Source organism: Natrix helvetica (genome assembly GCF_964273705.1).
Source record: "Natrix helvetica genome assembly, chromosome: 12".
In the NCBI taxonomy this organism is placed as follows: Eukaryota; Metazoa; Chordata; class Lepidosauria; order Squamata; family Natricidae; genus Natrix; species Natrix helvetica.
In genome coordinates, this window is record NC_138556.1 from 15,374,282 (window position 1) to 15,446,019 (window position 71,738).

A 71,738-nucleotide genomic window follows, 5' to 3' on the forward strand; every position below is an offset into this window, starting at 1 on the left:
CACCCTCAGACCAAATTTGGACCTCTTCCCGCCTGTTTCCAAAGAGGCATCCAGCTGACAGGCAGCAGGATGGAGGGAGGGAGTCTTTAGATTGCGTACATAATTTATTTTCCAAATCCTGTTGGCTTGAGAAGAATAAAAAACCAGCTCACGTCAAGCCTATGAAAAGTCCCTGAGAAGCTCTCGATCATCCTGTTCTGAAGGAACTCGGGGGCGGCAAATAACACACCACACACACACACACACACACACACGCACACGAATTGTTTGTGAGGGATTCTTTTGGTCCATAGTTACAGCTGCAACGCCGACACCTACGGAAGAGCGTGTAGGTGTGAGAATATATGCGCTGTGTGGAAGGACAAAAATCAAACAAAGGTTTCCTGAAGTTCCCCGAAGGAGCAGAAGTCCACACCACGTGTCCTCCTTCCTCCTTTTGTTCTCAGACGGGCTCCTAAGAACGTTTAAGCTGGGGAACTATTTTGTTAGTGGCATTCTGTAGTCAGGCTGAAGTAATCCTATGCTTGTGATACCTGGTGGACATATTGATTGTGCAAGAGATTGAATTTGTCTTCTCCCACTTCTTGTGGAAGTCTTGGGTACCGTTTTCATCTTACAACTTGTTACATACTGACAGCCAGTATGGTAGGTTCCACCAAGGTCCTCCGATCCGGCGGGAAAATACTCAATGGTGGTTGTCTAAGACATTTGACAGCACCCTATAAAAGGGAATGCTGTCAAACAGCTGGATTGTACTTAGTTGTTACTAATAAAGAGCTGTTGTTACTGTTAGCCTGAGTCTGCCTCTTCCAACACAACTCACCTGGAAAGGTAACCTTGGACTACTACCATTAGCACAAAGGGCAATTGTGTTAGCCGCAGGAGTGTCCACAGGAAGGGGGTCAGAAGAGTCAATTTGGTGAGCACAACTTTGCAACCGAAGCTCTTAAGGTGAATTGTGAGGAACAAAAACGTAGGCGGGGCTTTGATCACATCATTGTTGCTGCCATCTTGAATTTTTTGATTAGTTAGTAGCACCCTGTTGTACGCAGACGTTTGTGGATATTGATTTAAAGAATATAGAATAACAGAGTTGGAAAGAACCTTAGAGGTTTGCTCATCCAACTCCCTGATTGAACAGGAGACCCTCTTCAATCGGGACAAATGGTTGTCCAGTCTCTTCTGAACCTCCAGTAATGGAGAACCCACAACTTCTGAAGGCAAGCCATTCTACTAATTAATTGTTCTCACTGTCAGGAAATTTCGCCTTCATTCTGGGTTGTTGTCTCTCTTTGTTAAGTTTCCACCCATTACTTCTTGTCCTGCCCTCAGGTGCTTTGGAGAAGAAGTCAACTGTGACAGTCCCTCAAATATTGGATCATCCTTGTATCATTCCTGGTCCTTCTATTTTTAGTTCTTCTCTTTTGCAAGGGGTCAAATGTATTTTCTAACCCTCCTTTATGACGTCAAGGCTGACCCCATGGACAAGGACTCCTGAATGGGACCTGGGCCCTTTCCTACTTTCCCATGTGCTAGATCTGCCTTCCCAAGATGTCTTCTAGATAGAATGGACGTCTACTCTCATAATTTCTTTGGTGGCTGATCAAAGATTATGGGAGTGCCCTTTTGGCACTAGTGATTTATAGTATCTTCATCCTAACCCTCATGGGTACCAAAATTACCATCATGGTGATGTGGACAGACTTTGTATTCCTTTGATGATGTCTGGTTGATTAAGTATGAAAATACTTAATTGGTTGGTTGGTTAAGTATGAAAATACTTAAAGTCACTAGGGAGAATCTGAGATCACGATATCTGAAGGCTGCTGGATCTGGGCAAACTATGTGAGATTGCCCTGTGATTTTTCAAGAGCTGGAAAGTGTGTTTGGTTGTGGTTCCTTGGAGAGATATTTTGGAATGTGTTCATTCTCGCTGCGATTCAAGGCTGTTGCTTCCCATCATGTGAAAACGAAATGTTTCTATTCTGCCAGCAATTAATCCATGTGTGACTATCAACAAGCAGATTGTTATGTTCGGTGGATTTTTAATTTTTTTTATTTTATTAAAATGCTATTCGGGGCAAAAGCAACATGTCATCTGAAAATATGATGTTGACTCATTGCAACCAAAAAAAAAAAAAAAGGAATGAATATGGAATCTTCATTGAAGAGATGGTTTTTTTTTTTTTTGTCTGCTCTTAATCCAAACAATATCATTCCATTTCCCCACACACTCGTGCCTGCAATATCTAGAACATTTTCTCAGAGACTCTGCCAGGGTAGCTGGCATCTTTTCAGATTTCCGGGCTATAAGGAAAGGCTCATAATTTATACGGCAGGGAGCAAAGATCATTGATTCCCTGCCAAGAGTAAAACAATTCTACCCCTACCTCAGCCTTTCCTGTCCAAACTAGATCCGGAGAAGGACTATGCAGATTTTGAACTAGCAGATCTCATTCCTTATATTCTCTTACTAGAGTCACCTAAAATTGATCGTGTCCATTTCGCAGGGGTGGGCTTCAAAAATTTCAGCAACGGGTTCTCTGATTGGTTGCTGGTTGGGCGTGGCCATGCTGGGTGTGGCCTAGTCAGCCTCCTGCACCATGGGGGGCAGGGATTTTCTGCCTTCCCCAGGCTCTGGACGCTTTCCTCAAGCCTCTGGGTGTGGTGGGCGGGGCCAGCCATGCTGGGTGTGGCCTAGTCAGCCTCCTGCACCATGGGGGCAGGGATTTTCTGCCTTCCCCAGGCTCTGGACGCTTTCCTCAAGCCTCTGGGTGTGGTGGGCGTGGCCAGCCAGGGGTGGGATTTGGAGGTTAGCTACGGGTTCTCCCAAACCCAGGTAGATCCATAGCAGCCTACCCTTTGTTCATTTGTGGTGGCCATGGGATGGGCTGAACCTCCATCAGCTACCGAATGGTGATGGACACGGAGGAGGGCAAACTATAACGCTACTGTTCAGGATGGAATCAAGTTGACATGGTTGCAAAGGAATGAAATCAGTTTAAAAATATGTGATTTTAAAAAGGTGGTCCCAGGTCTTCAAGTAATATATAATAATTGAGATACTGCAACTACAGAGTGATCAACAATCCCCTTTCATGCTGCACCAGTTACCATGTTCAAGGACAACAGATTAATGCTTATATCATGCAGACCAGGACGCTTGAAAGAGAGGTTGATTGGCCCTTGTTTCTGAAAATTTACAATTTCACTTTTGAATGTCCAAGTGTTGGGACTAAGAAGAACCTCTTACTAACCTATTATAAATCACTCCAGAATCTATTTTCTGATTAATCCCATTTGGCTGCATCCAGATATTTTCTTGTGCAACTCTCACTAGCTCCAGCCGCACTGTCTGAGATTGATGAGAGATGCATGGCCACAACAAGACAGCTTAATCTAAATCACCATAAGTAGGGATCAAGAGAAGAACTGATTGACTGCTGAAAGAAATCCAAGTTCATGATGGTGCTTGTCCTTGGTTTGGTAGGACTCATCTACCACTTGCCACCTCTAGCCTTGCTTCTAATAAGCTTTGAATGAGCTCTTCTCACAAGGTAGTCCCAAAGGTGCTTTTTCAAGAGGCAACTGGACTTTCTAGTTTTTCTTTGAAGATGTTTCATTTCTCATCCAAGAAGCTTCTCAGTTGAAGAAGCTTCTTGGATGACAAGCAAAACATCTTCAAAGAAAAACCAGAAAGTCCAGTTGCCTTTTGAAAAAGCACCTTTGGGACAACCATGACCTGAATCTCCATAGACATTTCTCACAAGGTCAGTCCTAGAGGAGATCAACCCTGACTGCTCTTTAGAAGGCCAGATCCTGAAGAGGAAACTCAAAGATACTTTGGCCACCTAATGAGAAGGAAGGACTCACTGGAGAAGAGCCTCATGCTGGGAACGATGGAGGGCAAAAGGGGACGACAGAGAAGGAGGTGGCTGGATGCAGTCATTGAAGCAGTCGGCGTGAGCTTCAATGGACTCCAGAGGATGGTAGAGGACAGGAAGGCCTGGAGGAACGTTGTCCATGGGGTCGTGATGGGTCAGATATGACTTCGCAACTAATAACAACAACAACTTATCCTGTGTTTGATAAGAGCCAAGGTGGCGCAGTGGTTAGAGTGCAGTACTTCAGGCTACTTCAGCTGACTGCTAGCTGCAGTTCAGTAGTTCAAATCTCACTGGCTCAAGGTTGACTCAGTCTTCCATCCTTCTGAGGTGGGTAAAATGAGGACCCAGATTGTTGGGGGCAAGAGGCTGACTCTGCAAACCGCTTAGAGAGGGCTGTAAAAGCACCGTGAAGCGGTGTATAAGTCTAAGTGCTTTTGCTATTGCTAAGACCAACTTTCCATATCTGAAGGATCTCCATCCGCCCATCTAAGACAGTGAACTGGTTCAAACGTGACTGAAGAATCTGCCATACTTTTAGTTCTTCTTTTAACCATCAAGCTTGCAGGAGCTTTGAACAATTTCACTCGAGCTAACGCAAGTGTTGCCCACGTGGCTTTTCATCGGTTTCCCCTTCAAACTAACTCAGCAATGCTTAAATTCTTACGTGTCTTCCAGCTCTCTGAGTTGCAGAGCCGTCCCACAGGATGACCTGGGCTTTTCATGAACAGCTGGCCGTTGGATGGCCGGTTTGTTGCCTGTCCAGCTTTAAAAAAAACCAGAACCGGCCAACTCCCTGGCCATGTGAATTGACCCAGAGTTGGCAAATAAATAGGAAATGAGGCACTTCTATTGAGTGCAGGGAGAACAATTTCCCGCACGGGATCCCATTCAGAGAAGGAAATTGCACTGTTCTCAGCTTCTACAGGAAAAAGTATTTATACTTTCTCCTTACTTGAAGATTGACACCTCGGGCTTAAAAGTCCATGTGGTTCCCACCAAAATTGGCCTGTTGGTTTTATGGGAACTGCACTGAGGAGCACAGAAGCACATAAATCAGGATGGGCAACCACACCTCCTTTATGAGGTGTAGACTTCGACTCCCAGAATTCTGGAGCCAGCGTGAAGTTCACAGATCATAAAGGGGCCATAGTTGCCCATCTCTGACATAAGGCATTCAAAGACGATGCAATGGAAGGCCTTGATGGTCAAGATCATTGGGTCTTGGTTTTGCTCTTGGTCTTGATTCTCCTGTTCTCATCTCCTTCTTCCTTCCCTCTCCGTCTTCCCCCCCTTCTCCTCCTTCCTCACCCCCTTCTTTGTCTGAGTGGGGTAGGGTTTCCTGCCTAAGGAGGGGTTGGACTAGAAGACCTCCAAGGTCCCTTCCAACTCTGTTATTCTAATTCCTCCCCTCTCCTTCTTCCTCCCCTCTCTTCTCCTTCCTCTCCTCTCCTTTTTTCTCCCTCCCTCTCTTCTTTCCTCTCCTTCTTCCTCCCCTTGCCTCTCTCTTCTCTCCTCTCTTCTGCTCTCTTCTGTTTTCCTCTCTCCTCTCCTTCTTCCTTTCCTTCTTCCTCCCCTCCCCTCCCCTCTCCTTTCCTCTCCTCTCCTTCCTCCCCTCCCCTCTCCCTCCTCTTCTCTCCCTTCTCTCTCCTCTCCTCTCCTTCTTCCTCCCCTCCCCTCTCCTTTCCTCTCCTTCTTCCTCCCCTCTCCCCTCTCCTCTTCCTCCTCTCCCCTCTTCTGTTCTCCTCTTCTCTCCTTCTTCCTCCCATCCCCTCTCCTTTCCTTTCCTCTCCTTCTTCCTCCTCTCCTCTCTTCTCTTCTATGGAAGAAGGCAATGTCAAGCTACTTCCCTTCAGCTACCCAGAGAACTAATGGGACCTCTGTGTCCGTCATGTCACCAGGAGTTCAGCTTATTCCAAGCGAGTCTGCACCTACCTTCCCGCTCAAGCCAACATTTCATAGCGTTAATAAGATCATTCTGTCAGTGATGAATTTAATCATTTTCTCCTTTGGCGGCTTTAAACATTGCAATGAGTCTTTTGAGGTCCGCGAGGGAGGGATTCAAGATCCTCAAGGACTTGCTCCAATGCGGGACACCCTCTATTAGAGCCTGGTGCAAATCCAGTCCCAAACCCCAACTCTGGCCAAGGCAGTTTCTACATGCGATACCACAGACTCCCCCCTCCCCCCCCCCCGCAGCTGCCTCAGCTTGGGTTTCTTAAGGCGGTCTGCGCAATCCGATCATGCAGACAACACATGCACGATGGCCGAGGCAGACTGGTGCCAAACTGGTGCTGCGTGCATTTTCCTTCCTGCCGGATTTCTTTTGCAAGAGTGACACCGGGGATCCAATTTCTTATGCTGCAGCTTCTTGGCTTTCTTTCTTTCTTTTCTTCATTCCCTTGATTGAAATAAAATAAAATAAAAATGCAGCCATTTTTGCCCAGAGTTCTGTCTTGGCCTGAATTGCCCCTCACATTGGACAGAGAGGATGGAGGGATAGGAGAAGCGGCTGTGCAGAATAGAAGGGTTAGCCAAGTAAATAGATCAGACGAGCGTGTCCAAATATCACAAGGCCTGCACAGGAGATTATGAGCTTATGCTGTAAATCAAGGGCTACCTGTAGTGACTCTACACCCCTTTCTCTCTCTTTCTCTCTTTTCCTTTCTTTCCTTCTTTCTTTTTCTCTCTCTCTCTTTTCTTTTCTTTCTCTTTTCTCTTTCTCTTTTCTCTTTCTCTTTTCTCTTTCTTTCTTTCTCTTTCTTTCTTTCTTTCTTTCTTTCTTTCTCTCTTTATCCCTTTTTCTTTCTCTCTTCTTTCTCTTTCTTTTCCTTTACTTACTTTCTTTTCTCTTTTTCTTTCTTTTTCCTCTTTCTTTCTTTTCTTTCTTTCTTTCTTTCTCTTTCTCTTATTCTTTCTCTCTTGCTCTTTCTTTTTCTCTTTCTCTTTTCTCTCTCTTTTCTCTTTCTTTATTTCTTTTTTGTTATTTCTTTCTTTTCCCCTTTTTCTTTCTCTTCTCTTTATTTTTCTCTTTCTCTTTCTTTCTTTTTCTTTCCTTTCTTTCTCTTTTCTCTTTTTTTCTTTCTTTCTTGTTTCTTTCTTTTTTTCTCTTTCTCTTGCTCTTTCTCTCTTCTCTTTCTTTTTCTCTTTCTCTTTCTTTCTCTTTCTCTTTCTTTCTTTTCTCTCTCTCTCTCTCTCTCTCTCCCTCCCTCTCTCTCTCTCTCTCTCTCTCTCTCTCTCTCTCTCAAATATATATGACTCCCCCATCTCACAAAAGTGACTCTCGCCACTTCTTTCATCGTTTCCCTCCTCCCAAAAAGGCTCTATGAAACACCGTCCATGTCTGTAGGTTATTTGCCCCAGAAGTCCACTCCGGCTTTTGACTGTCCCTTCTAAGTGATATGTAACCCAATCACGAGTCTTGAGTTGCTGCAATGAAAACTTGGCCTCTATTTTTAAAACTTGGATGTCCGAGCAGCATATCCTGCAAATCATATGATCCTTTTTAACATGCAGGCATTTGGGGCAGAGCATAACACGATTTGCTTTCCAAAAACCATCTGCATTTTGAGCAGGGATTTCAAAAGTTCATATTTTGCCTTCCAGTGGGGGGAGGGGGGAGGGGGGGCGGAAAGGAAATATTGGTGCGCATCCTGCTTTAACCCAGAGTTGGCATTCCAAAATGGGAATGATCTAAGAGAGATTGGTAGGGTAGAAGAAGAACCAGGTATAATTCAACTTAAATTTTCTGCATGTTAATTTGGTTCAATTCGAGTAACACATGAGGGCTGGACTAGAAGACTTCCAAGGTCCCTTCCAGCTCTATCCTACCCTATCCTATATCCTATCCTATCCTATCCTATCCTATTCTATTCTATTCTATTCTATTCTATTCTATCTTATTTTCTATTCTATTTTCTATCATATCCTATCCTATTCTCTATTCTATTATCATCTATTGGGGGGACAACAAGATGTTCCAAGCAAAGAGACTCTTTGTATCTCATAATTCATCATCACTGAGAACTGGAGAGGACAGCTCTCTCTCTCTCTCTCGGATAGGATAATTTGTCTGTGAGGTAAAACTTGGAAGTACTTCATTTCTCTTTTCTTCTTTTCTTTCTATTCTATCCTATCCTATCCTATCCTATCCTATCGTATCTTATTTTCTATTCTATTCTATTCTATCCTATCTTATTTTCTATTCTATTTTCTATCATATCCTATCCTATTCTCTATTCTCTATTCTATCCTATCCTATCCTACCCTACCCTACCCTATCCTATCCCATCCCATCCTATCCTATTTTCTATCCTATCCTATCCTATCCTATTCTCTATTCTATCCTATCCTACCCTATTCTCTATTCTATTCTATTCATAGTTCCTGACGAGCAAGAACTGTGAAGAATTGTAGCTCAGCAACACCTGAAGGTCTACACCATCAGATATTGATATTGCACTGATTGTATGATCCTGAAGCTGGCTAGACGACACCTTCATTTGCCACTTCCTGTATCTCGCTTCAGGGTATCTAAGGCTGCTTGGATTTGGTCCTCAGCTGCATTTTGAGGGCTGTTTCTTGGCTTTTCCTTCTCATAAGCTATTTCACAAAATAAAAGGAGGCAGGAGGGCTCTCCGCATTTCCATAATCTTTGCGTTGGAGAAAGCCGCTCTTGGTTGCTTTTTTCTCTCTCTGAAGCTTTATTGTTATTGGAATGGTTTGGCATCAGAGACACCGAGCTCGGTGGCTTATTATTTTTAATGATGAATTGTGGAGGCCAAATGGAAAGTGTCCAGGACTTGTTGGAGGGGACAACAAGATGTTCCAAGCAAAGAGACTCTTTGGATCTCATAATTCATCATCACTGAGAACTGGAGAGGACAGCTCTCTCTCTCTCTCTCTCTTGGATAGGATAATTTGTCTGTGAGGTAAAACTTGGAAGTACTTCATTTCTCTTTTCTTCTTTTCTTTTCGTTCTTTTCGCCAGATGTCAAGGTGACACCGGACTCAATTCAGGCTAGTGGCATGTTCCGTTTGTGAGATGGGAGGAAAAACTATTTCAGGCAGCTGGCTGCCCCAGACATCAGCGCAGTTCTGCTAAGGGTGATAAGTTGATCAAGCTGCCTTGTCTACTTAATCTCTCTCTAGCTCACCTGCCTCACAACAGCGAAATAAAGCTGGAGAGGTATGTTGATAAAAAGAATTGCGGAGATCCGAAACGATGCCCCTTATACTGGCTTGAAGTATTCTTGTTCCTCTGTTTTCAGTGGCCCAAATGCCAACAATCAGGAGGTACCTTCTTAAACTGTGGAAGATGACGTAGAGATGTTATTGGTTTGCTTCGCCTCAGTCTGGTAGGCAGGTGGCAATTTGGAAGGCCTCAAACACGCTTCTCCTGCGTTCACGGCTCCTCCCTTTCCAGAGAAAGAAGCAAATGGGAAAAATAATCAAGAAAACGTATAGGGGAGATCGGAGATTTTCCACACAGGGTTTCCACACACCAGTAATGGTATCCTCTTTTCTTCACTACCGGTTCAGTAGCGGGAGCATGTGTGCCACTCAACTTTGGGTACTTAGCCTGAGGTTGTGTCTTGGTGATTGTTTTAAGAGCGCTGGTTGTGCACACCAAATCTTGTGATATGCACTTTGGGAAAACAGCACGCACGTCTGGGCATGTGCAGAAGGTCCGTGATGACGTCTGGGTGGATGGGCGGAGCCTCATGCCACTACCACTACCGGTTTGCCTGAATTTTCGCTGTAAATAGTCTGCAAATGTTTACAGATTTTATTCACTTACATGAATAAATAGTGCCGTGGTGGTGCAGTGGTGAGAATGTTGTACTGCAGGCTCCTTCTGCTGACTGCCGGCCGCCTGCAGTTTGGCAGTTTGAGTCTCCCCAGGCTTAAGGTTGACTCAGCCTTCCATCCTTCCGAGCTGGGTAAAACAAGGAGCCAAATTGTTGAGGGCAACAAGCTGACTCTGTAAATCACTTACATTGGGCTGTGCAGCACTGTATAAAAGTGCAAACGCTATTGCTCTATGTCACCCATCTGACTATGAAGTGTTTCTGAGTGGCTTTGGGGGTTTTAGAGAGAAGAGAATCTTTCATTCTCAACCTGTATGGAGGGAATGTTCAATGCCAGAGCTCCCCAACCTTGGCAACTTAAAAACATGTGGACTTCGACGCCCAGAATTCCTTGGCCAACCACTTAAGTCCACATGTTTTAAACCTTGCCCATGTTGCGGGCCCCAGTTCAAAGCTACCTAGATTCTCACCATAGTAGCTGGCTTGGGAAATTCTATTTCAGCACAGTGTTTCCTTTTGCAATAATGAGTATTTCTCATATCTTTGGTCTTGTTTAACTGACCCTTCCAAGAAGGAGGAAGAGGAGGAAGAGAAGAAGAAGAAGAAGAAGAAGAAGAAGAAGAAGAAGAAGAAGAAGAAGAGGAGGAGGAGGAGGAGGAGGAGGAGGAGGAGGAGGAGGAGGAGGAGGAGGAGGAGGAGGAGGAGGAAGAGGAAGAAGAAGAAGAAGAAGAAGAAGAAGAAGAAGAAGAAGAAGAAGAAGAAGAAGAAGAAGAAGAAGAAGAAATAAGAGATAATAAGAAATAATGAAGGAGCTCCAATTATATCTCACTCAAAGATGCTTAAGTAACATTGTTTTCCGAGCAAAATATGAAGAAGCTGAATCAGTTGCGAACAGAAGGCTGGGAGCACTATTTATTTATGAAGCCCAGCTGGATAAAATCAGGCTATCTTAAAAACCACCCAACATGGGCAAGTTTGCTTTCTCAGTGGACATGACACTCATCTTTCTCTGCTTTTCTTCACCATCATTTATGTCCCTGGCTCAAGGCTGATTTTTCCGTTCCTTGCCATGGATGAGAACCAAGACCTGTGCCTGAAATTCGCAGAGATCTTTCCGAATGTACTTGTAATATTTACTCAGTACAGTACAGGCCCTGGATCGGATCTTGGGGTGCCTGGACAGTTGCTAAGGGCCTTAGGAATCCATGTAGACCAGGGGTGTCCAAACTTGGGAACTTTAAGACTTGTGGACTTCAACTCCCAGAATTGCTGGCTGGGGAATTCTGGGAGTTGAAGTCCACAAGTCTTAAAGTTCCCAAGTTTGGACACCCCTGATGTAGACTATACCATTGAGGCATATCTTGGGTCTCCCTTGAGGAAGAAACCTATTCAGGCTGTTCTGACCGAGGCTGCCCAAGAGCCTGAAGCAAACTCCTGGTCCCGACAAAAACCCCTTTTATTAACTTACTGTGAATTCTGCTCATTCACATCCAGCAAAGTCTTTCAAGGGAGGATTTACAGTCACAGACCTTATCTGGCTTGGAGAGCTGCCAGGCCCATATCTGCAAAACCTGGCAAGGAGTCTCGGAGAGTCCCGAACCAATTAAGCGAAATAATTGTCTCCTGCAAACTCCACTCCCCTTTTGCTCCTCTTTTATTTCCTCTGGGAGGGGCCCTTCATCGTCCACCTGTGGCCTTACTGTATGGACTTCAGTTTCCACAATTCTTGGAGTTAGAGTTCACATATCTTTAAGTTGCCAAGATTGAGAACCCGCCCCTACAATGTACAACCAACTGCACAGAGAGACAGGGAAGGACCTGCTCTTATTTTATCACCTAATAAAATTGGGTATTTTTTTTAAAAAGTGACCCGGGCAAACTTCAGTGTGCAATAAATTGTTGCTGACTGTTGATCTGGTCTGCTTAGCACAGAAGCTTCACTCCAGTTGCTCTTTCTTTCTTAGCACACATTGTTTTTTTTTTTCTGTTCATTTTATTGCATACAGCCCTGAGACGGTCAACCTGCCTGCCTGCCTGCCTTCACCATTTCTTCTTCCTCTCTATTTCTCATCTCTCCCTTCCCTATTTATTCTCCTTCCCTTCCTCCCTTCCTCCCTCTATTTCTTCTCCCTCCCTATTTCTCCTTCCTCTCTTCCCTATTTCTTCTCCCTCCCTATTTCTCCTTCCTCTCTTCCCCCTTCCTTCCCTATTTCATCTCCCTCCCTCCCTATTTCTCCTTCCTTCCTTCCCTATTTCTTCTCCCTCCCTATATCTCATTCCTCCCTTCCTTATTTCTTCTCCCTCATTTCTCCTTCCTCCCCTCCTTCTTTCCTTTCCTATTTCTTCTCCCTCTCTATTTCTCCTTCCTCCCTTCCCTTTTTCCTTCCCTAGTTATTCTCCCTCCCTCCCTCTTTCCCCTTCCTCCCTTCCTTATTTCTTCTCCCACCCTATTTCTCCTTCCTTCCCTCTTTCTTCTCCCTCCCTATTTCTCCTTCTTCCCTCCCCTCTTCCCTTCCCTCTTTCTTCTCCCTCCCTCCCTATTTCTCTTTCCTCCCTCCTTTCTTTCCTTCCCTCTTTCTTCTCCTACCCTATTTCTCCTTCCTTCCCTCTTTCTTCTCCCTCCCTATTTCTCCTTCCTCCCTTCCCTCTTCCCTTCCCTCTTTCTTCCCCCTCCCTCCCTCCCTATTTCTCTTTCCTCCCTCCTTTCTTTCCTTCCTTCCTTCTTTCCCACCCACTGTTGGTGCCCTCTTATTCATTGCTAATGACATCAGAAGCTGGAGACTCTTTTGAAAGCTGTGATTCCACCACCTCCGTTTCTCCTGCCTTCCAGGATTGGATGGTCTCAGGCTAAATAAGTGGGCGGTTTCTAGGGGAGGCAGGCATAGGCACAGACGGATGGCCCACCTCTCCTCATTTAAATATTACCATGAATTGTGCTGATATAGGACCGGGCACCTATTTCGCCCCTTGAACTTTCCTGTCTCCCTCTCTCTCTCTCTGGATGGGTTATTTTTGATCAGCCGGCTGACCTTTTCCTATGCTCTGTGGGGGAAATTGGTCTTAAAAGTTTCAACCTGGCTCCTTTATATTCAAACTCTAAAGACACAACCATGGGATCCCAGCCAGTCCCAGACATTTACAAGAGGGGTAAGTAAATCTCCTTGGCTTTCTGTCCCGTTTGAACCCCAAGTGGACTAAAGGAAAGGCAATGGGCTGGAGTTATAGTTGTGCATTGCTAGAGAGAAAAAATATATACGCTTGCGTCATCGGTAGCAGATGCTGAATCTCCAGGTATCATCATGAAATGCTATTTAAAAAGAGCCAAAGGGGGAAGGGAAGCTTATGATCAGGAAGTCTCACGTTCATTTTCTATCCAGGAGCTGACTGGGGTTGGATCCCTCCAAGGGCTGATTCTTCCAGAGTCTTGTGGTCCTTTATCCTCAAAATAGACTTGAAAGGGACAATCCTAAATTATGTCAATCTTCTTCCCAGTTAAACACCCGGGTAACCCATTTGCTTTCAAAGCCACTGTTTAAAAATAGAGAGATGGGGGGGGGGACGACAAAACCCCATCTTAGGCTATGCCAACCATTCGTTGTTGGCAGATGAAAAGAAAGTTGTCTTCCCTGCCATTATTAATGGGGAAGGCAAAAGGAAGCTTGTTTGCCTCCAGACATGATGTGAAGGCTTTTGTTTGCCAGATACAATGAGAAAAAGGACTCTGGTTAGAATCTGAGAGCCTGTTTGTTCCAGTGTCACACAGATGCCTTGTGATGATAGATAACTTTGAAGGCAATGTTACGGATGACAGAATGATGAGAGGACGGTGCCTTGAAAAGCTTCCAGAGACAAAATTGTGGAGTAAAATGGCTGGTCTTTTTATATGCAAGCTCTCCTCCTCCTCCTCCTCCTCCTCCTCCTCCTCCTCCTCCTCCTCCTCCTCCTCCTCCTCCTCCTCCTCCTCCTCCTCCTCCTCCTTCTGTTAAGTGGTATTTAGTCTTGCCTTCTGTGAAAGCAGAAAATGGCCTTTTGCTAAAAATGGACTTGGTAATACCCCTTGGACTTTATAGAGATGTAATGTCCTCTGGATAGCTTTCCCTGTGCATTCAAGAGTGATTGGGTTAAGTATGCTTTACTGGTTTGTGCTGCAGCTGGCTTGGTTAGCGCAGGCTAAGTTGTAAAACATGGTTTATATAAGCCACAAGGTCTGGAGTTATGTCACCTGTTAAGCCAATGCTTAGCGCAGAGCAATGTCGGAAGTTTTTAGCAAAGTTGTTGTTGTTTCTTCTTCTTCTTCTTCTTCTTCTTCTTCTTCTTCTTCTTCTTCTTCTTCTTCTTCCTCCTCCTCCTCCTCCTCCTCCTCCTCCTCCTCCTCCTCCTCTTCCCCTTCCCCTTCTTCCTCCTCCTCCTTTGTCCTTCCTCCTCCTCCTCTTTCTTCCCCTTCTTCTCCTCCTCCTCCTCCTAATCATCATCATCATCATCATCATCATCATCATCATCATCATCATCATCATCATTGTTCTCTTGATTTGGGGGGAGTAGTGGCAGTGCCTCAATGCCTTTCTTCAATTTGGCATTACTCCCAAGCTTGCATAAACCACATTTTATTCCTACAAAGGCTATGTTGTCCTCATCTGCCCCACTCCCCCCCAAAATGAGAAACTGAAACTTCTCTTATAAGTGATGCGCTCCACTCAATTGAACAGGCACCACCTCAAGAAGAGAACAGAAGCACTTCCTGAGAACATTATGATACCTGATTGCTACACTGCACCAGTTAATTCAACTTCAATGGTGTCCCTCTTGTTTGTCTTCTATTGGTGGCCCTTTGCAGGTATTCTGCTCTTCCACAGGGAAATTTATTCCTAGCACAGTAGAACATGGGCCCCAATGACTTCTCTTCTTCAACCATAGCCAGCTTGGTGCTTCAGAAAACATGAAGGCGATCAGCCTAACCAGCAGTGTGTGCAGCAGTTGCCAAAAAAGCCAACCCAGTTCTAGGCTGCATAAACACAGGGATAGAATTAAGATCACGTGAAGGGTTAATACCACTTTATAAGGCCTTGGTAAGGCCACACTTGGAATACGGCATTCAGTTTTGGTCGCCACGATGTAAAAAAGATGTTGAGACTCTAGCAAGAGTGCATAGAAGAGCAACAAAGATGATTAGGGGACTGGAGACTAAAACATATGAAGAATGGTTGCAGGAACTGGGTATGTCTAGTTTAATGAAAAGAAGGACCAGGGGAGACAAGATAGCAGTCTTCCAATATCTCAGGGGCTGCCATAAAGAAGAGGGAGCCAAGCTATTGTCCAAAGCACCTGAGGGTAGGACAAGGAGCAATGGATGGAAATTAATCAAGGAGAGAAGCAACTTAGAACCAAGGAGACATTTCCTGAGAGTTAGAACAATTAATCAGTGGAACAACTTGCCTCCAGAAGTTGTGAATGCCCCAACACTGGAAGCTTTTAAGAAGATGTTGGATATCCATTTGTCTGAAGTGGTGAAAGGTTTCCTGCTTAAGCAGGGGGTTGGACTAGAAGACCTCCAAGGTCCCTTCCAAGTCTGTTATTCTATTCCTATTTCTTGATCTTACCACCTCCAATAAGGAATAGCTGAATATTGTCCAAATCCCAGGAGATTCTGTTTAATTATATTAAACAATAGCCACTAAATGTCACCATCTCAAATTTGTTTACTGGACCTTAAAAAAAATACCCTAAGCAAGGGCCCCAACTTGAATGCTTATATTGGACAACCATTATGAGACTAAAAGTCACTGTAAAGGTAAAGGTTCCCCTTGCACATACAGTGTGTGCTAGTCATTCCCGACTCTAAGGGGCGGTGCTCATCTCCGTTTCAAAGCCAAAGAGCCAGCGCTGTCCGAAGACGTCTCTGTGGTCATGTGGCCTGCATAACTAAATGCTGAAGGGGCAGGGAACGCTGTTACCTTCCCACCAAAGGTGGTCCCTATTTTTCTACTTGCATTTTTTACGTGCTTTTGAACTGCTAGGTTGGCAGAAGCTGGGACAAGTAACGGGAGCTCACTCCATTACGCGGCGCTAGGGATTCGAACCGCCAAACTGCCAACCTTTCTGATCGAGAAGCTCAGCCTCTTAGTCACTGAGCCACTCTAAGCTCGGAGAAAGAATAATGTGCTGAATGGGATGTTGGCATCTTATGACTTTTCTCATTGGGTTGAGAGATGCAGAACACCAAGCCTCAAATTATTTTAATTCTCTCGGTCTCCCCTCTGCATTTCCTGAAAGCGTGCAGGGAAAAGTTTGCAGGAATTCTCCGTCCCTCGTTTGCAATGCTCATATCTGAAGCCCAAATCAAATTATCTTTTACAACAGGAATGAGGGGTTTGGGGATGAGAAGAACAGTCTGTACTTTCCCTGCGTGCGGAAAATTAATACGTGGAGCGATACAGACAGACGCAGGGAAGTAATGTCAACGAACAAAGGTTATCAAAATGATCCATTGCGATAAAATCATAAAACTCATAAAGATGTAAACAAAAGCATTTGTTGGGGAGGGGAGAATATCCTGTTGGCTATCTGGTACACTATGATCGCCATCACACAGATGAAGCCTGTGGTGCAACTATTAGAAATTATGTATTTCTGATAAGCTGTAGTGAGGACTTTGCTCAGTGCAAAAATAAATGCAGTATCAGGATTTACCTGAGGGATTCAGGTCAATAGCCAAACTTTGCCTTGGTGAAAAAAGTAAGGTTCTACCTTTAGGCAAGAAAAGCGAAATGCACAGGTGCAGTATATGTGGTAGTAGTAACTGTGAAAGGGATCTTGGAGTCCTAGTGGACAACCATTTAAATAGGAGCCAGCCGTGTGCAGCAGCTGCCCAAAAAGCCAACACAGTTCTAGGCTGCATAAACAGAGGGATAGAATCAAGATCAGGTGAACTGTTAATACCACTTTATAAGGCCTTGGTAAGACCACGCTTGAGATACGGCATCCAGTTTTGGTCGCCACGATGTAGAAAAGATGTGGAGACTCTAGAAAGAGTTCAGAGAAGAGCAACAAAGATGATTTGGGGACTGGAGGCTAAAACATATGAAGAACGGTTGCAGGAACTGGGCATGTCTAGTTTAATGAAAAGAAGGACCAGGGGAGACATGATAGCAGTCTTCCAATATCTCAGGGGTTGCCACAAAGAAGAGGGTGTCAAGCTATTCTCCAAAGCACCTGAGGGCAGGACAAGAAGCAATGAGTGGAAACTAATCAAGGAGAGAAGCAACTTAGAACTAGAACAACTTCTGGAGACAAGTCGTTCCACTGATTAATTATTCTAACCATTAGAAAATTTCTCCTTAGTTCTAGGCTGATTTTCTCCTTGATTGGCTCCCATCCATTGCTTCTTGTCTTGCCTTCGGGTGCTTTGGAGAATAGCTTGACATCCCCTCTTCTTTGTGTCAGCCCCTCAATTTTCGAAGACTGCTATCCTATCACCCCTAGTCCTTCTTTTCATGAAACTAAACATACCCAATTCCTGCAACCCTTACTCTATAAATATAACTCTTTCAGAAAGTTTAACTTCTGGGGATTGCAGGGACCAAATTCATACAGGTTTTTTTGTCATCCATACAGAAGTGGTTTTTCTGTAGCCTTCATCCAGGATGACAGCAAAACTGATGGATCGTTTCTGTTTCAAAGAGCTCAACGTGTCTCAAATGCCATAGCACAAGCTGATCTTAGAGCTGGCACTAATTTAACTCAAAAACAAACCACTTTGGACAACTGATCTCCACTGTCTGGGGCAGAATGGTTGGTTTTGCACAGTCCTAACAATTTGACTTGAGTTTCCTGGTTTCACTTAAAGCCAATCAGGTGTGTGTGTGTGTGTGTGTGTGTGTGTGTGTGTGTAGAGCACAGCTCCACCGCGTAAATTTCCTTCAGGGCTTACTGCAGGCTGGTTTATGGGTATCGTTAACTTGTGTAAGAAATGCTTAAAAGTGTAATTGATGCCTGGTAACTAAATCCATTGGTGCCTTTTCTTTCTGCTTTAAAAAGCCTCTACATTTTCAAGCATGAACTGAATGGAATGGAATGGAATGGAACGGAAAAGAATAGAATAACAAGAGTTGGAACGGACCTTGGAGGTCTTCTAATTCAACCCCCTGCTTAGGCAGAAAAGCCCGTATCACTTCAGACAAATGGTTGTCCAATTTTGTCTTTAAAACTTTGAGTGTTGGAGCATTCACAATTTCTGGAGGCAAGTTGTTCCACTGATTAATTGTTCTCACGAAAGTTCTCCTTAGTTCTAAGTTGCTTCTCTCCTTGATTAGTTTCCACCCATTGCTTCTTGTTCTACCCTCAGGTGCTTTGCAGAATAGTTTGACTCCCTCTTCTTTGTGGCAACCCCCGAGATATTAGAAGACTCCTATCATGTCTCCCCTAGTCCTTCTTTTCATCAAACTAGACATCCCCAGTTCCTGCAACCGTTCTTCATATGTTTTAGCCTCCAGTCCCCTAATCCTCTTTGTTGCTCTTCTCTGCACTCTTTCTAGAGTCTCCACAACTTTTTTACATTGTGGCGACCAAAACTGGATGCAATATTCCAGGTGTGGCCTTACCAAGGCCTTATAAACTGGGTAGGAACAAAGGTGATTATCTAATAAAGCAGATACATCTGTCTCCGTAAATGGAATGCTTGCGTTGCAGATAGCAAGGGCATTTTATACCGATCTTTCCTTGAGGCTCTGAAATCCAGTTTCTGGAGGATTTCGAAATGGGCCTTTGGCCTGAAAACTACAGCAATTCCCTTCTCAAGGCAGAACTTCATGACAATGAATTTTTATCTGGGTGGTTCAATCCAGCGGTAATTAAATTGCAGTTAAACGCGACATCTTTTACCTAGAAGGAAGTAGTACGGTATGTTTCTTTCCCAATAATGTGAGGCAGATATTGCTGCCATAAAACTCCAGGTAAGGGGGCCTGGATTTCGTTGCAGTTAAACATCATTAGTACGAGACATAACAACTCTCCCTCTCCCCCTTCCTCTGTTTTAATATCAAGCTCAGGTGGGCCGTCATAAATAAATTCCTGAGCACCATTGCAAACAGCCGGAATGCTGAAAGTGGAATACTTTGGGATAAGGAAGAACCAGCTGTTTGCCTGTGAATGTTGAATCCACCTTGGAGCAAAGGTGTGGTAGGGATGAGAGGTCTGAGGCAAGGAAATTATTTTCACAGCTTTGAGCTTTCTTGTACCTGGTAAGGTAGGTGACTCAGCTGAGCTTTCACAGGTTGTCTGGAGCCTCAAATAAGAGAGACTGTAGCCATCCAGGTAGTCCTTGATTTATAACCATAATTAGGTAAAGGTAAGGTATAGGTTCCCCTCGGACTTATATGCTAGTCGTTCCCAACTCTAGGGGGCGGTACTCATCTCCGTTTCAAAGCCGAAGAGCCAGCGCTGTCCGAAGACGTCTCCGTGGTCATGTGGCTGGCATGACTAAACGCCGAAGGTGCATGGAACGCTGTTACCTTCCCACCAAAGGTGGTTCCTATTTTTCTACTTGCATTTTTTACGTGCTTTCGAACTGCTAGGTTGGCAGAAGCTGGGACAAGTCATGGGAGCTCACTCCGTTACGCGGCGCTAGGGATTCGAACCGCCGAACTGCCGACCTTTCTGATCGACAAGCTCAGCGTCTTAGCCACTGAGCCACCGCGTCCCTTAACCATAATTAGGGCTAGGATTGACGTTGCTAAGCAAGCAGTACAGTGACTCATGCTTGATTTTATGCGGCTTTTTTTGGTCACGGTTGTTAAGTGGAATCCCTAGAGTTGTTAAGCGAACCGGGCTTTCCCCCCATTGACTTTTGCTTGTTGGAAACCAGCTCGGCAGGTTGCAAACGGCAGGAAATTAAACAGCGTTTGGGAGACAGTTTGCTTATTATATTGCGGCTGTTGCCAAAACTTCCCATCCTTATTGCAAATGTTCAGAAGAGAAAAAAAAATGTAACATGTTTCCTCCCCTGGAAAGGGCTTTATATGTTGTTACCAATAATATGATCATAATTCTCTGGTCAGCTCTGGATTCTCTTCATTGTGACCTTGGGTTTCAATCCATTTTTTGCATGGGAAAAAAAAATGACACCGCGGCTCATATGGTTGAATCTACTATAAATCTCTAGGCAACCTGTTTTGCTAGTTGGCTGACGTGGTTGCACCATGAGAAGGAAAAATTGCTGAAGATTAATAAGATCATCCGGAATATGTTTACTCTGAAGTAATTGGCACCCAAGTCGAAGGAAACCTGCTTCATAAAAACCAAATGTGTGGATTGCATCTTGAGAAGAGAATGAAGTAACAACCTGGTAGATCTTGAGGGGACTAGGGGAGACATGATAGCAGTGTTCCAATATTTCAGGGGTTGCCACAAAGAAGAGGGAGTCGAGCTATTCTCCAAGGCACCTGAGGGTAGAACAAGAAGCAATGGGTGGAAACTAATCAAGGAGAGAAGCAACTTAGAACTGAGGAGGAATTTCCTGACAGTTAAAACAATTAATCAGTGGAACAACTTGCCTCCAGAAGTTGTGAATGCCCCAACACTGGAAGTCTTTAAGAAGATGTTGGATAGCCATCTGTCTGAAACGGTATAGGGTTTCCTGCCTAAGCAGCGGGTTGGACTAGAAGACCTCCAAGGTCCCTTCCAACTCTACTATTGTATTGTATTGTATCTTCTTTCACTACTACATGCAAAATGTACAAGAAGAAATGTGCCCACAATCGATGCTACCTCCTATATCAGGAGTCATCAGCCTTTCGGACTTTAGGGGCCACTAAATTCATAATTTTAAATCCCGCGGACCACTAATATGATCTGCCTAATGACTGGGTGGGTGTGGAGAGGTGGTCATGTGACTGGATGGGTGTGGCCAACTTGATGTCGCTCATGTCGAGGGGCGCCTCGCCAGCCTCTACTCGCCCTTCCCCTCCCAGCCACTCCTCGCCTGCCCGCCCGGGCTCTTTAGGGCCCCAACAGGAAGCAGTTGTTGGAGCTAAGCAACCACCAGGAGAAAGAGTGGGCAAAACAGCTCAGTTCAAATTGGATTTGGCTGAGAAGGAGGCTCAGCAGAAGCACCTCACTGAGGACTAGGAGCATAGGCTTTCCAAGCAGAGGGAAGACCTGTGGGAGTGCAAGGCCAGGTACCGGCACCTGTAGGCTCAGTGGGCTGAGATGGTCAGCCAGTTCCAGGTCATGATGGAGTCCCACTGGAACGAGGCCCTCCGATTCTTCGCCACCAGCGGCGCTTCCCTCCAGCCTTCACCCAAAGCCCCACACCAGGAGGCCGAAGCAGACCCCAAGTCAGAATTTCTGCCCCCCTCTGACCTGCACAAAAAGACCCCGAAGGGGGAGACTCTCTGCAGCAACACAAGCATTCATTGCACGTATCTGTCCCAGGGGCCACAGTTTGAAGACCCCTGATTTAGTGCCATATAAAAAATGCAAATAATTTTTTCTGAGGACCACCAAAACTTTCCCACAGACAACCAGTAGTCCATGGACCACCAGTCGGTGACCGCTGTCCTATATCACTTATCTCTTCTTTTGGACACACACACATACACACACAAACATTGTCTAATTGTCCTTGGCAACTTATCCAAATAAGCGAGCCCCCTCCATCCAGAAAAACCTACTAAACAATTTTATTGTGGCCCCTGTTGTTTGAAGGGGGAGGAAAGATTGGATCGTGTTTTTCTTTACTTGTGAAGAAGTTCAACAATGTGGGAGACCTGGAACACAATCGCAGATTCCTGCCAGAAATGTTTCCATCATAAACTTCAGGGAACTTCAGATGCAAGGATCCCTAGTTTTTCTAATCTGAATGACCTCGGAGTCTTGCAAAGACAGTTTCTCAGACAGTGATGGAACATACAATAGTATCAACCCTGCACGTAATTGAAAATCTCCAAGCAAGCAATCTTATTTATGTTATTTTATTTAGTTAGTTAGTTTGTCAAACATGTACAAGATAACGGATATAAGTATAAGCACAGTCAATGGGTACGAATGAGTGGAGACAGTAGGACAGGGACGGTAGGTACGCTGGTGCGCTTATGCACGCCCCCTTTACGGACCTCCACAACAGTGGAAGGATATATCCATGGAGGTGGTTCTCCATCTCTGGAGGTTTTTAAGAGGAAGTTTCACAGCAACCTCTGGAAGGTAGTGTCAGGTTCCGGTACGCCGCGAGGAAAAAACACCAAACAAAAACCACAGTCCTTGGTTGTAACGGTTTATCTTTGTCGCGAAAGCTCTGGCACGAACTGACAAAACACCAAGCAAAATCAGCGCTAACTGCCCAGTGCTCCCCGCCACCATTTAAACTTCTCCCCAGCCCTGCCAGCCCATGCGCGCACTCCACCCCCCTCATGAAGATGACATCATCCAGCCTCACCCCGCTTCTCACCTGTTCCAGCCAGCCGCCTCACAGCTGTGTATGCAGCGGTGACAATCGGGCCGGTCTGGTCTCGCCGATCCGGCCGGTGTCGGATCTGCAGGTAGCTTGCTTAATTTTCCTGTACATTGGCGAAGGATTGAACTGACAGCTGATCCTTCCAAATGGGAAGGATCTGGGATTCTACAGATGTTTTCTTCACTCAGGTCCCTTCTTTTCAGAGAGAAAAAGCAGTTCACATTGGATAAAGCCACATGACAAAGTCTTGTAGAAGAAGACCTTGCAATGTTTACTTTGGTAATGATGGAGCAGTGATGCAAAATACCATCGGTCCAGATGTGTATAGCAAATGACACTTCCTAGGAGTTGGGGAGAAGCTGTTTGCTTCTTGTACTACCTTTCATTCTACTTAGGGCTGGGCAAAAGGTAGACCTCAGGTTCTTCTCTGCAGAAAGTGGCCTACAGAGGAAGTGTTGACAGGCTGGGAGAACCAGGAGGTGAACAAGGTTAATGGAGCATTAGTCCGTCAACAGAAGTTTCTACCCTGGGAGAGAGAGACGGAAAACATGAGTCACCTGGGGAAAAAAACTTGAATAAAAGCTACAGGCTATACAAGAAAAGCCAGTCACTAAACTCATTGGCTTCCATTCTAAGCATCCCTCAAATCAATGGAATAACCACAAAAAAATATCACAAAATCTGCTTTGGGACCAACACATTGTTTGCAACTGTTAGATGGGTAGATTTCAACTCCCAGGATTCCCCATACCAATTCTGGGAGTTGGGGTCCACACGTTTAAGGTTGCTGAATTGAAAACCGCTGCCCTAAAATTTATCGCTGTTTATTTAGTGTGACCTTAGTGTGTTGTATAATGCCTTAGATCAGTGGGTCTCAACCTTCCTAATGCCGTGACCCTTTAATACAGTTCCTCATGTTGTGGTGACCCACAACCATAAAATTATTTTATGTTTTCCGTATTTTTTCAAAAAGATGTGTTTTCTGAAGGGGTCCCGACCCACCGGTTGAGAAACACTGCCTTAGATTATCATATCTTATCATAAACCATGTTTTATAACAATGTAATTTGTGGACACGGCCAACCGTGATTTAATTAAACAATCAAGGTGTGAAAACTGCAGTTTAAGACCAGCTGCGTATGCAACCTCTGAAATTCATCAGGGATTCTCTTCTGTATTCTGTGGTCTAAAGTTTAGCCAGCAGGACAGAGTAAGATGACTTTCTTCGTGATTGGTTAAAATTGTGACCTCCTGCTTTGGAACATCTGTCTGGTCCCTTCCCTGATGCGGTTCTAAAAATATCAAGCGAGATCATTTTGCGCCAATTTAATTTGGTCATGCCAGCTATTGGATTGTTTCATTTCTGTTCCTTGACTCGAGGCTTTGATTTTAATGAATTGGAACTGTCATTGGTTGTACGCTGTTCTTGATTTGATGTTTCTCAAAAGCGTTATGACCGTCCTTGATTAGGTAACAAATGTTTTAGCACAATAATAACAACAACAAGGTTTGTTATTCGTAGGAATAGGCTCAGCCCCTAACTTTGTGCCCTGTCTTCCTATCAGTCCACCTTCATAAAAATCTGATTAACAGAAAGAATTCCAGATGATTAAGTGTTACTTTCATGCAGCCGGTTTGCCAAATGGCCAGATCTTAAGGTCATCCAAACTCACTCCATTTGAATCTTCTAGGGCCCAAATTATACCTTAAAAAACATCTGGAATGCTGACCCCTGGCTTAACCCAATGCTGTGTTCACTGCTTGCACTTAGCCATAATGTGCTTATGTTTCTTGATCGGTTTCGTGCTATCAAGTCATTGTCAGCTCTTAACGATCAAATAGTTACATTTTCTCCACAATTGTCCTTCAGTTCTTCCATCAATATAAGTCACTGCTCTGGCAACTGAGTCCATACAACATTGCTAATGGTCATCTCCTTTTCTTTCCTTCCAACTTTCCCAGCATTAGAGCCTTATCTAGAAAACTAGGGTTTTCCATGATATGTAGGAAAATATGATATGATAGGTAGGAAAATGCATTCATGCATTGAGTAAGAACTGTGAATTGATTTCTTTGAAGATCCATTCGTTTGTTTCTTTGGCTGTTCATGTATTGTCAAGAGTCTTCTCCAACTCTAAACGTTCAAAGCCATCCGTGCTCTTCCTATCTTGCTTCTTCAAAATCCAACTTTCACTCCCATACAGTATCACAGCTACCATATCATGGCTTGCCAAATGTCTATGGAGATTCTCAGTCATCCAGGTCATGGTGGTCCCAAACGTGCTTTTTCAAAAGGCAGCTGGACTTTTTTTGTGTTTTTGTCCTTGAAGATGTTTTGCTTCTCATCCAAGAGGCTTCTTCAGAATTGAACAGAATGCAAAAAAGCTTCTTGGATGAGAAGCACAACGTCTTCAAGGAAAGTCCAGTTGCCTTTTGAAAAAGGAACTTTTGGGACATGGCTTGCCGAATTCTGATCTCTGTACTAAAGACACATCATGGCCCCTGAATATCTTTTCCAAGATCTTCATGGCTGTTATCAGGTGCTGGTCTGTGGAATATTTCTTGACTGCTTCTTCCTGTACTGTTGATGGCTGGTGTTAAAAGGCCGAAGATACCCACTGTCGGTTTTAAGGTGGGTTGTTCTATCTGTTATCATTGTTTTAGCCTTCTTTTAATTTAATGAACAGGGGCGCAGTGGCTCCCTGGCTAAGACGCTGACCTTCTCAATCAGAAAAGTCGGCAGTTTGGTGGTTCGAATCCCTAGCGCCGCATAATGGAGCGAGCTCCCGTTACTTGTCCCAGCTTCTGCCAACTTGGCAGTACGAAAACGCATAGAAATGCAAGTAGAAAAATAGGGACAACCTTTGGTGGGGAGGTAACAGCGTTCCATGCGCCTTCGGCATTTGGTCATGTCGTCCACAGGACCACGGAGATGTCTTCGGGCAAAATATAAATTACCTTTATATTTAATATTGTGGTTATATTTAGGTTTGGCTGAATAGGTGACACAGGGTTGGTTTGGTTGCATAATATGACCCCACATTGTTCGGTTATGAAGTTTACCCTTGTTTGGGAGTAAACGATGGTTAGAAAAGATAAAAACTCATAAATGCCCTGTTTTGGCACCTAGTACCAGCAAGATCATCACCCCAGGGTAATAGGGAGCTGTTTTTCTTTCTTATCTGGCAACTGTCCTGTTTCAACCTGGAGTTTTTCCAGCTCAGTCAAAATAGTTCATGTTTAACAAAACAGTTAAACCTTGGACTTGCACGCAAAGCATGCCCTGTCCTTCCAAGTGACTGTTTCCCTCCTCCGTAAGTGACGCAGCCCTACCATGGAATCACACAGAAAGCTGAATTAAAACAGTGTAAAAGATTGCATTGCGCCCATTTTATATCTGGCGTTCCATCCAACAGCTCTGAAGAGGTGCCATTTGGGGAAAAAAACAGGGGGAGAGAGAAAAGCAGGATAAAGGAGAGAAATAAAACAAGAGGAGGATACCCGCAGTTCTTTCAGACGTGAGGGGTTTGTTTAAAAGATTTGTTTAGATTGCAGCCCTATTTGCGCTAACACCAATAAGCCTGGCTAAGTGCAGCCGGTTTTTGAGTCACCCGGCAACAGCAGGTAGGATTATGAATGGCAAAGGTGCGGTGGAGATGAGAGCTGCACCCCGCAATCCTAAACTTGTTTACGCAGAAACAAATGCCACCCTGGCAGCCAGGTGCACTGATTTGGTGCACCACCCAAGGAATTGTAGTTACCATCCATTCAAGCAGTCTAATAAATTAGGAAACTTAACCGAACGGTGAGAAGTAAGGTTTTCCACCATTTGTTCCACCTTTCTCCAAGTTGGATGGATGGATGGATGGATGGATGGATAGATAGATAGATTGAGCAACAGATATCATAGAAAGACAGATATATCAAGATATACAAATACAAGATATACATATACATAAATACATAGCCCTATCGGCTGAGGGAAATATTAGAAATGTATTACACACACACACACACACACACACACACACACACACTGTACAAGGTACTTTTTTGAACTATCTTTTTCAAGTGTAAGCACATTGACACATACCATATTCATTCTGCACTCAGAGCTTTTTGCGCAAGGATAGAAAAAGTTGCTGGTACTAGGTGCCAAAACCGGGCATTTATGAGTTTTTATGTATTTATGTATATGTGTGTCCACACATATACGTATGTGCACATTTGTGTGTGTTATGGGCTATTTTATCTTATGGAATTATATACATTATATGTACATGCATGTGCTTGTGTACATGTGTCTGTCACAGGGTATTTGATATACACACACACCATAGATACATATATATTATAGACCCAATGTATACATCCACAGCTACACGTTCTACCTATCTATCTATCCATCCATCCATCCCTCTATTTATCTATCTATAATTATCTATCTATCCATTCTTCCCTCGCTCCCTCCATCTATCTCTCATCTATATCCATCCCAGTATGCCTCTATCTATCCATCTATCTATCATCTCTATCCATCCCATTATCCCTCCATCCCTCTATCAATTTATCTCTCATCTATCTATATCCATCTCTCTATCCCTCTATCCCTCTATCTCTCAATCTATATCCATCCCTCTATCTCTTTTATCTATACCCATCCCTCTGTCTCTCATCTATCTATATCTATCCCTCTATCAATCAATCTATCTCCATCCCCCTATCCCTCTATTTCTCATTTATCTATATCCATCCCTCCATCCCTCTATCTATCTCTCATCTATCTGTAGGCATCTCTCTATCCCTCTCTCTCATTTATCTATGTCCATCCCTCCATCTATCTCTCATCTACCTATATCTATCCCTCTATCAATCAATCTATCTCCATCCCTCTATGCATCCATCCATATAATATACAGATACATATATACATTATGCATTATATACATAAACGTATATATTTCAGGCTATTTCACGTTGCTCATTATTTCCTTCTCTTCCTCCCCAGACGAGCTGCGCACGCGCAAGCGCTCGGCTCCCTTTCCCCTCCCCCCCCAACCCCGCGCTCCTTGTTCGGCCCGCCTCGCGACCAACCGCCACGTAGCGCGCGCGAGCCAGGGCGGGGGGCGCGAGGCGGGGAAAAGGGGGCGGGCGTGGCCTCCTTCCCTCCTCCTCGTCCTCCTCCCTCGGGGGGAAGCAAAGTGGGCGTTCCCTTCCAACCCCCGGCCCCGCCCCTGGCCCCGCCTCCCCTTTCTCTCGCCGGGTTAGATGGCCGGAGCCGCCGAGGGAGCCGCGCCGCTTCCGCCGAGCAGAGGCGCCTTCTCGCGGGGCCCGGCAGCTGCTGTTGAAGCGACGGCGACGGCGGCGGTGCCGTGAGCGGCGTGTGGCGCGCCGCTGGATCGTCCTCCCCTCCTGCTCTTCGTCTTCATGAGCCTGGGCAGCCCCGTGAGTCGAGGCGGGCGTCGCGGCGGGCGGGCGGGCGGGCGCCTTCCCTACCTCCCTCCCCGCCGCTGCCGCTGCACAAAGGCGCTTTGTTCTCGCGCGCCCCGCCGGGCCCGAGGCGCCGGGAAGACCGGCCGAGCCAGCCTTCCGCAGTGCGGCGGAGACGGGCGGGGGGGCGGGGACGGATCTTACCCCGTTGCTGGAAGAGGACGGGCCCTCCCGGGTGTCCCGCCGGGGGTCTCCGCGCTCCCCCGGCGAGGTAGAGCCGGGCCGCCCTTTGCCCGCATTCCCACGACCCGGGGAAACCCGAGTTTGGCGGTCGTGTGAATGCGGACTTTGGGGGGGGGGTTGCGGTTCCGGGAACACGCTCTGACGCCACGTGTTGGCTTCCCGAATCCCTCCCCCAAGCCGGAAAGTGGGGGACAGAGGGCGAGGGGTTTAAAGTGGGGGTGGGAGGATATTTGGGGTCGTCCTCGGGACCCCAAACTCAAAAGAAAAACAGATGCCTTCCCCTTTTTGTTGTTGTTGCTGCCTGCCCACTCCTGTTTTCTTGGCCAAAGTGGCCCTCAAAACGCCAGGATCAGCCTGGAAGGGCCACCCACCCCTTAAGATGTGAGGAAGGGGCTTCAAGAAAGACTGGTGGGCATTTGGGGGAAAAGCCACAGTGTCCATCTCCCTCCCTTCCTCCCCAGCAAAGCTCCAGCTTCCAAATGGTCCTTTGCCATTTGGTGGACAATCATAAATTCAATTCAGTAAATAAAGTGGGGGGGGGGGGTCTCCTTGCCTCTTTGCTTGGGGGGGGGGAGTTAAATTCAATTCAGTAAATAAAGTGGAGGGTCTCCTTGCCTCTTGGGGCAGATGTTGGCGTCTGGGTGGCAGATGTGACACATCCCTGGCGAAAGTCTCTAGGCGCTCCTGCCACCCACCCACCCCCTCCCTGGCCAGCCAAGACTGCGGCATTGGCGGCTCCCCCCCCCCCCATTTTTGCTTTTTGGGACAGACTTCATTCATTGCTGGGCCTCTTTTGCCACAGCAGCTGCCGGGTTGGAGGGGGGGAGATCTGTGTCAAGTTACAAGGGGATCCAGTGGAGAGAAAAAAACCCCTCTGTTTTTTAAGTCGCTGCTAATTAGATCTCTCTCCCTCCTTGATGTTGCTGCTATTGCTCTCTGCAGATTAAATTTTTTTTAAAAAAAAAGCCCCCCCCCAGCCTATTGCGTCCTTAGGCCTGCTGGGATATCTCACCTCACAATCAGGAGGTTGTGAGTTCGATCCCAAGTAGAGGCAGATGTGGGGGTCTCCTGCTCGGGCAGGGGGTTGGACTAGATGACCTGCAAGGTCCCTTCCAACTCTTGTTCATCTGTTAAAAAGAGGCGGCTGGGTTTTGAAAAGGACCAAGCCTTTCCTCTTGCAACCTTCCCAATTAGAGAGCCCCCCCACCCCCTCTGCTAACCACCTGGCAAGGAGGCAAATGCAGATTACAGCTGGGTGAGCATTGCGCTCTTGAGTAAGGGCGGATAGATAACTGAATATTTGAATTCGGCTTCTCTTAAGAAAGTTGCTCTTTGTTGGGTCTTTAATTCGAACAATAGGAGTCTTGCATAGCCTTCCCCCCCCCTGCAAAGGATACAAACCAAGATGGGGTACATTTATGGCCATCTTTACAGAGTAGCTATCATTCTTGGTTAGAACCCTCTCCAGAGTGGGATTTATGCATGACTGGAATATCTGAATGAATAAATGAATAAGTTGCTTGTTCTAAAATGGCCATTCATTCATTTGGAAACAGTTAAAGAGTTAGTAATTTTAAGATGGTGTTTGTTTCCTGGTGTGGTTGCCTGGATTAGTCTGCAATTTTCTTGGTATTGTTTTTCAGAAGTAGTTTGCCATTTCCTCCTTCCTAGGGCTGAGATAAAGTGACTGGGCCAAAGTCGCCCAGCTAGCTTCATGCCCAAGGCGCAAGACTAGAACTCCCAGCTTCCCTAGTTCAAACCTGGTGCTTTAACCGCTACATCAGACCGGCCCACAGTTAAGTAGGAAAGCTGAACTACGACAGTAAATATATTTTGGGCTCACCAGCATCTTAGGTTAGGTGGACTATAAGAGGGGGCTTAGGTTATTGTCTATTTCTTAGCTTGGCATCTTCTACAGGATCTGTTGATTTGGTAAAGCTTGGTTTAGCAAGCTGTGTGAACACAGCACTTTCTCAAGACTAAAATCAGTCTCCGCTCAGGTTTAGTTCAGCCCAGGAAATTCTCACTGAAATGTATATTAATTTCTAGAGTAGGCCTGCCCCCGCAGCAAAGAAATTCAGTTGAGTTATAGTCTGTTATATTCTGCTACTCTCTCTCTTTTTTCTTTTGGTGGCATGCCTCGTTTTCTGAAAAAGTGGGAAACTTGCCCCAGCTATTCACAGTTTATAAAGTAAACGTTTATTTGGAAGCAAACCGGGCAGAGATCAAACCCTTATCGTGTCTTCTTCAAGAGCTTGAAATCTGAGTGTTGACGCGTTATCTTTTTGCTTACAATGGGAAAAGTAAAGTATTTAGTGACTTTTAATCAGAGGGAGCATGTGTAAATTAACAATAGCTTGGCCTTCAGAATGTGTGGGGATTAAGTGGGAGGTTGTGAAAGGTTTGCAGTTTCAGGAGTCCTCAAAGTGACTCACTGCCTACTGCTTGCAACGTGGCTGGTATTTTTTTTTTCTTTTTTAAAAAAAATCCACATAACCACCCTCATCATGTTAACAGAAATCGGGCTCTGGGTTTTTTTTTTATCAGGTTGTATAACAGCTTTTTTTTTTCCCTTACCAATTCCTTCCAGAATTGGTTTCTTTTCTTCCAGAAAGACCTAGCTATTGCCCGATTATCTAATAAGTTTGTGAAAAGCTAATCCTGCCGGGAGCTTTTCCTCCTTTCTAAATTTCCTAAAGAAAAAAAAAAACAAAAAACCTTAACACAGGCAGTCCTCAGCTTAAGAACCACGATTTCCGTTAAGTGGGAAGTTTGTTAAAGTGAGTTTTTTTGGGGGGGAAACCGGTCACAATTCACGTTTTTCAGGGACGTCCTAACTTTGAACGGTCACTAAATGAACTGTTGTAAGTCGAGGACTAGGCGCATTCGCCGGCCGGCCTTCCCTACAGGGCAGTGTGTGGCAATGGTCAGCTTCAGTTAGTATTTCCCAGCAAAGGTGGAAGGTCCGTGTTATGAAGAATGCCAAACTCTTCAAAGCTTTGTGTGTGTCTTGTGAGTGCGTGCGCTTTGTGCCTGGCATGGAAATCTTGTACCCAGAGCAAAACACAAAGCTGCACAACCACACCATAGATGTGGCTAGTTGTTCTATAGGGGAATGCATGTATTTGGGGGCTGCTAATTTTTTAAAAAACAACTGACTTATTGACTATAACAGGGTTGGGACACTATGACTTGTGGACTTCAACTCCCAGAACTCCTGAGCCAGCTGTGCTGGCTCAGGAATTCTGGGAGTTGAAATCCACAAGTCATAAAGTTGTCATAATTGCTTCCCCCCTCCTACACTTTTAAAACAGCAGGACTGCAAATATCCTAAAAAATTATGTGTGTGTGTGTGTGTCCCCTCCATTGCACCCTCTGCCATAACTCATGGACATCTCCATGATATTGTTTGTTTTTTGAAAGCTAGTTGTGCTGCACAATCACAACTCCCCAAGACGTTTCCATTGAGGGTCAGCCCACGTGGGGGTTGCGAGCAAACAAAAGACAGGCCATGAAAATCCCAGCTCACTCCGGTTCTCCCAACTTGTTTTGACTTCAGGCCATATTTGCCATGACTCCCCCCCCCCGCCCCCCCGCCCCGTTTGGCCTTTCGGAGGTTTATTGTGAACGTAAAAGAGGATAGCACAGGACAAATGTTACTCATGCATTTTTATGTATTAATTTCAGAAGGTCCTGTTCCAGTCAGTTTTAAAGTTGGGTAGGGCTGTTCCTAGAATTTGAGAGTTTGTAGCCTAATGACTCACGATGCCATAAGCTCTGGGTAAGTTTGAGTAGCTTCTTCCAGGTAGAAGAACCAGAAAGCTACAGTATGTTAAAAGCTTTTTTGCTTGCTTGCTTGCTTGCTTAATATGTATTGTGGTCAGAGCATGACTTTGTGGGGGGGGGGGGGAAATTGAGTTAATGAGCCATATTTATTTAATGGTGTTCTCTCTTGCTGTGAAATACGCACGAGGGACTGACTCAGAAGGAAACTTTTTAACTCCATGCCCTGTCATCTTCTGTCAAAAAAACCCCAACAACAACCTTTAAGCCACGATTGAAGCATAGCTAGCATCAGAAAGAACAACCCCAGGTTTTTGCTAGGCCCGTTGTGTAAGTAAATACGCAGCAAGCAGTTGTGGTTCACTGGAAAATAGTTTCAAACCGAAATTGGAGTTGTCTGAGATAATGAAAACGCGAACCAGGCTGGTTTTTTCCTTCTTCTTTGAGTAGACCAGGGATGTCCAAACTTGGAAACTTTAAGACTTGTGGACTTCAACTCCCAGAATTCAGCTGGCTGGGGAATTCTGGGAGTTGAAGTCCACAAGTCTTAAAGTTCCCAAGTTTGGGCACCCCTGGAGTAAGACAAGTCCACATAGTTAGCAATAAAAGGTTGTGTAAACTTGCACATTATTTAAAAAGCAAATCTTTTATTTGACTATCAAAAAACAGTTGGCAGTTTTCCTTTACACCTAACTGTCATTTATCCGTTCGTCTGACTGTCGATTCAGTTTTCATGCTACCAGGCTGCTGTAAAGACAGTTGTTTTTCTGATACCGAAACATTAGTTTTCAAGCTAGTGGCTCAACAGTGAGCTTCCCTATACCCACCCACCCTTTTTCTCCGGCTCCTTTTCATCTGTTCTCTCTCGCAATAAGCCCTTTTCTTCCTGTTAAAAACCTCAGCCACATTTCAGAAGCAGGCAGTCAGTGCCTGCAGCCAAATATGGAAGGCGGAAGTCCTTGGAAGGGAAAAGGGGAATAGAGGGGAGCAAGATAGCACTGTAATGGTTAACAGAAGACTTTCCAAAATAATGCCATCTCCATAGAAAGTGACTTCATCATCAGGTGAAGTCATAATCTATGAAACTGAACTTGTGGGCCCCTGGAAACCCAAGAGCGTGTAGCTGGTATGTGGAGATCCACCAAAGGATTGCTTTCATTGTACTAGAAAATAGTTTATGGATTTTTAACATTCCATTCAGTTGAGTATGATCCACTACCAACAATTTTTTAAAACTAAGGTCTACATAGAAATAGCAAGTAGAAAAATAGGAGCCACCTTTGGTGGGAAGGTAACAGCGTTCCGTGCGCCTTCGGCATTGAGTCATGCCGGCCACATGACCACGGAGACGTCTTCGGACAGCACTGGCTCTTCGGCTTTGAAACGGAGATGAGCACCGCCCCCTAGAGTCAGGAACGACATGGGGAACCTTTACCTTTACATAGAAATTATCAGAGTTCTTGGTCTCCACCACAATATTTCTAGATTTGCTCTCCGCAAAAAAACCATCCTGTATCGGGATTACCTTTCTGTTCAATTATGTACTCTCTCTGCTACCTTCCATTTTATCTAAAAATCACATTATTATTGAGGAGTATGTATTTCCCGGAATGAGCCAGGCATTCAGAATATCTTGATTTCTAATTGTTTTAAACTCCAGTGGATCACGAATGCATGTTGATTACGGGCGCAGAAGGTCCTATCCAGGACTGATTGGCAAATTCAGTTATTTCAGATTCATCCTTCTTTGTAAAATGTGCTTATTCTTTTGCTTTTTACAGCTGGTGTCTTCACTTTTTTTATTTTTTAGGAAGAATCCCCTAGGGCAGTGTTTCTCAACCTTGTCAACTTGAAGATGTCTGGACTTCAACTCCCAGAATTCCCCAGCCGGCTGGCTGGGGAATTCTGGGAGTTGAAGTCCAGACATCTTCAAGTTGACAAGGTTGAGAAACACTGCCCTAGTGAGACCATGTTTTATTTTTAAAAAATATGAAAGTACTTAACACAGCGACGATTTGTTTAAAAAGTTTCACCTGTTTTGGGGGGAAAAAAGTACATGTTTTCCCAGTGGATGGACGCTATATTTTTTTTATACAGGCGAGAGTTTGTTTTGCCTTTGTGCCTTTTTATAGGCGCTCCTATCCATGAAAAGCACATAATGAGATAGAATCTGCTGGGTTGGAATGAGATCAGTGATGGATCCGCTCTACCCAGCAGATCAAAAGGTTCCTAATGCCTAGTTCTGTGTGTGTGTGTGTGTGTGTGTGTGTGTGTGTGATCTTTTAAAAAAAGTTTAGTTTGCGGTAAAACTATGCAATTTAAACTTTAAGCCTGTCTAATGATTTGGGTTGCTTACATGTGGCTTCTTTTTTCTTCTCCTTCTCCTTCTTTTTCTTCTTCTTCAGTTTTTCACAGATTAAGATGGATGGTAGCTTTGATTGTGATTGTGGTGAGCTGGAGCCACCTGATCATTAACTAACAGCATCCTTGGTACCCAGAAAGCGCCGCCTCTTCCTCTTAGTAGCGAACTAGAGTGCAAAACAGAGACGACCAAAACCATCCACCTTAGAATGAAGCTGCTCAGGACCAGTCCAACACTGAATGTATCTGCACTGTGAGGAGGATGTTAACGCAAGCCTATTACATGCCTATTTATTCACATTTTTGTTAAACGTCTATCAGTTTGGCACAGTATATAGAGTGAAGGGCGCGTAAGATGCCGCTTCGTTCCATTTGATTTTGCCTGGCGTTTCCTTTCCATGTCTGCGGATGTGCTGCACCTTTCTTTGAACTATGAATGCCGCGACCTCTTTCTCTCCCTCTCTCCTCGCCGTGATCTGTAAAGAGTCTTAAGTGCTTATCCTAAAAGGGGGGAAAACATCAGGCCTTGGCTGGCTGGCCGTGCAATGAGAGCATCCCGAAGCTATCCAGCAGTCGACCCATCGTTCGTCTTTTCTACGAGACCCTCGCGACCTACCAGTGGAAGCATCTCTCTAGATTCGTAGAAGCGGGAATCGTTTTTAAGAGGGAGGAAAACAGGACACGGAATTTTTTTTTAAAAAAAAGAAAAGGAAAATGGCAGAGAAGTTCGAAAGTCTGATGAATATTCATGGCTTCGATGTCGGTTCTCGGTACATGGACTTAAAACCTCTAGGCTCTGGTGGCAACGGCTTGGTTTTTTCCGCTGTCGATAACGATTGCGACAAGAGAGTAGCCGTCAAGAAGATCCTCCTCTCCGATCCTCAGAGCGTCAAGCATGCCCTGCGCGAGATCAAAATTATCCGGAGACTCGACCACGATAACATTGTCAAAGTTTTCGAGATCCTGGGCCCCAACGGGAGCCAGCTGACGGACGACGTCGGCTCTCTGACAGAACTGAACTGTGTTTACATTGTCCAAGAGTATATGGAGACCGACCTGGCCAACCTGGTGGAGCAGGGGCCCTTACTGGAAGAACACGCCCGGCTCTTCATGTACCAGCTGCTACGTGGGCTCAAATACATTCACTCGGCCAACGTCCTGCATAGGGATCTCAAGCCAGCGAACCTCTTTATTAATACTGAAGATTTGGTGCTGAAAATCGGGGACTTTGGCCTGGCCCGGATTATGGATCCTCATTATTCTCATAAGGTCAGTTAAAAAAAAAAAGGTGTTTTCCTTTAAAACGTGGGTGGATAGGTGGGTGGAGGACAAAATCACATTTGGAGACAGGGTATGCTTAATATCTGGCCAAGTTTATCTCTTCCACGCTTTTGAGCGTTCTCAATCTTGCTAAGACCGCACGCGAACCTTAGCAAGATTCTTTTGCCCTGTAACAAAATGCGATGTGTCAAATCTTGTTCTCCAGTCAACCTGTTTAACTCCTTTATCTTAGCCTGGTTGGATATGTGCCATCTCTTTCCGGCATTGGTTGGAGATATATATTTTTTATAATCGCTAGCGCAAAAAAACAGCCATTTAGTCTTAACACTTGGGGAGATGTTGAGGAAGGTCTTAGATCAGTGTTTCTCAACCTTGGCAACTTGATGATGTCTGGATTTCAACTCCCAGAATTCCCCAGCCAGCTGGCTGGGGAATTCTGGGAGTTGAAGTCCAGACATCTTCAAGTTGCCAAGGTTGAGAAACACTGTCTTAGATAGTCTTAGAACAGACAGAATCAATTCTGATGTTTGATTGATTTATGAATCTTTCTCCACAAAGGCTACCTAATAGTTCCCTTACAGAACAATGTTCTATAGCTTTAAAAGCCTAGCTAGAATGATTATCTATAAAAGCTCCATAAAACCAATCCCTTCAGCTGAAAATATAGTGGCCATTTTGGAGTTTTGCTATAGACTTTGATATTCCTGAAGACTTTTGAAAATTGACCTGTAGATTCTTCGAGGCCAGAGATATTGTCACCTGTCTGTTTCTAGGAGCACCATTACATAATTGGGTCTCGGTTATATATTTCTCATTCCTAAAACAGGCATTTGAGGTGTATAGTGATACAGTAAAGGTAAAGGTTCCCCTCACACATATGTGCTAGTCATTCCCGACTCTAGGGGGCGGTACTCATCTCCGTTTCAAAGCCAAAAAGTCAGCGCTGTCCAAAGACGTCTCCGTGGTCATGTGGCCGGCATGACTAAACGCCGAAGGCGCATGGAACACTGTTACCTTCCCACCAAAGGTGGTTCCTGTTTTTCTATTTGCACTTTTTACGCGCTTTCGAACTGCTAGCTTGACAGAAGCTGGGATAGCTAATGGGAGCTCACTCCGTTACGCGGCGCTAGGGATTTGAAATTCAATGTATTCAATTCAATGATTCAATGCATACAACAGTAAAGCGTTAAAAAGTCCCTCATGGATCCTACATAGGTTCTTGTGGCATATACAAAAAGTAATTTGAAAGGCTTTCATGCAAAGCAGATTTTATTATCTTGCCCTGAACCAAACCTCATGTTTACCGAAACAAAAGATAACGCAAAATTAGTTTACAAACACTTTAAAAGGTTTGTTTGATTGTGCAAATATTTCATGATGTAAGAAGAGTCTTCCACAGAATGCATAAAAACCGCTTTTGCAAACCACAATAACCCTATGAACACAGACTAAACTGTGGGGATTGGGATTGGCACGCCGTGGCTCAGTGGCTATGACACTGAGCTTGTTGATCAGAAAGGTTGGCAATTCAGCGGTTCGAATCCCTAGCATCGCCTAACAGAGTGAGCTCCCATTACTTGTCCCAGATTCTGCCAACCTAGCAGTTCGAAAGCACGTAAAAAATGCAAGTAGAAAAATAGGAACCACCTTTGGTGGGAAGATAACAGTGCGCCTTTGGTGTTGAGTCATGCTAGCCACATGACCACAGAGACATCTTCGGAAAGCGCTGGCTCTTCGGCTTTGAAACGGAGATGAGCACCGCCCCCTAGAGTCGGGAACGACTAGCACGTATGTGTGAGGGGAACCTTTACCTAATGGAGTGGACTTAGGCTCAGGCCCATTCCCCAAAGGCCGCGCAACTCATGGAGACTTGAAATATCGCCACATCTCTCTAAAATTCTTGTGGCAATGCAGCAGAATAAATTGCAAAAGGCACTTGAAGGAAGGCCGAATGGAGGTGGCACAAATAAATATCCAACACTGTCTCTCTCCCACCCACCCCCCATCCCACCCCTCCCCTCTCTCTCTCCTAGGGCCATCTTTCTGAAGGACTAGTAACTAAATGGTACAGATCACCTCGCCTCTTGCTGTCGCCCAACAACTACACAAAAGCCATTGATATGTGGGCTGCAGGTTGCATCTTTGCTGAAATGCTGACAGGCAAAACTCTCTTCGCAGGTTGGTAAAGAAAGCAGGTACAATCCTGCCGCTTAAAAATGCAGTGATGGGTGCTCCTTTTATCCCCAAAAGACGGGTGTGGATAGCGACATCCCGGCTACGGGAGGACTCCAGGGGGCAGCAGTGTCTGCTGAGGGGAGGCACGAGAAGGAATCCCAGAATACTATATTTACTTAACATTTATGGTATTTACTGTCATTTTTCAGAGTATAAGACGCACCTTAGTTTTTGGGGAGGAAAATAATCCACCCCGGATAAATCATCCTACTCCAACGCAGCCCTGCAGCCTCGAGTTGGAATATTCTCCAACGCAGCTGACGTTTGCCTCTTTGCCTGCTTCTCTAGGCGCCCATGAACTTGAACAAATGCAGCTGATTCTGGAATCGATTCCCGTCGTGCACGAGGAAGACCGCCAGGAGCTCCTCAGCGTAATCCCAGTTTACATTAAAAGCGACATGACTGAGCCACACACACCTTTACCTCAGTTACTCCCAGGTGTCAGCCCCGAAGGTAACGCAGCTCCTCTTTGTTGTTGTCGTCCTCTTCTCCCTCCACTCCTCCTTGTTTACGTTCGGTTTTGAGCCTGTGGTCAGGGTGACTTTGACTGTTGTGGTGCACAGTGTACAAGGCCCTCTGAAACAAGGAACAAACCTCTGGGCGTACCGTGTATCACTCTTTCCCCAGTTCTGGAACATCCTGGAGCCAAATGTATGTATGCATCTATTATTTTCCTGGTGCTGTTAACTCAAAAAGAATTTACAGCGGAAATTCAGCACTCCGCACGGAGGGAATTGACTTGTTCTCCGTAAAGGGCCGAAACATTTGCATCATAATGGGCAGTGAGCGTTCTGTCTCCCCGCATACGCCTTTTCAACACATCCTATATTACTCATCATCTGTGGCTTGAAAGAGAAAGGCAGCTTTGGCAAGTGTTTCTTCCCAGCTACTGCAGGTGACATTTTAACGGGGAAAAGGCAGCTTACCAGGTGAAACAGTGTTTCGTAAGTGTATTTATACGCTGCCGTGTTCAGGAACTCTCCATGTCTGATATTTTAAGCCTACAACTGTTCCTTTGCTTCGTTGCCAGTCCCCTATTATCTGTGGATTTTGTTTTCTGTCGTTCCCATCATATTTGTTGCTCGTTATAGCAGTGAGAGAGGTAGCCAAACAGATGCTTACGCAAATGCCGCAAAGGAGAAGGTGTCCTACGTCACAAGGAAGAGAAAAAGAAAAAGAAAAGCCAATGTTTGCATTACGTTTTAATCTGTGGTGGCGCAGTGGGTTAGAATGCAGTATTGCAGGCTAATTCAGCTTTCTGCCAGGAGTTCAATCCTGTTGACTGAGCCTTCCATCCTTCTAAGGTCAATAAAATGAGGACCCAGATTGTTGGGGGGCAAGAGGCCGACTCTGTAAACTGCTTAGAGAGGGCTGTAAAAGCACTGTGAAGCAGTATATAAGTGCTATTGCTACCTACTTCCCTCCCTCCCTCCCAATGGTTAGAATGCAGTATTCCAAGCTCACTGCCCACTGCCAGGAGTTCGATCCTGACCGGCTCAAGATTGACTCTGCCTTCCGTCCTTCTGAGGTCAATAAAATGAGCGCCCAGATTGTTGGGGACAGTATACTGACTCTGAACCGGTTAGAGAGGACTGTAAAACACTACGAAGCAGTATATAGGTGCTATTGTTATTATTGTTCCGGTTTTCGGAAATACGAAACACAGTGTGATAATAAAAGATGTAATCTTCATATTCTGTTCATATGACTTTTTTTTTAAAAAACAAAATTGGATTTATCCTCTTTAGCTTTGGACTTCCTGGAACAAATACTGACCTTCAGTCCCATGGACCGATTGACAGCGGAAGAAGCTTTGTCTCACCCTTACATGAGTATTTATTCCTTCCCAACTGATGAGCCCATTTCAAGCCATCCTTTCCACATTGAGGATGAAGTAGATGACATTCTGCTGATGGATGAAAGTCACAGCCACGTCTATAACTGGGAAAGGTAAACTTTTGGGAAATTACTCCGGACCCTTGCAGTGAGTGGTGTGTGGTGGCCTAGAAGTGGAGCTCTCTCCTCACAATCAAGAGGCTGTGAGTTCAATCCTAGGTAGAGGCAGATATTTCTCTCTCTGGGCACATTGAGAATAGATCTGCTGAATGTGACTCCGCATTAGCAACAGGAAAGGCATCTGGCCAGTAAACGCTCAGCTCTATTCAGTTGCCCAGACTCCACCCTGCAAGGGGTTATGGGGTCGTTAAATGAAGATGATACTGGGCAAATAATACTACTAATAAAGTAGTAGAATGTCACACGGTGTTAGATGCTGCTAAAATACGCATCTGGCGCAAACATTTCAGGGCATTTTGAAGACCAGGTATTTTCTTAAGTCCTTGACTTACGACCATAACTGAGCTCTGAAATAGTCATTAGTTGTTGCAGTTGTAAGTCAAGGCATCAAGTGACCCAATCCAAATTTCCCAGCACTTTTTGTGGCGGTTATTAAGCAAGCGCCCCCAGTAGTTAAGCGAAATCGGGTTGTAAGTAGCTAGTGTGTCTCGTAATGGAACTCAAATGCTCACTAAGTGACTGGTCACAACTTGGAAACTACCTGTGTGCTATCACTGAGTAGTTCTCCAAATTAAGACCGTGAGAAATTCACATAGCCGGTTATTAAGCTTAAAAAGGTGGGCATTGACCGCATGTTTAGGGGTATAAGACACACCAGAGTATAAGATGCACCAAGGTTTTGAAGAGGCAATAAAAAAAAAAGGTTTTGCACTCTGCAGACTTCGTGAAAACAGGCAGAGTTTTTTTTTTTTCAAAAAAAGGGCACGAATAGCCTTTAGGGGGCTTATAGAATGCTCCTGGGGGGATGCCCCCCCAAATGAGCAAAAAACGGCCTGTTTTTTGCAAAAATGGGCCTGTTTCATGTCAGAAAAGGGGCATGGATAGCCTTTAGGAGGCTTATAGAATGCTCCTGGGGGCTGGAGGGGCAAAATTGAGCAAAAAATGGCCCGTTTTTCACTCATTTCTGCCCTCCCCAGCCCCCAGGAGCGCTCTGAAAGCCGCCTACAAGCTATGCATGGCCATTTTGTGAAAGGGGCAGGGTTTCAGGAGGCAGAAAAGCTGTATTCAGTGTATAAGACGTACCCAAACTTTCAGCCTCTTTTTTTGAGGGAAAAAGGTGCGTCTTACACTCTGAAAAATACGGTATCCATCCATCTTCTGAAGCTACCCTGAAAGTAAACGGCTGCTTATCATTTGTCTCATTATCGCAGGTACCACGAAAGCCAGTTCTCAGAACACGAATGGCCCGTTCACAACAACTTCGAAGCCGATGAAGTCCAGCGAGATCCGAGGGCTCTTTCGGATGGGACCGACGAGGAGGAAGTGCAGGTGGACCCGCGGAAATATTTGGATGGCGATCGCGAAAAGTACCTCGAAGACCCGGCTTTCGATACTCACTTCTCCACCGAGCCTTGTTGGCCGTACCCAGATCACCACGAGAACAAGTATTGCGATCTGGAATGTAACCATACCTGTAATTACAAAATGAGGTCCACCTCCTACCTAGATAATTTAGTCTGGCGAGAGAGCGAGGTGAACCATTACTATGAGCCCAAGCTGATCATAGATCTTTCTAACTGGAAGGAGCAGAGCAAAGAGAAGTCAGATAAGAAAGGCAAGTCCAAGTGCGAAAAGAATGGCTGGGTGAAAGCTCAGATAGCCCTCAAGGAGGCGTCCCAGCAGCTGGCCGAGAAGGAGAAGAGTCAAGCCTTTGACTTCGACTCCTTCATAGCGGGGACGATTCAGCTGAGCCTGCAGCACGAGTCGGCTGCGGTCGATAAGCTGAACGACCTCAATAGCTCGGTGTCCCACCTAGAGCCCAAAGGCATCTCCAAGTCAGTCAGCAGGGAGAAGCAGGAGAAAGGAATGGCTAACTTGGCCCAGCTGGAGGCCCTTTACCAAAACTCGTGGGACGGCCAGCTGGTCAGCGGCGGGGAGGAGTGCTTCCTGATAGACCAGTTCTGTTGCGAGGTCAGGAAGGATGAGCAGATGGAGAAGGAGAACCCCCCCTACCCCAGTTATCTCGACAGGTTCTTTAGCAGGAAGGAAGAGCCCGAAACTCCAGAAGTTGAGACAGCCGAAGATGGGAAGCCCAGGGAGAACGAAAGAGAGGGGAACTTTCTGAGTAGTAGTGGAGAATTTCTCTTTAACAAGCACCTTGAAGCTATAGCTATTCCCCAATTTTCCACCCCGGTTGGCTCACCCTTAAAATCCTTGCAAGCCACCCTCACTCCTTCGCCTATGAAGTCATCTCCTCAGATCCCCCATAAGGCCTACAGCAGCATTTTGAAACACCTGAACTAAACAGCAGACATTTCTTCCTCCTCCTTTTTTTTTTCTTTTTGTACTCGCGAAATGTGTTCCTTTTTTTTTAATTATTATTATTATTATTATTATTACAAGTAGTCTTTTCTTTCTTTTTTACTTGAAATCAAATGATGTAACTTTGCTACGGATTTCCTTAATAGTTTCCCCTTGTTTTACCATTGTTTTTAACGATCCGAAATTCCTTTCCTTAAAACCATGACGATGTTTTGTTTTAAAACTGGCATGTCATTTTGCACACCAAGGGTATATTAAAAAAAAGAAAAAGAAAAAAAAAGTAAGAAAGAAAAAGATTCTTGACAATGCAAAATTAGAGTAAACGAAAGAAATGCACTAAAACCCCGTAGAAACTCTTTTTACCGACAGCGCGTCCTTTCGCAGAGTTAAAAAAAATAACAATCTTGCCTTGAAATCACACCACATTCATCGTTTGCATGAGAAAAATAATCTATATTTTCCCCCCTCAAAACATTTCCGCCCCCCTCTCCATTCATATGTATTTTAGAATTTTTCATACTGTACACATTTCTTCCAACACATGATACCAGCAGCAACTGTACATGAATGCAGAAATTTGGTAAGCATGTTTGTGATCTACCTCAAGGTAACTGCAGTATGTGGCAAATATTCAATTTCGACCCTAGTGCTTATCATATTTAGCCAGCATTATTGTAGTAGGTGGTATTACGGAGAAGAGGAAGAAGAAGAAAAAAAAAACGTTCAATATTTATAAATATTCTGGTATGCATACTTTATAGTGGAAATGTTAATATGCAGCGTTTTTATTTATTTGAGCAGATTATATTTTCTGTAACGGTAGAAAGTCGAATTCTTTTGGACTTGCTTTACAGATGAAGTTCTTACTAGCACTGTTGGTTTGTTGCCTACATAGCTGAAATAGAGATGAAATAACATCCTCTTATTTTGAGGTGATCCGTGTGTGAGTTTTTTTAAAAAAAGAGAGATTTCCCTTCAAGTAAAATGTGTATAAGAATTTGCAATGGATGGGGGTGCGCTCTCTCTTTCTCTCTCCCTCCCTCTTTCTCTCTCTCTCTCCAAAGGAATTAGGAATTGTTTTTAATCACAAAATGCTCCTAGAAGTCTTAATTGTATTTATTTTGGGGGGGGGGGGAAGAGACATTTTTTTTAATGTTGTGTGCATGAAAACAAGGTACAACATTACCGTAGGTTAAAGTTCTTTATGCTCAGGCCTTTTGTTTTTAATTGTATGTTTTTAACGAATGATGCTTTTCTTTTCTTTTTTACTTTGGTCTCGCCTCCCCAAATAAGCATGAGTATTAATTACGTTAAATGTAGCATGTAGCCTCTCAATCTTCGGGCACTTCGTTTTGCCTTCTGGATTTGGGAATTCGGAGCGGGTGGGTTTTTGCTTTCATATATGGGAAACGTATGTACCATTGGATCCCCTGTTCCAAAGTAAACGAACCAATAAAACACGGACAGCAAAAACGAATCTCCTGGTCTCCACAGGTGAATGCCTCAGGTAGACTTGCGACCTTCCCAACCTGAGCAGCCAAAATTTCAACCACCTGTTTGGAGGTTTTGAAACTGGACCCAGGGCCCAATTTATAAGCAACCAAAGTTGAAAAGTTTTCCTTACATTTGTTTTTTGTTTTTTTAACACAGTTTAGGAACTTGGGGAATTCTGGGAGTCGAAGTCTGACCGGCTTAAAAGCTGCCAGTACAAGTAGTCCTTGATTTACGACGGTTCGTTTAGTGACCGTCCAAAGTTACAACGGCGCTGGGAGAAGTGACTTATGGCTTTTCACGGTTATAACCTCTTCAGCATCCCCATGGTCATGTGATCAAAATTCAGAGGCTTATGGCGGCTTCATATTTATGACCGTTCCTGTGTCCCCAAATGAGGTGACCCCCCTTTTGCGACCTTCCGATAAGCAAAATCCATGGGGGAAGCCAGATTCACTTAACAACAACTGCAGCGACTCACTTAACAACTGGGGCAAGAAAGGTCGTAAAATGGGGCAGAACTCACTTAACACATTTCGGGCTCAATTGTCATAGGTCGAGGACTACCTGTACTGAGTGAGCACCCGTGGCCACCATCGCACTGCTGTGCAGGGCAGAGGGCTCTTTCCTTGCGGCCAATGAATCCGATCCCCGCGTTCAGAAATCCAGGCGTTCTCTTGCGTTCAAACCTCTGGGGTGAACCTCTGGATAAAATGCAGCTGATTTTAAGACGAATGTGCCACAACCTGCACCGCAGGGTTGTGGAGTTTGAGGCATTTCTATAAAGCGGTTTATTTTATGTGGCCCCTGGTTTTTACATTCAAAATGCCACTTGAGTTGCAAAGTTTTGGGCAACGTAATAAACGCAGCACCATAAGGAGAATTCATCTGGCCTCTTTTTGCTGCCATGATTGGAAAAAAAAAATCTTTGACAGTTCCCGTGCGTATTTACTCATGAATTTCTTTCCTAAGCATATCTCATCAAGAATACGATAACAGCAGATACCGCATCTTTACTAGATTTGTTCCAACCCTGGAAATCTCAGTCCCATGCTACGAGGGATTCACGGGGTCTTCAATATCTGTTCTGACCGAGGCTTCCCGAGAGCATGAAACAAACTCCTGGTCCTGACAAAAAAAAACCCTTTTATTACTTGACTGAATTCTGCTCATTCACATCCAGCAAAGTCTTTCAAGGGAGGATTTACGGTCACAGACCTTCTCTGGCTTGGAGAGCTGCCAGGCTATTTTCTGCTAAAATTTGATAAGGCGTCTCGGAGAGTCATGAACCAATGAAGCGAAGTACCGTAATTGTCTCCTGCAAACTCCACTCCCCTTTCGCTCCTCTTTTATTTCCTCTGGGAGGGGCCATTTATCGTCCACCTGTGGCCTTATTCCCAAGTTGGCCCTAGCTGTTCCCTTCGTCTGGCCACTCTGCGCATGCGCACACTGGGAACAGGCTCCAGATGCTCCTCTGCCTCCTCTGAATCAAGTTTATTGCATAGCTTTTACTACAGAGACGGACACATTCTCTGTAGTTGAGTTCTCTGTAGATCACTGCAGCAATCATCCTAGCTATATTGCATTATCATTTTTTAAACTCTAAGCTAAAAAGAGGCCTCAATAGCCAGCAAGATTAAATCAAATATAATTTAATGGAATCCAAATATACCAGTAGTAATTAGATTCTGGGTAAATCCCCTTTAAAATAGAATCCTTTTTTATTGTTCTCAGTGGCTGAGACACTGAGCTTGTCGATCAGAAAGGTCGGCAGTTCGGCAGTACGAATCCCTAGCACCACATAACGGAGTGAGCTCCCGTGACTTGTCCCAGCTTCTGCCAACCTAGCAGTTCGAAAGCACCTAAAAATGCAAGTAGAAAAATAGAAACCACCTTTAGTGGAAAGGTAACAGTGTTCTGTGCGCCTTTGGCGTTTAGTCATGCCGGCCACATGACCACAGAGACGTCTTCGGACAGCGCTTGCTCTTTGAAACGGAGATGAGCACCGCCCCCTAGAGTCAGGAACAACTAGCACGCATGTGCGAGGGGAACCTTTACCTGCTGCTCTGATTTTATAGCCTCAACTACAGATATTGTATATTATATAAATAAAATCAGTTTGTTTTGACTGTTGTGCAGAATAGGGAATTCTGAACTATTTCATAACAACGAGAAAGGTATGTTCTACAAAGTAGATATATTATCTCTATTATCATTATTTCCTTGGTATTCCTCCAAAGCATACTGGTTTTAAATCATCTCCAAAACAGGGTTTTATCTTCAAAGCAGGGTATTTCCCCAAAACATACTAGTTTTATATTATCTCCAACTCTTGATTTTCTTATTCTCCACCCCCCTCCCCGCCCTCTCACTTTTCCCCCCTTACTAATTGCAAGTTTACATCCTTTGACCCATTAATAATAAACTTGACCTGCTTAATACCGCATTTATAAAGTGTTTCAGACGAGAATCGTGTCCAGGCAAAATTTCCCGTTTTTTTCATGCTGCAAGATGCTTCCAATCACATCACAGATCGTTTCCAAAACACTTTGCATCCAACCACCAGTTTGCTGTGCTTCAAATCTATTTCGGCTCTAGAAAAACCAAAAAATGATACAATTTTGTCGATACCAAGAGTGTGTGCTTTGCCTTAATCCAAAGACCTGCATTTGGGCAAGGTTTTCAGAAGGCCTTCTCATCAACCACGTTTCATGTCATGCATGCAAATAGGCAAATAATCGGCTTGCATTTGCAATGATAATCTGATCGCGGAGTGTGTTAGCAAATTGTACAAGTTGTGTAATTTGATGCAATGCAGTTGTTTATCATTTTAGCTGCCGGAGACCTTCCTAAAAGCCACCGCGTTCAAAAACGTACATTTTTCAATCTCTTCGTATATATATTTTTTTCAAATCAGCATTAAATGAAAATCCATTATGATTATATAACTTTTACTTTTTTTTAGAAAAAAATGATCTTTCTGGAAGCCGTCTAAAAACAGCAACATTTTTCTCCCCCACCACCACCTCTTACATAAAATATTGTGGGAAATAAGTACCTTGTGCTACACGAAGCGCCAAAGAAAACACTTCAATTGTGTTTTCCTTCGCACTTCCCTAATTATAGTTTTGGTGTGACCGAAAATCATATGAGCAGACGAACGGATTTATGATGACTCAGACGTTGATGTAGGCAAAGATTTCGACCGGGTGTGCTTTGGCAAACTGGCACAAACAGCATTGCTCAAAACGATTGGGCCGCAGATGAGTTTGCTTAAGTTGGGCGGCCAGCCTGTTGCTCCCATTGAGGTAGGAAGTGTCGCGTTGAGTGAATTTCCATTCCCCCCCACACAAACACTTCGTGTAGCAGCTGAGTGTTTCTGTCTGGTAGAATCACGTGGGAAGAGCTGTGTCCTGTGTCGGCTCTGGGATGGGGCAAGACCACACACACTTGCAATATTGCATCCAGTTTTGGTCTACCGTGAGATGAAAAAAAAAATGTTGAGACTCTAGAAAAAAGTGCAGAGAAGAGCAACAAAGATAATTAGGGGACTGGAGGCTAAAACATATGAAGAATGGTTGCAGGAACTGGGTATGTCTAGTTTAATGAAAAGAAGGACTAGGGGAGACATGATAGCAGTCTTCTGATATCTCAAGGGCTGCCCCAAAGAAGAGGGAGTCAAGCTATACTCTAAAGCACCTGAAGGCAGGAGAAGAAGCAATGGGTGGAAACTAATCAAGGAGAGGAGCAACTTAGAACTAAGGAGAAATTTCCTGACAGTGAGAACAATTAATCAGTGGAACAGAAGCTGCCTCCAGAAGTTGTGAATGCCCCAACACTGGAAGTCTTTAAGAAAATGTTGGATAGCCACCTGTCTGAAACGGTAAAGGGCTTCCTGCCTAGGCAGGGGGTTGGATTAGAAGACCTGCAACTCTGTTATTCTATTCTAGAATACCAAAAGCCCAAATGCAGACAAGGCCATTAACCATTTACCAGAACTTTGGATTCCTTGATTAATTAACCCACAGCCATTTGGGATGCCGAGTCTTAATAATCACAGGCTAATCAATATCTCATTGATTCATCTTTTCTCTGTTCTGAAAGAACTTGAAACTAGACAAACTTGAGGATGGGGGTAAGCGGTTATGACAAGGTTCTCACGGGCCAAGTGATAAACACTGGTTGGCTGGAATAACCGGCCAGTTTTTCTCAACCTTTGCAACAGGCAGGACATATAGTACTTGACTTACAATGATTTATTTAGTGACCCTTTGAAGTTACAACAGCACTGAAAAATGTGACGACCTTTTTTCACACTTATGGGTGTTGTAGCATTCCTCATGTTCACTCAATCAGATGCTTGGCATCTGACTCACATTTATGACAATTGCATATGATCCCCCTTTTTTTGACCGTCTGACAAGCACTGTCAATGGGGAAACCAGATTCAATTAACAGCCATGGCAAGAAAGGTCATAAAATGGAGCTAAAACTCACTGAACAAACGCCTTACTTAGCCACAGAAATCTTGGGCTCAGTTATGGTCTTAGGTCAGTGGTGGGATGCGACCGATACGCCCCGGTAGGGGTGTACCGGTGCCTGCTGGGAGCACCAGGTACCGTTCCGGTATGGTTCTCCGGAGGGTCCACCCGCCCACCCGCTCTCCTTACCGCTATTTGAGCAGATTGGGGCTTTTGGGCACCCACAAGGAGCATACGGCACCTGCGCGATGCTCCACTGAGCAGCTGGAGCGTCGCAGGCGGTAAGTACGTAGGTTGATGACCTGTAAGCCAGGAGTAGGCTGCTACGGATCCGTCCAGATTAAGGAGAACCCATAACTAATGTTATGGCCGGTTCGGAGAACCTCCAAATTCTACCCCTGGCTGGCCACACCCACCCCACCCCTCCCCTACCAGGAGTCTCCACGTGGCCCATTTTGGCTGCGAGGTAAGTGCAGGGCCCGTGCGGAGGCTCCGGGAGGGGGGAAAATGGGGAGGGGGGAAAAACTGCCTCCCCCGGGCTCATTTCTGGCCTTATGGAACTTCCAGGAGGCCAGAAAAGATCCCGGGGGAGACAGTTTTCGCCCTCCCAGAGGCTCAAGGAAAGCCTCCAGAGCCTGGGGAAGGCGAAAATGCCCCCCCCCCCCCGTGGTGCAGGAGGCGGACATGACCACGCCTACCACAGCCACGCCCACCCAGCAACCAGGCAGAGAACCTTTTGCTGGATTTTTTGAAGCCCACCCCTGCCTGTAGCCACATTGTTGGTTGTCCAACACACTTTCTTTTTCACACTCCCCCATTCCCTGCTGTGTTCTTCTTCTACTCTGTGGCAACGGAGATGTGTCAGTAACTTCTTCTAGAAGCTGACCTTTGCCAGATTTCCCTGGAGGTCTTTGCAAGCATAAAAAAGCCCACATTGACTCATCTTGAGCAGATACTAAAAATACGTTCTTAGTCACACAACCCATTGTTCAGCAGTTGTGAGCCTATGGGTTGCAGCGGCTCCGTTTCAGATAATGTAAGAAGAAAGGGCTCATTCTTGGATAAACTTAAAAATGGTGCTCAGAGCAGCTAATGGATTCTCCTTGGACAATGTTGTGCAAAAAAGGCCAATCTAGTTCTAGGCTGCATCAACAGAGGGATAGAATCAAGATCCCGTGAAGTGTTAATACCACTTTATAAGTCTTGGTAAGGCTACACTTGGAATACGACATTCAGTTTTGGTCGCCACGATGTAAAAAAAGATGTTGAGACTCTAGAAAGAGTGCAGAGAAGAGCAACAAAGACGATTAGGGGACTGGAGGCTAAAACATATGAAGAACGGTTGCAGGAACTGGGTATGTCTAGTTTGATGAAAAGAAGGACCAGGGGAGACATGATAGCAGTCTTCCAATCTCTCAGGCGTTGCCACAAAGAAGAGGGAGTCAAGCTATTCTCCAAAGCACCTTCAGGCAGGACAAGAAGCAATGGGTGGAAACTAATCAAGGAGAGAAGCAACTTAGAACTAAGAAGAGATTTCCTGACAGTTAGAGCAATTAATAAGTGGAACAGAAGTTGTCTCCAGTGAATGCTCCAACACTGGTAGTTTTTAAGAAGAGATTAGGTAACCATTTGTCTGAAGTGGTGTAGGGTTTCCTACCTAAGCAGGGGGTTAGACTAGAAGACCTCCAATGTCCCTTCCAACTCTGTTATTCCATTCTAGGATACGAAAAGCCCAAATGCAGACAAGGTCATTAACCATTTACCCAGAACTTTGGATTCCTTGATATATTAACCCACAGCCATTTGGGACGCCGAGTCGTAATAATCACAGGCCAATCAATATCTCATTGTTTCATCTTTCTAATTTAAATGTCTCTGGCAGATCACACCGGTTTTCTTCTTTTTATAATCCCAGCGATTATTCTAGGAATGTGGCTTTCCATAATTATATATAAGAATTCAATATTGGAGGGAGGATGAAAAGGTAATGCCTCAATTTAAGAGATTAATGTATTGGTCTTGTAACCCCGATATAAAAGACCCAGAACCCATTAATCACTCTATGAGACATATGCTGGCAACAGACAATTGTAGGTCATTGTTTTAGTGGTCATTTTTACAATCAACCCACATGTTGCCACCTTCAAAAAAAGTGGCCCACCAGGGTGGGTTGAACCAAAGCTTTGAAGGGATCTCAAAAAATCTCTTTTCTTCACCCAAACCCTGCAAGCTGCCATCTGATTCATGCACCGTGTCTAAATATGTTGCTGCGGCTGTTGTACGCAATGCTCCTAGTAGGAGGCTAATCTCAAAGCTGAAGTGCGAGTGACAATGATCAGTTAGGGAACTGCTAGGACCCTGTCCAGGACACAGAGAAATGTCACCCCGTGCTTGTCTCCGATAGTTCGTCCTATCAGGCCCGGTGGACTTTCTAAATTCAGAATCGCTCTTTGCTTTCTCTAAGATGCCAGTAAGCAAGTTTTATTCTGTTCCGCCCAGATGTTCTGCCTCTGGGTCAGGGTTTTGTTGTGCTTTATTATTCCACGTTCTTCCCTGATTGGCACGCTTGCTGTTTGCCACATTTTACAGCCAACCTTTCAAGGGCTCTTAATTTTAAAAGAAAAATAACAGAACAACAGAGTTGGGAAGGACCTTGGAGGGCTTCTAGTCCAGCCCCCTGCTCAAGCAGGACATCCTATACCAGTGATGGCTAACCTTTTCCGGACTGAGTGCCCAAAACGTACGTGCAGGCGTCCAAACTCCAAAAATGCAATGTGCATGTGCCCCACCCACCCCGTATGCACTGGGCCCCCACACTTGCATATGCACCCCCCACATGCACCCCATGTGCAGCAGAGACCCGATGACCAGCTGGCCATCAGGAGGCACATGCACACGCACAGTAGAATTGAACTACAGAGAGGGCGTTGTATGCCACTTTCTCTTCTTACTTAGTTTCCATCCCTTGCTGCTTGTCCTGACTTCAGGTGATTTGGAGGGTAGGTTGGCCCCAGGGGTGGGTTCCTGCCAGTTGTAACCTCTTCTATAGAAGAGGTTCCACAAATCTACCGTGCCGTTTAGAACCGGTTCCAGCTCCCTCCCCCCGCCCGTCCGCACATCATCAAGATGAAGAGCGAGGGGAGGAATTCTGGGAGTTGAAGTCCACAAGTCTTAAAGCTGTCAAGTTTGAACACCCCTGGGTTTTTTTTTTCTAAAGGGTTAGGGGTGCAAGAGTCTTCTAACTTGACAGCTTTAAGACTTGCATGCTTCAATGCCAGAGTTCCTGAGCCAACATGACTGGAGGAGGAATTCTGGGAGTTGAAGTCCACAAGTCTTAAAGCTGTCAAGTTTGAACACCCCTGGGGTTTTTTTTCTACATACATATAAATATACACATACGCACAATAAAATCATACCCAGAATCACCTCACTGCAAACTTTTTGGGAGAGGGGGCGGTTTAGAAATGCGAAAAATAAATAAATAATAAATAAAACAAACTTCATAAATAAAATTAACCTCTACCAGTTATTCCTTCCCCACCAAATTTCGGTGTGAATCACCAGTGGCCCAGTCACCATGGTGGGAAGTCACTGGTCTGGAGCAATGAAGGATAAAGTGAAGCCCTCCAGATATTAATTCCCAGAAGAATTAATATCTTCACACCTACAGAAGAGGTTCAAAAATTTTTTGAAACCCACCGTTGGCACCCTCTTCTTTGGGGCAGCGCTTCAAATATTGGAACGATGCTATGATGTTACCCCTGGTCCTTCTTTTCACTAGTGTAGACATACCCAATTCCAGCGACCGTTGCAAATGGAAAGTAAGTGGCCTGCAAAACGAGAATGAATAGTTAATATGTTTAGCTAAACCTTCTCATGTCCTGAGAGCACTTCCAGAAATGTTTGACGTAGGGATGAGCAGGGAACAAGGGTTACACATGGAGGTCTGTTATGAAAATATGAGAGTGAAGAATCACATCTGGGGGGAAAAGACTTTCTCTGTAAGGATAAAAACAAGGAGTTGTTGTTTTTAAAAATAATTTCCATCTATGAATATACAAGTAGCAATTTAGAATCTACATTCCATGTATTTTCTCTGCCTGGAAAATAACAGCATTGTTGTATCTTGAATACTCACATAATTTACTGCTAAATTCCCATTTATGTATTTTGCCAATACAGAGACGCACTCTAGGTTTCTAGTTCCACTTAATTTATTGTATCACGGGGGTGGGAATCTTGTCCCTGCTTCAGGAATTTTTATGAGCATAGAAAATCTAAACAGTAACTGAATCATCGCACAACAATGCTAGGGGTTAACTTTCCCACCCGTCTCATGTCTTCCAATTGGGGATAGTCTTTTTCTGGGACTGGAAAGAGAAATGTGACCCAGGTCGATCATTAAAACTAGTTTGCTGTAGTGGTTAAGGCATCAGAGTCAAAACCAGGAGATTGTGAGTTCTAGTCCTGCCTTAGGGACGCTGTGGCTCAGTGGCTAAGATGCTGAGCTTGTCAATCAGAAAGGTCGGCGGTTTGAATCCCTAGTGGCGCGTAACAGAGTGAGTTCCCATTACTTGTCCCAGCTTCTGTCAACCTAGCAGTTCAAAAGCACGTAAAACATGCAAGTGGAAAAATAGGGACCACCTTTGGTGGGAAGGTAACAGCGTTCCATGCGCCTTCAGACTTTAGTCATGCCGTCCACATGACCACGGAGACGTCTTCGGACAGCGCTGGCTCTTCAGCTTTGAAACGGAGATGAGCACTGCCCCCTAGAGTCGGGAACGACTAGCACATATGTGCAAGGGGGACCTTTACCTTTGCTAGTCCTGCCTTAGGCACAAAGACAGCTGGGAGACCTTGGGCCCGTCACTCTCTTTCAGCCCTCGGAAGGAGGCAATGGCAAACCACTTTTTAAAATGCTGCCAAAAGGCAGCATGGATTTGCCTATGTGGTCTTCTGAAGTTGAGACTGACTCAGTGGGACATTCTGCCTTCTCCTCCAAAGAAGTCCAGTCAAGAGATTTAGAACATGGAACCATCAGAGTTGGAAGAGACCTTGGAAATCTTATATATACAGATTAGCAGAGTTGGAAGAGACCTTGTAGGTCATCTAGTCTAGCCCAAGCAGGAGACCCTACACCATTTCTGACAGATGACTCTCCAGTCTCTTCTTGAAAGCCTCCAGCGATGAAGCTCCCACAACGTCCGAAGGCAACTTCTGTTCCATGGGTTGATCACTCTCACTGCCAGAAAATTTCTCCTTATTTCCAGGTGGAATCTCTCCTGGTTCAATTTCCGTCCATTATTCCTTGTCTTGCCTTCGTGTGCCCCTTCCTCAAGCAGGAGACCCTATACCATTTGAGACTAATGGATGCCCAGCCTTTTCTTAAAAGCTTTTAGTGTTGGAGTAGCCACAATTTCCGAAGGCAAACTGTTCCATTGTTTGACTGTTCTCACTATCAGGACATTTCTCCTTAGTTCTAAGTTGCTTCTCTCCTTGGTTGGCTTCCATCCATTTCATTTCATTCCATTCCATCATTTCAGAAGTATAAACTATGCTATTGTTTGTTAGGTACAGTGCACGTCTTTAACCAGCAAGGAATTTCTCTGGTCTTAGATTCCTTTGAAACTAGATCATCGCTGGTTAATCTAAGGCTCGCTACCAGATCCCTAGGAATCCTCTTAGATCAGGGGTGTCCAAACTTGGGAACTTTAAGACTTGTGGACTTCAACTCCCAGAATTCTGGGAGTTGAAGTCCACAAGTCTTAAAGTTCCCAAGTTTGGACACCCTTGTCTTAGATGGTTTTTATTTTATTTTAAACCAAGACTTTGGTGCCACCCAGTGGCGATTTCAACTTGGCAATCCAGAACTGGTAACCATTTTGCACAATAAGGCTGGCTCTCATCATGCACCTACTACACAATAATATAATAGCAGAGTTGGAAGGGACCTTGGAGGTCTTCTAGTCCAACCCCCTGCCTAGGCAGGAAACCCTATACCATTCCAGACAAATGGCTATCCAACCTCTTCTTAAAGACTTCCAGTGTTGGGGCATTCACAACTTCTGGAGGCAACTTCTGTTCCACTGATTAATTGTTCTCCCTGTCAGGAAATTTCTCCTCAGTTCTAAGTTGCTTCTTTCCTTGATTAGTTTCCACCCATTGCTTCTTGTTCTACCCTCAGGTGCCTTGGAGAATAGCTTGACTCCCTCTTCTTTGTGGCAACCCCTGAGATATCGGAACACTGCTATCAGGTCTCCCCATGTCCTTCTTTTCATCAAACTAGACATCCCCAGTTCCTGCAACCGTTCTTCATATGTTTTATCCTCCAGTCCCCTAATCATCTTTGTTGCTCTTGTCTGCACTCTTTCTAGAGTCTCCGCATCTTTCCTACTTCGTGGCAACCAAAACTGGATGCAGTATTCCAAGTGTGGCCTTACCAAGGCATTATAAAGTGGTATTACTAAACCAGTGATGGTGAACCTTTTTCGCACTGAATGCCCAAACTGGAACATGCATGTGCCGGAGGGCCGGAAACCCGAAGACCAGCTGGCCGGAACGCGCATGCCTGTTTTTTGGGCGGTATTGGCTGGGTTTTTAGCCATTTTCAGGCCGTTTTAAGGACCGTTTTGGGGCCATAAACAGCCCGGAAAATAGCCCCAAACCAGCCTGAAAAATGGCCTAGGTTTGGGGCATTTTTTTGGACCATTTTCAGGCTGTTTTCCGGTGCTCCGGTGCCCACGAAAACCAGCTAGCTGTTGCACATGTGCATGCCATGCCATAAACTAGTAGAGCAGCTGGTGACAGTGCCCGTGCCCACAGAGAGGGCTCTACGTGCCATCTCTGGCACATGTGCCATCGATTCGCCATCCCTGTACTAAGCAACGGTTCATTTAATCCTATTTTATTCAGTCGTTTCGGTTTTCTGGGCTCAGACAACACTGAGCTATAGAATAACCATATGTGCTCAGCTTCACTCACATCCTAATAAACTAAAAATTAGTTGGGCAGTTTGTGGTGTTCCTGATGCCCACAGAGAATTTACTTTAAAAATGGATCATGAATCAGTTTGACAAAACGGTCCAAAGTTCAGATATTCTACAGTAGATGGGTGAGGGTCAGCCGGAACCAACTCAACGGCTGATCTTCCTTTACTAGACTAAAAAAAAAACACGTATTCTTCTCTCACACTTGTGCATCGTATGCCATAATCGCCAGCCAAGGTTTAGCTAGGAAGGGAAACATCTTTTTCAGTCCGGACACAACTCTGTTCCTGACAGCAATCTGTTATGGCCATTCTCAAAGGAATATCATTCTCACTCCGCACCAAAAGCAAATCAGAAAATTATAGCAGAAGCAACCAAGCAGGAGACGGGGCTGAATAGCTATTGCAATGCTACCAGCTGATTTTCATAAGCATGTAACTTCAAGGATGGGATTCAGCCGGTTTGGGTGAACTGGATGATAATTTTATGGCTGGTTCGCTGAACTGGTATTTGCAAGGACTGGCTGGCCCCGCCCACCGCTCCCCTCCCAGGAATCTCCACATGGCCCGTTTTTGGATGCCGGTAAGTGCAGGGCCCGCACAGATGCTCTGGGAGGGCAAAAAATGGAAGTTCCAGAAGTCTGGAAATGGGCCCATTTCCAGACTCCAGAGGGCCTCCAGAGGGCCTCTAGAGCCCGGAGGAGGCTGTTTTTGCCCTCTTGAAGGCTCGAGAAAAGCCTCCGGAGCCTGGTTAGGGCAAAAAGCCCCACGCCGTGATGCAGGAGGCAGGAGGATGGATGGACTGAGGGGAAGACTGATGGGCAGCCAAGTGGATGGATAGATGGACAGAAGGATGGATGGATACATGATAGATGGACAGATGACCCAATGGACGGATGTGCAAACAGAAGAACCAATGGAGCAATGTACATATAGATATGAATTGTCATGGTGGCATCCCGAGAGCTGTAGTCCTAATTTAACAGATCGCTGGAGAAAAGAAGGCAAAAATTCTTCCCCTAATCAACTCAAAATTCATCCCAGAACAGGGATCCAGGTTTGGACACAACCTGCAAAGAAAACCCTCCATGAAAGAGGGAAAAGGAGTACACGGAGAGCAGGCAGGAGATGGGAAATGACTGAAGAAGGCCTGTGTCTGTCCCTCCACAACCCCTGCAAACAGGAGCAGCCTCATCTCAAATCCCAGCGACGAGAAGAAGTGACAGTCGAAGTGCTTGGAAGCCACCGCCAGGTTGAGGGCAGCAGGCTACGCCAAATCTGTGGCCTTTCCCCTGTTTGTGGGATGCGGTGCGTTCTTTGTGCATTCTTCCTGTTTCTGTCTCTTGCCACGAGAGGGCAAACGTGAACATCAAACAATGCAGATCTCTAAAATATGTGAGGGACATATTGCATTTCTGCAGTGGAAGGAGAGAAAGAAAAGGAAACCTATCCAAAGGGCAGAATGTGGGAAATCTACATTAATATGCTTTTAAAGCTGATTATTCAAGGGCGAGAGGCCAAAGGACTGGATTTGTGACCCCTAACAAACCCTCTTTCGTATAGCCGTGATCCATCCAATCAGCCACAGGGGTTGGCTTGGCTTGGGTTCAGCCGAACGCTTGGCCAAATCTGTGCAACGTTAGATTTCCACTCTATTGATTAGCCATGGCTTATTGAATAAACCACAATGGCAGGGTTCGCACGAAGGGTCAGTCCCGGTTCTGGCAATAGACTCACATTCCTAGCCCGAACAGCTCTCTTGAAGCCAAACGTATTTAGAAATTGCCTCTTTTCAGCCTCAACAAGCGTCCGCCATGTATATAAAGCTTACCTCTTGATCTGTGGCCACAGCAGGGCTTAACTCTAACCGATACGATGATTGAGTGCAGGGATATCCAGAGGTATTTCAAGTATGAGAAGAGTCCTCCACTCCTCTGCTCATAACAGAATCCCTTATGCCACCAGGCTGGGAATTTTGGGCTTGGACAACTAAGCCGCCTACAGTGTAGTACACAAAATTGTCTGCTACAACATCCTACCTGTCAACGATTACTTCAGCTTCAACCTCGTTAATACACAGGCAAAAAATAGATCCAAACTCAAGGTCAACCGCTCCAAACTCGATTGCAGAAAATACGACTTCAGCAACAGAGTGGTCAATGCCTGGAATGCCCTACCTGACTCCGTTGTTACTCCCTCAAATCCCCACAGCTTCAACCTTAAACTATCTACCATGGACCTCACCCCATTCCTAAGAGGTCTGAAAAGAGGGCGTGCATAAGCGCACCCACCGTCCCTGTCCTACTGTCCCCACCTATTTGTACTTATTTCCCTTGTTCATCTCCATGTTTATACTTATGCCTGTTATCTCGTACATGTTTAACAAACCAAATAAATAAAATAAATAAAAATATCATGTCAGCTTGTCCATCTGTGAACCGAAACAGAGCAATCTTTTCACGGGACTCCAACTTAAACAGATAAGTTCTGTGAAACACCCCAGTGATGGGAACAGAGCGAGACTTTGTTTGAGTGCCATAATTATGGCCAATTCTGCAGTACAGGATGGCGGGAGTGTTTACATTGCAGATAATGTATGTAGCAGTACGGCTGGCCTCGCAGTTCAAACACTTGTGCTATTGAAAACAAACTTTGGGGCAGCAACGTTTAAGGGGAGAGCGGAGCTTAGCACCAAAGGCAGATTGGATTCCCTCCCACCCCGACTCCCACCGCCAAATGCCACTCACCCTGCCCTGCTTTGCAAATTAAAGGTAAACACCTCCTGTTCTCTGCAGGTCAGAATAAAATTAGAAAAATGTAAAGGATGACTGCGGACTGGAAGCATAGGATTGAGGGAACTGGGGGCTGGTGATTCGGACACTGTGGAGGTTGGGGAGGAAGATGGGCCAGTCCTGGAGACTGGGAAAGGCTCTGAGGAGGGCTCTGCGTCGAAGGCAGAGAGGGGGCCAAGGCCATATGCCAGTTATCAGCTGTCTTCAGAATCAGACATCAGTGAGGCAGACGAACAGCTGGAGCCTGTTCCCAGTGTGTGCATGCACAGAGTTGCCAAACGAAAGGAACAGCTAAAGAACAGGGGCCGACTTGGGAGTAAGGCCACAGGTGGACGGTTAATGGCCCCTCCCAGAGGAAATAAAAGAGGAGCGAAAGGGGAGTGGAGTTTGCAGGAGACGATTGTTCGCTTAATTGGTCTGCGACTCTCCGAGACTCCTTGCCAAGTTTTGCAGATATCGGCCTGGCAGCTCTCCAAGCGAGATAAGGTCTGTGACTGTAAATCCTCCTTTGAAAGACTTTGCCGGCTGTGAATGAGCAGAATTCACAGCAAATTAATAAAAGAGGGTTTTGTCAGGACAAGGAGTTTGTTCCACGCTCTTGGGAAGCCTCCGTCACTTTGGGGGGGAGGAGAATGCCTTTGAGTCAGTCTTGATTTCTGGAGACAGCCTAGGCAGGTCCCTGCAATTTTTTGAAGTGGTTTGCCATTGCTTACTTCCTAGGGGTGAAAAGGAATGACTGGCTCAAGCTTCAGCCTAAAGATGGGACTAGAACTTATGATCTCCTGGACTTTAGTTTGGTGCTATAACCACTACACCCATCTATGATCACTCTATGCTTGACCTAAAATAATGGTCTTTATTATTGGGTAGGAAGGTTAAAGGGATGGTTAGAGGGACATGATGGCTCTGTGGCTAAGACACTGAGCTTGTCGATCAGAAAGGTCGGCAGTTTGGCGGTTCAAATCCCTAGCGCCGCGTAACAGAGCGAGATTCCGCTATTTGGAAAAGAGATTGGAAAAGAAATCTGGAGAACACACCCATCTATGCTGCAACCCACCCACCCATCCAAATCAGTACTTTCTCTTTTTTTTCAACAGAAAGGGCTTAATTGCACACATCTGCATGTAAACATTTAGCTCAGTGGAGAGCAGGAGAACAGTGGGAAATTACTCCCTTTGTCAAAACATTGAGAGCTGTCATCTGTCCCCGAAGAATGACTGGCAGCTGGTTTAAGAAAGAGGAAAGAAGCTTCTTTCTTCCCGCTGGGCGCAATCGAGTGACGGAATTTGTTTGCAAAAAATGGCAGTGGTGATCACTCTTCATTTAGATACTTGTGTTTGGAGGGAATATAGGCGGGAAGAGTCTTGCGCATCTCGAAAACCAGAAGATGGTTAGCAATTGCATTTAGACTTTATATACCGCTTCATAATGTTTTACAGCCCTCTCTAAGTGGTTTATAAAGTCCGTTTATTGCCTCCAACAAATTGAGTCCTCATTTGACCGAAAGATAGAAGGCCTTCAACCTTGAGCTGGTCAGGATCGAACTTCCTAGCTATGGGCAGAGTTAGCCTGCAACCCTGCATTCTAACCACTGAAGGAAGGAAGGAAGGAAGGAAGGAAGGAAGGAAGGAAGGAAGGAAGGAAGGAAGGAAGGAAGGAAGGAAGGAAGGAAGGAAGGAAGGAAGGAAGGACATGTTTAGCAAACATACCATTCCCTTGTAATAAAACGAGTCTTGTGCCTTGAGAGGGAGGTTAATTTCAGCTTGTGGTGTAAGGCTTCTGATTATCTTTTGCAAAGTTATTTCACTCCGTAAGAAAAGTTCCGGGTCAGGTGTGTTGATTAAACATTCAGAGCTATTAAAGCCAACTCCCTTGTTTCAAGCCTTGATAGCTGGACATGGACAAAATGATTCGTTCACCCTTACGGGGTGGGATGGGGTTAAATGCCAACCCAAAAGTAAGCCAAATTCCAGGCTATTTACCATTCCCCTGGCTGCTTAAGAAGGCAGCACAAGTTCACACAAAGTTTGATAATTAATCATTCACAGGCCCAAGGGATGCCAAAGCTCTGGGAATGAGCAAGCATCCACACAATAATTGTACAATGAACCAGGGCTACAGATTTCTGGAAAGTCCTCCACTGGCTCAGTTCACACGACAGGAGAAACACAACGTATGCTTTTGGCAGTCAAACCTAGAGACAGAATCCCAAAGTGAGAATTTGAGATTAGATTTGGACCCCAGAGAGGCCACTTATGCTGAAATGACCCTCCTAGGTCTGACCTCCAGGTAGAAAGACAGAAGGCTGCAAAACGGGGCCTTTGAAGAGGTGAGAATCAGACAGTTCAGGTGAACTTGATGTTAATTTTAATCTGGTTTGCTGAACCGGTAATACCGGCAGACCCCACTCATCCCTTCCAGGAGTCTTCACATAGTCCACTCATCATTCCAGGTAAGGGCAGGGTCCATGCAGAGGCTCCTGGAGGGAGAAAACGGGCCTACCAGAAGTCCGGAAACGAGCCCGTTTCCATCCTCCAGAGCCCAGGGGAGGCTCTTTTCGCCCTCCCGGGAGCTCGAGGTAAGCTTCCGGAGCCTGGGGAGGGCCAAAACACCCCACCCTGTCGGCGTGATGCAGGAAGCTGACTATGCCACACCCCCATGGCCACGCCCACCCAGCAACTGGGCAGAGAATCCGTTGCTAAAATTTTTCAATCCCACCCCTGAGCCTTTCTAAGTCCATGGTCTCTTCCGCCCTCTTGTTTTCACCTTCTCCAAGGTTGGAGAAGGCAAGAAAGGCATAAGGAGCTGGGGAAGTTCAACCTTCTTCATCACCTCCATAGCGGTTAGGAACATTGGTTGAAGCAATGTTGTTGTTGTTGTTGTTGTTTTAAAAAGAATTCTAGTAACAATAAATAAGGGAAAGGATGCCTGGACAACCCACCAGCCCTTGCAAAGCTGGCTGAGGTATTGGCCAAATTAGTGGCTTTTAACCCTAATTTCCATTTGCTGACACGTACGGCAAGAGCCACCTACTCACGTGGCTAAGCATTCAAAGTCCACTTTTTCCGCTGGGCTCATATTTCATGTCATAACTAAAATATCACCATCTCGCAGCACGGAGATCTCTTTATGTCAAAGTTCAAGACCATTTCTGAAGATACCTCGGGGCTGACTTTTGGACAAGTTGAGTCACTTATTGCTTAATGTCTTGCGAAAAGCAGATCGGCTGGCACTGGGCCGTTGACCTGTTTGCCCAACGCCATTAGTGCCCTTCAGGTCAGAGTTGAACTCCTGCTGTTCTCCGAAGCAGATGAGTCCTTCCTTTGTCCAGGAAGTAAGGCAGAAAGACAGCGAAGGTCGCTCGAAGCAAATCGACTGAAATTCACATTTCCCCACAACTTGCATCCCATTTCTACAAAAATGGAAAGCGCGCCTTCTATATTTATTTGCTATTTCTATTTAAGTCACAATCATCGTTTACAATGTTTATTCCCTTAATATATCAAGGAAAGGAATACAAATGAAAGAGAGAAGAAAACTTTTTAAAACATCATCCTTCACAATGTTTATTCCTGTAATATGTCAAGGAAAGAAACAAAAAGAAGAAGAAAACCTTATAAAAATGACAAAAGAAACAAAATGAAAAAAAAAGCAAAGAAGAGGGATGTGTTTTACCAAAGCAGCGTTCTCACATAACAACAGTAGCATGAATGGCCCAGAGCTATGTTCGAAGATGGGTGGCTCTGTCTATGTGTGTATTTGTTTTCGTAGATTTTCACGGGTGTAGGTATGCTGGTCTTGTTGTATTCGGGTCTTTTCCCATGTAAGATTGAGATGGTCTTGGCAACGTTTCGGCGAGGTCTCACTCGCCATCCTCAGGCTGGTGTTTTCTTTTGTGTTGCAACAACCTGGGTGGTGGGTGGGGCTCATTTGTTGATTAGGGCTGGTTTCCAGATGTCTGGTAGGCAGGAGGTATTGTCACGCTTATTCATGTTGTGGGGGTGTTTCTCTATTTTGGTGGCTTCCATAATTAACGTTGCCAAGACAATCTCAATCTTACACGGGAAAAGACCCGAATACAACAAGACCAGCATACCTACACCCATGAATATATATATATATATATATATATATATATATATATATATATATATATATGTGTGTGTGTGTGTGTGTGTGTGTGTGTGTGTGTGTGTGTGTGTGTGTGTGTGTGTGTGTGTGTATGTATATGTATATGTATATGTATATGTATATGCATATGCATATGCATATGCATATGCATATGCATATGTATATGTATGTATGTACTATAGATGATAGATAGATAGATAGACAGATAGATGATAGATAGATAGATAGATAGATAGATAGATAGATAGATAGATAGATAGATAGATAGATAGATGATAGATAGATAGGGGGGGAGAAAGAGATACAGATAGATATAAATTTAATAAAAAGAAACGAAATAAATACTTGAATTAAATTGAATTAAATTAAATAATAGACCACTGGGAGAGTCTGTTACTCCAAGTTTCTATTTAATGCAACAGGATGTAAGCTCAGGGATTAATGTCAGGTGTGTGTTGAAGTCATGACACAAATTAGACTTACTCACTACACAAATGGTGTAAAAGACGTCTGGGACGTGTGTGTGTGTCATTGGCTTAATTGTGTCAATATCCGTGTGACATAAATTGAGCTAAATAATACAAACCATCAGGGGTTGTAAAATTAAGATTAATGTAAGCTCAGCAGCCTTGTGCAAATTCCTTCATGGCTATAACCACGAAAGCTGAGTCTTTCACAGGGTTCGCATCTCTGAAAAGGCCGGGAAACACAGTACTAATTTAGATTAACACTACTACTAATAGTAGCATCACTACCAACAGCAACTTTTATGTTTCTACTGACGACAGTAAGGTGAGGGTGGCTGTAGGATTTGTTTCCAAAGCTCCCATCTTCCTCAACCAAACACTTTCCAATTGTAGACATGGTGGCCCAGTGGCTAAGACACTGAGCTTGTCGATCAGAAAGGTCGGCAGTTTGGTGGCCCCATGCCCGTGGAGACGTCTTCGGACAATGCTGGCTCTTCAGCTTTGAAACGGAGATGAGCTCCGCCCCTTAGAGTCGGGAACGACTAGCACATATATCCGAGGTGAAGCTTTATCTTAACTGACCACACTGGCACACAAGACATTCATAAGCTAAGGAGAATAGGACAAGAAAGCTCTGCTGATGATGTTACCTAGTTTGGTCACGAAACATTCAGAAACTAAATTGAAACAAGCTTGGACTGCCCAAAATTTTCCAAGGGTGTTGAAACCACAACTCCTACGAATTCTAAGCCAGGGTGAACACAAAAGGGGCTACGCGTTCTGGCGTTGAATTCAAGTACCACTAGAGGGGGACACTTTGGAGAAAGTGGCGTGAAAGGACAATCCGTTGGCAAACTCTTTCGCTCTTCATCCAGTTGAGGTGGGAAAGTCCCATTGAGCACCTGCTCCATTGGCCGGCTTCCAAGTTCACACCTGCTCTTCTACCCCTCGGTCTGGCTTGAGATCTGGAGACGTTTGACCAAGCTGAGCTAACCACTCGGCAGAAGGATCCTCTGCTTGCTTCCCAGGATGTGCTTCTGTTTTTGCAGGTGAAGCCCTCAGGTCTCAGTTAGAGATTAACAGAGTTGGAAGGGACCTTGTAGGTCATCTAGTCTAACACCCCACCCCCACCCAAGCAGGAGCTCTTACACTATTTCTGACAAATGGCAGTCCAGTCTCTTCTTAAAAGCCTCCAGTGATGAAGCTCCCACCACTTCCGAAGGCAACTTCTGTTCCTTCGGTTGACTGTTCTCACTGTCAGAAAGTTCCTCCTTATTTCTAGGTGGAAGCTCTCCTTGTTCAGTTTCCTTGTCTGGCCTTCAGATGCTTTGGAAAATAGCTTGACCCCCTCCTCTCTTTAGCAGCCCCTCAAATATTGGAAGCCTGTCTCATGTCTCCCCTGGTCCTTCTCTTCCCTAGACTAGCCCCGCCCAGTTCCTGCAACCGTTCATCGTATGTTTTAGCCTCCAGTCCCCTCATCGTCTTGGTTGCTCTTCTCTGCTCTTTTTCTAGAGTCTCAACATCTTTTTTATAGTGCGGTGACCCAAACTGGATGTAGTATTCTAGGTGCGGCCTTACTTAGGCTTTATAGAGTCATATTAGTACTTCACTTGATCTTGATTGTGCCCCTCTGTTAATGGAACTGAGGATTGCATTGGCTTCTTTGGCTGCCGCCGCACAAGGCTGGCTCATATTTAGCAGGTTGCCTACTAAGACTCCGAGATCCCTCTCCCAGTTACTGCTGTTCAGCCTGGTTTCACCCAGTCTCTCTCTGTACTTTTGGGTTTTTCTTGTCTAAGTGCAAGATTTTACTGTTCTCTACCTTGAATTTCATTTTGTTTAGACCGGGCTCTTCGTTTCCCGTGAAGTTCAACACTTCAGGAACGAAGTGAGTCTTGCTCTCCAGAGCTAAGACACGCAGGATGATTCTGTCTCTGCTGCTGGAGATGGTTTGCCCAAGCATTTATTTTTATTTTCTCTTTTGGGCCCCACTTATCCTTTTAAGTGCCTGTTCTTTGATGAGACCGGGATGAGATCAGAACAAATGGCAAAGCCGTGGCGTACGGGACTTGCTCAGCTGCTGCTAGACAAATGCAGCCTCCCATGATCTCATTCAGAGGCCAGCGGGAAAGCCAAGGCTGCACTCTTCGCTTCCTTCCTTCCTTCCTTCCTTCCACAAATCTCCCTTGTCATCATTTGGCCTATAATAACCTCCCACTTGAAGTCTGCCTTGCAAGCTGGCAAGTCTGAAGTGCTTTTCAATTCTTGCACAGAAGGACAGAAGAGGGCCTTCCCATTCATCTCTCCGGGCCATGTGCCTTTGCCTCCAACCTTCTCCAAAGAGCACAGGAAGTCCTCGTCTTACGACCATGGCAAATGCCCCCCCCCCACAAATCCCACCGCTAAGCGAGGCTGCCGTGAAGGGAGCTGTGGCCTGATTTTATGCCCTTTTGTGCACAGTGGCTGAGCGAAGCCCTTGCAGCTGTTAAGTGAATCACGTTATGGGAACGTGCTCTAAAAGAGGAGAAAAACTGTAGGAATAGATGGGTAGAAAAATCTATAGAAATAATAGAGGAAAGGATAACAATGGAAACTAATGGAAAACATAGAATCGCGTTTAAGCCAATGTACTTATGGAAATAGAAAATCTATAGAACATCTATAAAAAATAGAAAAAAATAGGTAAAATAGAAATAACAAGAACAGTAGCAGCAGCAGCAACGACAAAAAAGTATGGTTCATTGACATTGCAATACCTGGTGATGCATGAATTGAAGATAAACGGCAAGAAAAAATCACAAAGTACCGGGACTTGCAAATTGAAGTCCTAGGTCCTTGGTTAGGACTCGAGCTGTTGAGCTACCAAAGGCTGTGAATCTCACCAAACATTAACCACATAATAATCATAACCATAACCATAACCATAACCATAATCATAATCACAACAACAACAACAACAATAATAATAATAATAATAATAATAATAATAATAATAATAAGAAGAAGAAGAAGAAGAAGAATAATCACGTTAAGTGAATGTAATCTATAGAAGTAGAAGACCTATAGAAAATAGATCTATAGAAAATCTATAGAAATTCTATAGAATCTACTCTATAGAGTTGAAAATCCGCTATTGTTGAATGAGGTTGCTATGTGAAGCAATTAATAGCTTCTAACTGCTAATCTGGTAGTTAATATCTGGCATTAGTGGCGTCACATTTTGTGTTGCTCACAAGGACAAAAAGTTCTCAGCAGGTGACATTCCTATAAGCAGCCTAAAACAAACAGAAATTAGCAGTTTCCTTGCCATGACTGGCTGAGGTCCTCTGTGCTTCTTATCTCCCATGAAAGATTCTCCTGCTGACGACGCTTTCTGCGGTTTGTGTTTTACCTTGGAATTATGGAGGAATTATTTACCTTTCTCTCCGAAAAAGATTGACCTATATTCTCCATGTAAGGAACGTGGTGGCTCAGTGGCTAAAACGCTGAGCTTGTCAATCAGAAAGGTAGGCAGTTCGGCATGTTCAAATCCCGAGCGCCACGTAATGGAGGGAGCTCCCGTGACTTGTCCCAGCTTCTGCCAACCTAGCAGTTCGAAAGCACGTAAAAAATGCAAGTACGAAAATAGGAACCACCTTTGGTGGGAAGGGAACAGTGTTCTGTGTGCCTTCGGCATTGAGTCATGCCGGTCACATGACCATGGAGGCTAAAACATATGAAGAACAGTTGTAGAACTGGGTAGGTCTAGTTTAATGAAAAGAAGGACCAGGGGAGACATGATAGCAGTGTTCCAATATCTCAGGGGTTGCCACAAAGAAGAGGGAGTCAAACTATTCTCCAAAGCACCAGAGGGCAGAACAAGAAGCAATGGGTGGAAACTGATCAAAGAGAGAAGGAACTTCTAAGAAGAAATGTTCTGATAGTGAGAACAATGAATCAGTAGAACAAAAGTTGCCTCCAGAAGTTGTGAATGCTCCAACACTGGAAGTTTTTAAGAAGATGTTGGATAACCATTTGCCTGAAATGGTATAGGGTTTCCCGTCTAGGCAGGGGGTTGGACTAGAAGACCTCCAAGGTCCCTTCCAACTGTTATTCTATTCTATTCTAAGTCAAGGGCTACCTGTACCTTTAACCCGTGGACGGAAGAGAATATCAGCAACAATTAAAGTTCAGATTTTAACGTGGACTTTTTCTGAGCCCTGCTCCACCCATCATCCTATCTCTTCGAATATTTTAATATATCCTTCCTCCCGCTGATTTGCAAAGGTTCTTGATAAATGTTCTCCCTACTGATAGGATCAGGTTTAGAAAATTCGACTTGACTCAGATTCAAAGGGTTATTCAACCATGGACCCCTCCCTCAAGTAATTTTGACCATCCCCATTTCCTCTCCCCCCACCCCCCCGGCAACCTCTCTGACCACAAGGTTGTTGTGAGAAGCAAATAAAGAAGAAAGAGAATCTGGTATATCACCTTAACCTGGGGGAGGGGGGAATTTGATACCAATGTAATCAAGAAGAACTTCCATGACCGTAAAATCTGAAACTTGGATCTGTTGCTTGGCAGATGCCTTCAACTTGACTGAAACCTTGTGGGTGGTTGAAGTCCACCCTATCTGGAGGGCATCTGGTTGGAGAAAAGCTGTTGCCCTGAAGGTTTAGAAGCTAAAAAAAGCAGAGGGTGGAACAGTCAATGAGTACATCCAAGCCACTTCTATCATCATCACCGCCACTTAGGGATTAAATATCATGTTTAAAGGCCAGGGGCTACAGGCAGATGCTCTGCTACTTTATCTTGGTGCAATGCAACTGATGGGAGGTTGACCTTTCCTGATCACCTGCTCCAAACAACATCGGGAAACGAGGCAATAAACCATCTCCACTCTGCAGTCTTCTCCAAGCAAACCCACCCAGCTTTGTTTTTGCAAAGTGTCAGATCTCGAACGTGATATTGCCATTCAAACGGAGGGAAGGGGGAGCATGGGGTTGAGGTGTACTTTGTAACCTGTTTTCCTGGCACCTTAGCGCCCTGCGAATGGGACGCGGTGGCTCATTGGCTAAGACCAATGGGTGAAATTCAAAACTTTCTCCTACTGGTTCTGTGGGCGTGGCTTGGTGGGTGTGGCAGGGGAAGGATTCTGCAATAAATATCTTAAAACACCTGTGGATTGGCTAACCCACATTCGGACGAGAGGGAGGAGCTCTAAAACTCAGTGATGGGTTCCGGGCGGTGCGGTACAGTACGGCTGTTCCAGTAGTAGCCGGGAGCAGCACCCCCCGTACCGGTACGGTGGCTCATTTGGCCCACCCACCCACCCGCCTTCCATAGCTGTTTATAATGATCGGCCAAATGCGTAAGCACACATAGCGTGGAGTGCCTGCGCGACCACTGCCGAGCAGCCGGGCGTCGCAGAGCGGTGGCGTAGGCAGTGCGTGGGCCCAACTAGGATACCCGGTCCTGTGCGCAGTGTATTAGTTGTAACGGGATCCGGAACCCACCACTGCTAAAGCCCTATTTCTAACGGTGTAGTTGAGGGGGAGTGGGGTGGATTTAGAATCTGCTTTGCCTGTTCTGCTATCACTTCTTCCCAATTAAAGGTTCCTTGGTTTCGAGAATCGATGCTTTCTTGGGAAAGCAGGAGAGGCAGGTCCTTATGCAAAGATGGATGGACCCGTGCTTCAAGTTTGAACACTTTGTAGAATGCCCCGTCGCTATTCATCACTCCCAGACTGGTCAGGTTCTCCGAGGGCAGCTTTGAAGCATTGCCTGCAAAATGCAGAAAGGCAGTTTTGCTTCTCGGTTTCAGTGTGGTTTGGCTTCTGTCGGCAGAAGCTTCCTATACGGGTTCTTGCTGACACACAGGAATAGATTAATGAGAAATGTAGACATTCCTCTTTGCTAAAAGAAAAAAAAAGCAGCAATCCTGAACATTACAAACTCAGTCTCTCTCTCTCTGAAAAATATTCAAGGGCAACAAATGGGTGTGTTGCAGTCTATCTATCTATCTATCTATCTATCTATCTATCTATCTATCTATCTATCTATCATCTATCTATCTATCTATCTATCTATCCATCTATCTATCCATCTATCTTCTATCTATCTATCCCTTCTCCCTCCCTCCCTCCCCCCCTCTCAAATATTCAAAGACAACAAACGTGTGTTGCAATCGTCCTTCCCCCTTTTCTTTCCTATCTGGAATTTCAGTCTTGAAATCCTCTTTGTCAATATAGACGTACAGACACGCACGCACACTTCCGAACTTTGCTATCCTTGCCTGGCTTGCAGGAACAAAGTTTCCTATCCGGAGTCCTTCTTTTCTGGATTTTTAATTTCAAAACTCCGGGGGGGAGGGGGGGCGGAATATCAGGCACGTTCCAGGGTGAAGCTCCACAGTGTTATTCGTTCAACCTGTGTGACGCAGGCAGTTTAGGTTGGGCCCAGGAGACCAAAAAGGCTGAAGTTCACACTCAACAGTGAAGTTTGTGAGATGACTAAGGCAGTTGGTGCCTCTGTGCCTTTTTCTCACTTGCAAGATTGTTGGGAGGATAAAAGTCAGAGAGAGAGCTACGTGTGCTATCTTTAGACCTTGGGGGGGAACCAATACACTAAATAACTAAAACACAAGTGAAGAAAAACACTCTTCTTTACAGGGTGTCAGTAATGTGTGGCCAAAAGCGCTCAGGAGGGTAGCTGTGAAAATTTAAAGTTCTACCCATCTTTACACACATCGCACAAACATGTAGATATAGATATAAATATAAGATAGATGATAGATAGATAGATGATAGATAGATAGAGATAGAGATAGAGATAGAGATATAAGAAAGAAAGAAAGAAAGAAAGAAAGAAAGAAAGAAAGAAAGAAGGAAGGAAGGAAGGAAGGAAGGAAGAAAGAAAGAAAGAAAGAAAGAAAGAAAGATAGATAGATAGATAGATAGATAGATAGATAGATAGATAGATAGATAAGACAGACAGACAGACAGACAGACATAGATGATAGATAGATAGATAGATGATAGATAGATAGATAGATAGATAGATAGATAGATAGATAGATAGATAGATAGATAGATAAATGATAGAGGGGGAGAGAGAGAGATAAATAGATAGATATAGATAGAAAGATATAGATAGAGATATATGATAGATAGAGACAGAGACAGACAGACAGACAGACAGACAGACGACAGACAGACAGACAGACAGACAGATAGATAGATAGATAGATAGATAGATAGAGATATAAGATAGATAGATAGATAGATAGATAGATAGACAGACAGACAGACAGACAGACAGACAGACAGACATGATCGATAGATGATAGATAGATAGATGATAGATAGATAGATGGTAGATAGATAGATAGATAGATAGATAGATAGATAGATAGATAGATAGATAGATGGATGATAGAGGGGGAGAGAGAGAGATAAATAGATAGATAGATATAGATAGAAAGATATAGATAGAGATATAAGATAGATAGAGACAGACAGATAGACAGACAGACAGACAGACAGACAGATAAAGATAGAGATAGAGATATAAGATAGATAGATAGATAGACAGACAGACAGACATGATAGATAGATAGATAGATAGATAGATAGATAGATAGATAGATAGATAGATGATAGATAGATAGAGAGTGAGAGTCGTAATGGTAGTAGGTGTGAGCAGCGGCCATTGTACCGGTATGGTGGCTCGTTTGGCCCACTCACCCGCCCACGTTCCTTACCAGTGTGTGGCGCCTGCGTGACCTCCGCCGAGCAGCTGGGGGTGGCAGGGCAGTGGCGTACCCGACAAGGACTCCCGGCCCTGTGCGCAGTGTACCGGTTGCGACGGGAGCCGGAACCCACCACTGCTATGAATGGTCATTAAATAAACTGTTGTAAGTTGAGCGCTACTCGTATCCTCTATTCCGACGTCAAAGAAGGAACGGAAACGACCTAAACCACGCCTGCGTTGTGTCCTAGCGTCTATTCCACGCCTTGTGTCCAAACACTCTGCTTTAAGCTACGTCTTGGCAGCCTGCCTTTCAAATATTGACAGATTCCTCCCAGCCAAAGTGTAAGTTCACCATCCCGATGACATCATGTACTTTGTTGAAAGACAAGTGTGGAAGGGCAGCGTCCCTCTAGAAAACAAAATGCCCCTTTTCTTGGCAAGTCGATGACTCATAACTCTCGTCGCATTCTCCAAGATTGCACGACAGCGCTGGCTGCATTTTCACTTTCCGTTTTCATGCCCTGCCTGTCACTCATCCCTTTTCTTCATTCACCGGATTTGATTTGATTTTTAATTGCACCATCAGGAACGATTCATGCCAAGAATGCTGGGATGTAGAACCGTGTGGCTGGAGGTGTGATGCGTTTGATAACATCCCTTGAAGCTCTTGGAAGTTGTTCAAATGCCTTTCGCGAACGGCCTGAAGATCCTGGAATTGGCCTTCAACCGTCCAATTCGTATCAAAGCAACCCGGTCTTAAAACACCATCCGCTTTAAAATAGAATAGCAGAGTTGGAAGGGACCTTGGAGGTCTTCTAGTCCAACCCCCTGCTTAGGTAGGAAACCCTACACGACTTCAGACAAATGGTTACCCAATCTTTTCTTCAAAACTTCCAGTTTTGGAGCATTCACAACTTCTGGAGACAAGTTGATCCAATGATTAATTGTTCTAACTGTCAGGAAACTTCTCCTTAGTTCTAAGTTGCTTCTCTCCTTGATTAGTTTCCACCCATTGCCTCTTGTCCTGCCTTCAGGCACTTTGGAGAACAGCTTGATTCCCTCTTCTTTGTGGCAGCCCCTGAGATATTGGAACACTGCTATCATGTCTCCCCTAGTCCTTCTTTTCTTTAAACTAGACCTACCCAGTTCCTGCAACTCTTCTTCATATGTTTTAGCTCTCTTCTGTAATATCATTAATGTCACCAAGGATTGTGTTTATCAGCTGACAGTAAGGCTGAAGGGGGAATTCTGGGAGTTGAAGTCCATCCATCTTGAAGTTGCCAAAGTTGGAAAAAAACACTGCTCTAAGGGATGGGAACAGCTTAGCAACTCTTGGCCACTTCACATTGGGGCAAACAGCATCCAAACCCCCAGATCTATTCTGTTTTGGGCAGTAGATAAGTTTGGTCTTTCTCATTCTGCTCCTCCAGAGCACAATACTTCTTTTGCCCGTCAGCGATTGGGCTGTTTGAAAGGTTGGGTTGGGCTCTCTTCTGCAATATCATGAATGTCACTGAGGATCGTGATTATCAGCTGACAGTCAGGCTTCCTTCAAACACAACATTGCAAAATATTTGCACAAGTTTTGAGAATTGGTTAAACCTGCTGGTCTGTGCTAGAGGTCTCCAAACTTAGCAACTTGAAGACTTGTGGACTTCAATTCCCAGAATTCCTCTGTTGTGGCCCACCAGCAGACAGCAGAGCTGGTAGCAGATTCGGACAATGAGGAGGTTGGGGAGGAACCTGGGCCAGTCCTAGGCCAGTCCTGGAGTCAGGGGAAGGCTCAGTTGAGGCTCTGTGTCAGAGGCAGAGAGGGGGCCAGAGCCATATACCAGTTCTCAGCTGCC

The 71,738-nt window shown here is 44.9% G+C and overlaps 1 protein-coding gene across 2 annotated transcripts; it reads left to right on the top strand.

The window, feature by feature from the left end:
- The first annotated feature begins 18,813 nt into the window (after nt 1-18,813).
- On the top strand, nt 18,814-42,735 carry MAPK6 (mitogen-activated protein kinase 6). 2 transcript variants are annotated; one of them, XM_081964476.1, is made up of 6 exons: nt 18,814-18,935; nt 34,001-35,225; nt 37,271-37,415; nt 37,761-37,925; nt 39,221-39,422; nt 40,700-42,735. In XM_081964476.1, the coding sequence occupies exons 2-6, from the start codon at nt 34,671-34,673 to the stop codon at nt 41,790-41,792; spliced, it is 2,160 nt and encodes a 719-aa protein (XP_081820602.1). In that variant the 5' UTR covers nt 18,814-18,935; nt 34,001-34,670; the 3' UTR covers nt 41,793-42,735. The 2 variants fall into 2 exon arrangements, with proteins under 2 accessions (XP_081820602.1, XP_081820601.1); XM_081964475.1 differs by lacking the exon at nt 18,814-18,935 and adding an exon at nt 27,377-27,584.
- Nucleotides 42,736-71,738: the final 29,003 nt, after the last annotated feature.

What these genes read in the sequence shown, in the direction of transcription:
- MAPK6 (XM_081964476.1), top strand. Translation starts at nt 34,671, where the DNA reads ATGGCAGAGAAGTTCGAAAGTCTGATGAATATTCATGGCTTCGATGTC. An exon ending in ATCCTCATTATTCTCATAAG is followed by an intron (nt 35,226 to 37,270) that starts GTCAGTTAAAAA and finishes TCTCTCTCCTAG; the next exon opens with GGCCATCTTTCTGAAGGACT. An exon ending in AGGCAAAACTCTCTTCGCAG is followed by an intron (nt 37,416 to 37,760) that starts GTTGGTAAAGAA and finishes CTGCTTCTCTAG; the next exon opens with GCGCCCATGAACTTGAACAA.